The sequence below is a fragment of the Rhynchophorus ferrugineus genome, unplaced genomic scaffold (assembly GCF_030347505.1).
Source record: "Rhynchophorus ferrugineus isolate W39M unplaced genomic scaffold, kcgeb_rfMv2 rfM1, whole genome shotgun sequence".
NCBI classification, from domain to species: Eukaryota; Metazoa; Arthropoda; class Insecta; order Coleoptera; family Curculionidae; genus Rhynchophorus; species Rhynchophorus ferrugineus.
In genome coordinates, this window is record NW_027472580.1 from 60777750 (window position 1) to 60845802 (window position 68053).

Consider the following 68053-nt stretch of genomic DNA (forward strand, 5'->3'; position numbering starts at 1 on the left):
TATATTGTTCTTTAAGATTTGTATTAGATAAGAAGTAGATAAAGTGCCAGCAAGAGGTAAGAACAAATATATTATATTTTATACCGTTTTGGTCCTCTATATTTGTTATATGATTTTTATTTTTTCAAAATTGTGGTATTGACACGATGAAAGTACTCTACTTTATATATTGTTAATTTTGTATTGAATTAACTCATACTTTGTTCATAGCTTTTGAAAATTATATATTAGTAATTATACTTGCCAGTTCCGGAAAATTTCTGAGATCTCCAAAAATTTAGCAACGATAATTTCTAATTTATTTGCCAACTCAATCAGTAGTTTAGCTACATCTCTTATGGCATTCAAATAGTCCATGATTTGCTGAAGGATTCCCGAATTGTGATTTTTATTTTTACATGCTTCTGGATATTGTTGTAATGCTTGGGACGGTTGTCTTGTGTATCCGAAAAAATAAAAAAAACTAAAAAAAAAAAACTGCAAATAATTAGTATTTGCCTTTATTTAGATGCCCAATATATCTGTTTAAATTTACACAAAACACGAAAATTATCATGTATTTATAAATATTGTAAGATATACTTAAAAAAGTTGCTCTCAGTTGAACGCTTAATTTTTAAAATCCATTTTGTAATATTAAGATATACATTGCTAATAATATATAGACAAAAATGGAAATCATAAATCTTAACTAAATATAAGGAAAGTAGAATTATGGTTATGAAACCTCCATATAACAGATATAGAGATAGAGATATAAGAAAGAAAGAATTGAAATCTTGTTTCGTAAATAGTGCGAATAAAATAAAATAAAAAGAGTTTAATATAAATCTAACATATTTTAAAAATAATATCGGTTACCTTAATCTATTGAAAGACCTTTTCAAAATGCCAATATATATCGATATATCAATCGATTTAAATCGATATATTTTAAAACTCTATTTTAAAAACCCTAGGTTTTAATATAACCGATTTATATAACCGATATATAACCGTTCAACAAGTTAGGGGAACTTTTTGTAATATTAAATAGTTTTTAAAATAAAATAAAAATTGTTATTTTAAATCCCCCCATTTTATAACTTGGATAAATTAAAATATATTTGTATATATTTATATAGATATGTAACTTACCTGGAAACACAGAAAAAATTTTGAAATGTTGTAATTTTCAATGAACTTCATTTGTTTGAACCGTCATAGCTTGTTAGTAGAAAAGGAGCTGTATATATACCAAAATGTTTACCACTTCCTAATTATTTTATCAGTAATATGTGCCTGGGAAATATCAGTAACGAGGACCACTTAACGTTAGATACTTGTCAGAGCAATCTCGACAAATCAAAACAAGTTTTATTGGACCCGTTTACTGAGCAATGTTCCGGTCCTATGTAAGTCTGTTTCTGTATGAATTCTGCATAAGTTATATATTTATTTCCCTCAATCAGAGAAACAAATATAATACTGTTCTAATTCCATTCCAATGAAATCGAAACACTTTTATTGTAAATATGATGTATCAAACGTCAGATATCGATCAATTCATTTAAGTGGTTCTCCTAACTAGACAGATTTCAGTTGCCGTTTCATTATTTTAAAGTATTATTATAATTTAACAACCAATATGCCTTAGATAATTTTTTGTTTTACCCTAATTTTATCCACATTTCAGTGATACAGTCTGTATTGAATGATTCCAGAAGTTTTAATGTTTCCAGCATCCTATAATACAAGGCATCAGCGAGTGAATTGCATTCATATTTTCCACCAAGCACCCTGAAATTAAAGCTTCTATCTACATTATATACCTATTGTGAACTATATTTGTTCACAATAAATTCAGAGGCCCTTTGTGGGCCCTATATCCTGAAGAATGCTTGAGCCCTAATTTTGAGGAAAGTTATCTACAATAATCACACTCAGAAACAGAAATTAAAGTGTACATACAACTCCTTTACATTAAACACCTAATAATGCTTACCAAAAGTACATTGAAATACATTATATACATTATCTGGTAGAAAGCTGTGCAAGTTTACTACTCCTCGTCCATTCTACTCCTCGTTTGCCTTTGAGAACTCCTTTAACTAAGATTGTGCAAATTGGATTCTCCATGTAACCAGTTCACATAGAGTGACACAACTAATATAACTCGGCAGTGTCTTCGTCACGGGTGAGCCAAGGCTTCCCTTTTAGGCTCTCTGTTTGAGGTTTAATATTTAACATTTAACTCTTTGCTATACTTATCGTCATTACTCGCATTTTTACCTAATCATATGAAACTGGCTAATTTATATCAACTCTCACATCTCTCTCGATCATATATATTGGATCAGGAACAAATTATTCGCGAAGTTAAATCAGTTGAAATTAGGCTACTGTCATATTATGCATCCTAATATCTTAAGACACTTTCGTTTGTTATGTTATATATTGGCATGTTGACTTTGAACTAACCATGATTAATCAAGCTTGAATTTTCATGTCATTTATAAGCAACAACACATTTTGAACTTAACCGGTTACAATTCACTTTTTTGGGTGTCTGCCACCCAACCTCATTTGTTCAAATTAATTTTTCTAACGATTGATTCATATAGGTTGAATTTTCTAAATTAGTTCTTCGTAAATTTTTTATATACCTGCCACCCAACATAATTTGGCGATGTTAAAATATAAAATAAAATGACGTAAACGTTTTCTCTTGAAATTTGTTTTACGCTCCAGAAATTATTTCTAATGATTGATGCGTGTATGGTGAATTTTTGTGTATTCTATAATAACAAGAAATATCGAACTCTTTAAATGATAATGTTTAAACCGATTAAAATAATAATACTGAGCAAAACAATTATTTATGCATTAAATCTATTCAATAAATAAAAACCAAATGTATAAGTGTATATGAAATATAATAATGTAATATTCGTTAAATCGTATAAGGATTGTCTTTTAAAATAGTTTAATGTTCCTAAAAATTAAGTTAATTTGCTAAAAGCTGCTAAATAATTCAAAGGTGATACCATTTTTTTTTTTTAATTACCAAACAGAGCTGATGATTATACTTTTTCTAATGGCAAGATAATGATCAATACACGCTAGATACACGCTAGCAGCGAATGATATAAATACAAAAAATAAAAAAAACCTTAAATTACTTAAATATTGCGTCAACAAAATTAAGTACACACTCAATTATTTTTTTGTACGCACTTAATAATGCTATTTCTGTCATAACTCATTTTTACATAAAATAAATTTATCCGTTTATAACGTATTTAAACTCCTAGCATAACTACATCCTGACGACCTTGGAATAGTACTTAAAGTCTTTATATACTCGATGAAACTCCCCTATTGATCAGTCACAACTTTAAATATTTAGAGAAAAAACAAAAATGAAAAGAGAGAAAATAACTGTTAAATGACATCCAGCGTTAGCGTTATCACTTTTGCGATTACCAAAAAAAAAATTATCACAACTTTTAACGATTTTCATGCCTATGAATATTTCTAACGTAGTTTTTTTATTAAAACTCTAATTTTTCCCTACATTTTAAGTATTTCTGGTTTGATAGAAATGGCTTCTTTTAACTGTCCGTCTGCCTTCTACTTTTGTCTCTCTTATGTATCTCTACCTTCCTATATCTGTAAATATTCGTGGGATATCCTTTGCTTTTGTTTGTATCAAGCTGCCTGATATACTTTAGTTGGACACTCGCCAATTATTTCAGATATTTGGTTTTCTATTGCGTTAATATTTTCATCGATTACATATTCCAGTACTTGGGACTTATTTATTGTTTAGAGTTGACACTCCCTCGGATGTTCCCTCTTCTGATTCAGTAAGTATTAGTCGTTTTTTAACAGGTTAACTGAAAAGACCCTGGCCTGACACATAGATGGCTATTAGAATTAAATCCATATGTTTTTAGTTAACCCTAACCCTCAAAAGCGTGTATAAGTTTGACAGCTGGCAGTTCATGAATTTTTGAATTATAGCATTTTGAATGAAGAAACTTTTGTTATTGTGAGAAAAATTGTAAAAAAGGCATTTCGCGTATTAATAAAATATTGCTTTTTGAAAATACAGTTGAAGCAAAAACTTGGCTTGATGCCGACTTTCCGGACATTGTCTCAGGAAAATCAACCATCAGGGATTGGTATGCTAAGTTTAGACGTGGTGAAATGAGCACCGAAGACGATGAACACAATGGATGCTCAAAAGAGGTTGTTACGAAAAAAAACATTAAACAAATCCACAAAATTATTTTGAATGACCATAAATTGAAATTGAATGAAAAAGCAGAAACTCTAAAGATATCAACTGAACGTGTACATCATATCATTCACGAATATTTGGGTATGAGAAATCTCTGTGCAAACTAGGTTCGCACTTTTTACCAAAAACAACGATGAGTTGACGATTCGAATTAGTGTTTGAACATGATCAAGAGTATTAAACTGCGTTTTTGCGTCGATATGTGGCAATGACTGAAACATGGCTCCATCATTTCAGTCCGAAGTCCAATCGATAGTCGTTCAAGTGGACTGTACACGATGAACCCGCTCCAAAGCGTGGGAAAACGCAACAGTCGGCTGGCAAGGTTATGGCGTCTGTATGTTGGGATACGCATGGAATAATTTTCATTCATTCATTTCACCGTTTGAAGACGATATCGTCGACAAACGGCTGCATTTGAAGAAAAAGTGCTGCTTGGCCAAGAAAATGCACTGTTTCTCAAATCAGCGAAAACGATGGCGAAAATCCATATATTGGTCTTCGAATTGCTTCCTCACCGACCGTATTCTCCAGATCTAGCACACAGCGACTATTTCCTGTTCTCAGATTTCAAAAGAATGCTTGCTGCGGAGAAATTTTTTTCGATTGAAGAGGTGATCGCCGAAACTGAGACGTATTTTGAAGCAAAGGGCAAAAAAACTAATTTTGCCAAAAAATGTGTTTTACTATGGTAGGATGGGGTCTTTTCAATTGACCCGTTAGGCCTAATTTACCTAATTAACAATTGCTTATCTGAGTAATGTATTTCTGAGTAACGTACACATTTTTTTGCAAAAATATTTTTTTTATTCAACATAATTCCCTTCAAGGGTGACACACTGATTATAGTAACCCTCCAACTTTTCCATACCATTTTTGTAATACGATATGGCCTTTGCTTCAAAATAGGCCTCGGTTTCGGCGATCACCTCTTCATTCAACGAAATTTTCTTCCCAACGAGCATTCTTTTAGATAGATCTAAGAATAGGAAATAGTCACTGGGAGCCGGATCTTGAGAATACGGTGGGTGAGGAAGCAATTCGAAGCCCAATTCATGGATTTTTGCTATAGTTTTCACTGACTTGTGACACGGTGAATTGTCTTGGTAAAGTAGCATTTTCTGTTTCTTCAAGTGCGGCCGCTCTTCGGCGATTTCGTCCTTCAAACGGCCCAATAATTCTATGTAATAGTAGCTGTTGATGGTACTTCCTTTTTCAAGGTAGTCAATGAAAATTATTCCAAACGCATCCATAATACCGACGCCATAACCTTGCCAGTCGACTGTTGAGTTTTCCCACGCTTTGGAGCGGGTTTACCGTATGCAGTCCACTCGGATGACTGTCGATTGGACTTCGGTGTGAAATGATGGAACCATGTTTCATCCATTGTCACATGTCGACGCAAAAACTCGAGTTTATTACTCTTGATCATCTTCAAACACTGCTCCAATGATATTACTATATTTCTCCTTAGTTTGTTCTGTTACCGCCATTTCAACTGTATTTTTCCCTTCAAAAAGCAATATTTTATCAACACGCCATATTTCTTTTTATTATTTTTTTCACTATAACAAAATTTGCTTCACTCAAACTGCTATAATTCACAAACTAATAATCCGACAGCTGTCAAATTTATACACATATCTTTTGAGGATTAGGGCTAACTAAAAAGCACATGGATATAATTCTACTAACGCCATCTATGTGTCAATCCAGGGACTTTTCAATTGACCTGTTATGTATATTTCTCTTGTATGTAAATTAACTACAGACGCCAATTATAAGAATTTTTAAAATAAAAACCTAGCAAAGTTGTACCGTAAAATGCCGGTAGATAATTTTCGGAAGACAAATCTCTATATTCTACATTTGAAACGATAATAAAATGAAAAGCGTGTGTGTTAAAACATTACTCAACGAAGTTGTTTAATCTTATCAGTGTTATATCACATTTTATGTTATTTTCGGTTATTTCCGTATAGTTTGAATTATTAAAGAGTTATGGCAAGTTTGAATAAAAAATACAATTAAGAGATGTATAATTACATCAAACTATATATTACTTTTTGTAGAGGGAATGCATTAATACGTCCACTTCATTAGAAAGTATATACAGCTGTGAACGGTAAATCCGTTATATGCGAAAATTTCGTCCGAACATAGATTTATAAAATTCGAGAATAGAAAGTATCGTCTGTTTTCTTTGCTAACAAGATATTTAGATTTTCTAATTTAATTTCTTGACAAACCACTAACCGCATATTGCAGATATTAAATACGGTAACTTGTGCATCAAGATATAAAATGAAAATTGGATATAATATTAACAGCTATAATATAATCTCATAGAAATTAATTGGAACACATTGGACATAAGTTGAAGTAGAAAGCAATATAACAGAAAAAATGAAAAAAAGAAATAAAAAAATGAATATAGATTATAGCCATAAAGGACAAGCTAAAGATGACCTATCTGCATGGCGAAATCGATTTGTGAAATAAAGCAAAGAACAATACAATTTAATTTAAATATTAGGTAAATAAATTATTCTTTTTTTAATCAGCGTGGAGTATTAATTGATTTTGTAATAGATATTTTAGAAAAAGATAAGGAGTCTGTTAAAACATAAATGATATATCTAAAATATGCAGAAGTTAAAATTAAATTAAATACATAACTTCCGTAGTTGGAACACAGAAGGCAAATAGAAGAAATTATGAATTATTAACAGTATATTTTTAAACATTGTAAATAATATGTGTAACTATAATATATCAATTTAAAACTTAAATTAAAATTAAAATATTTATGCTCATGTAAACTTATGCATGTATACTTACTTATGATACTTTGTTCAGCCGCGTAATAATTTATACTTATTAATACTTTTTTGATTCGTGAAAGCTAACGGAAATTAGTTGTAATTAAATACCGTTTAAAAAGTTTGTTTTTGAGGTTTTATTAAATTAAGTAGTAATTAAAATGCACATTTTAATAATAGAAAGTGTTATAATTTTGTTTACCGGGTAAATAAAAATTGGGAAATATTTGACAACAAAAAGTCGAAATTATCATATTTATATAAAGATTATATTGAAGTATGTTTACACCAAGACCATGTACTATTATTACATAAAGACATTGTATTGAAACATTTTAAAAGAAAGTCCATTAACCATATTTACATAAACACTTGATATTATCTAATATTATTTGTAAAAAGTCTAGAAACCATATTTGTATATGTCATTCATTCATCTCAAAGCAAAATCTTCACCTTGCAGACCATCGCATATTTCACCTGAGAAGAGTCGCCAGTCAATATATCTTTATTTTTATAAAACTATAATTTATTTAGCTATGCCCTTTTATAAAATCATATTCTGTTTTCCTTGCTGGTTTCACTCCTCCTCCTTTATAGTAGTAGTCATGATACGATGATACTATAATTATTACCTATTATTATTTATGGACTGATTCCTCTCGGTTTTCATAACCGAAACTTGGGAAGTCTACTTCTCAATCAATACGCTGCTAGAGAATAGAATATTTTTCTGTACATGTTGTAGCTTTGAATAACATTGACTTCCACATTTGATCTCGTATTTTTTAGATCAGTTTCCATGTTAATTGGACCACATTTTTTCGAACCTCGTCACTGCGTGTTTTACCTAAAAACCGAGTTCGCCAGAAATTCTGAAACATAAATTCTTCAAAATATTCAAATTACAGTTAACAATAGCTCAATAGCATTTGTCAATTTTAAAAAGAGTTTTAAGCGTCGCTTCATCGCTATTTATCAAATTTGAATCAATCGTCATTCTGAAATAAGAAGTGGCGTGGATCCTATATCTTAATTCTCAATCCAACTGTGAACTGGGGTCATTAATATTATATCGTTTTTTGAAATATTCTTTTAGAAATCATTATTCATTTCCATATTTCTTATTCTAGTCTGCTTTCTTTTATCTAGTCCTTTGTAGATAAAGATATGGTGATTGCTCATTTTATAAATATCAGATCTTTTCTCTTTAATTTCGGTTACGTTAGTATATCTAACCACACCTGCCTTACCCGTATCTTTACTTATTGAATTAATTTTTATTATGTTCTTTGTGTTGAGCCTTTACTCTTCCTTATGTGCTTGTTCTTTTATCCTTATGACTTTTTGTCAATTTATTTTGAATACCTCCCCCATTCGGCTGTCTTCTCTTTCCAGTAATTCTGCTCATCTGTTATTAATTTCTGATATCTTATCTTTTCTGTTTTTCACTTCTTCTTTTCCGATCCCTTGATTTATTTCACTGTATTTGTTTCCCTTCTTTAGATATATAGATTAATTTTTCATTCCTTCCTTGATCATGTTTAGTTCTCTACAATAACAATTTTATATTAGATAGCCCTTTCCTCTTAATTTCCTAATATTTTTAATGAGACTTTTACAACCTATTTATGTTTTATTTGAATTCTTAATGTATTTTACGGCCAATAGTTTTACAACGACTTTGTATATTCCTTTTCTCTATACATAGGCCAATTATGTTTTTTACTCCCTTCATTTCTATGTTATATTATTATTCTCAATATTCACATTTCATTTTCCTCTCTAATTTTGTCCACCTCTTGCCTATTCTACTTGTTCTCCCATTTTTTCCTTAAACCCTTCTTGTATTTCCTCCTTAAAAGATTCAATCTTGGCAATGGACATAATATCTAATTGGTTTTTATGTCCCATAGTTTCTTCAATCCCATGTCACTATTATGTATATTTATAAATATTTTTCTTCTTAACATGGCATATCATTGTCATAAAAGGTTCCTTATCAAGTCATTTAACAAATTTGTTGCCGCAACTTATGGTTTAAATTAAATATCAATTTACAGTCATCGTTTATAAATCGTATTAGAGCCATTCTCGAAACTGTTGAAGGAACGTTAAAGTGAAAGAATATAGAGAACTCGAGGCAGTCGTATAGAGTGTTAATACAAAAAAATAAGAAATTGTATTAGCTCTAGTAGAGCAAACGCTAAGATCGTCATTTTGCCATTGGATTAGTTAATTTTAATTAATATTATAAGCATTTGTCAAGAAAACATTTTATCGTGAACGGATTTTCAGGGTTTCAGCTAGATTTGGATGTTAATTTAGATTTGATTGATTTTATACGATACCCCACCCCTCTAAAATATTTATATTTTTAAAGAATCTTGCTCCATCAATAGATCTACAAATGTTCCCAGTAAATACACATAAACCTAGGCAGTATTTTCCATGAAATTACTTCCGTGAAAATTCGGGGCACGACCATAGTGATAAAGACATCCTAAAAAAGAGTATATATATTTATATATTTATATATTTATACGATACCCCACCCCTCTAAAATATTTATATTTTTAAAGAATCTTGCTCCATCAATAAATCTACAAATGTTCCCAGTAAATACACATAAACCTAGGTAGTATTTTCCATGAAATTACTTCCGTGAAAATTCGGGGCACGACCATAGTGATAAAGACATCCTAAAAAAGAGTACACTATGTCAGGGACGGTAAAAACGGACAAAATAACGTAAAAACCTAATCAAAGGACGGTGTTCATTGGCTAGAACTGCACTTGTTCAAATCTAGCCTAACATTGCTCACAATTACACATCCTTTTCTATATACGCCTTATTGTTTACCACAGTTCTGCTAAGAAGTCATTTTTAGGTTAATTTTTTATTTACATTTTGTTGAGGTAATATAATTATTTAATAGGCAAAATTAGCGAATGATAATTCGAATATAAGTGTATAAGTTATAAATTATTACGATTGTTATGGAACAAAGATATATTTTTATGTTAAATAATATGAAAACAGAAGTTATTTGAAGCTTTTAGTAAATGTAAAAATGGAATATGGTGATGTTTGTATACGTTTTCTGTCTATTTTTTGTTATACATACATCTTTCTGATTTCAGTCCATTAAAAACACTCTAACACATAATTCTTTACTATTTAATTTAAATAAGATATATTAGTGCTACTATCTCTTTATTCCTTTATAATGAATGCAGATTTTAAGCGTGTGCCTGTTAACATATTATTTATTTGTTGAACACAAAAATGTATCGACGTATTATTATCTTTTTAGTTTGTCATTCTGAAAATCTGAATTAAAACTGTAACAAGTATATATGTTAAAATTACTGCTGTGTTCTTATTACGGTCAAATGCAGGAGTTATATTTCTATAACTTTGAAGAGACATCTTAAAGATCTATTAAGAATATAATAAACTAATGGGAGACAATAAATGACAAAATGACAATAATGAGATACTATCTTGTCTATAGAATCAGTATCAACTTATTGGTCTACGAAATGTATTATTTTATTTTATATTAATGTATAATTGAATGTAAACAAAAACTGTATTCAGTTTCTTTATTTTAAACATATTTATTGAAGAATTAAGAAATAAAAATAAAATCCACCTATTTTGGTTGCTTCAAGTAGCTTTAAACCAAACTATATTTCTTTAAATAAATTTACCCCTTTAAAATAATTAGGTTTTTAATTAATAGTATTTTACAAACATCTTGTTAAACGTCAATGAAGTATATCATTATATTTAATGGCTTTAATGTAATTTTGCATATTTACCTATAATGTAATTTTTCTATTGGCGCATTTGAATACATTATTGTTATAATGTCTTTCTGTAGAAATCAATTTATCTTAGTATCTAATTAGTATATGAACATATATGTTTTATTTAAATGGTTGAAAGGAAAAATATGTAAGTCACAAACGCGTGCTTAATCTACCTACTTTGGGCTGTCTGATGTCCAAACGAACCAATCAAACGTGCTCTCAGTATCTGCATTGGTGGGACTACGCAAAACAAGTATTCGGCTTCGTGGATTAAGTTAATCCTCTATATATTACTCTGTGGTCGATTCTCTGGCGTACCCAGGAATATAACTTCTCGCAGACTTGTTTTACAAATTTTGCGTTGTGACTCGGGTATCAATTTAAAATTCAACTGATACAAGAAACGGATACCAAAAAATATCGATATGTTTTGCTAATACTTTTTTGCCGTGTGTGTTGTGTTTTTATTTATATGGTTAATGTAATATTAAAATATCGATACTAAAAACTTAAAGATTTCGAAGGAGAGTATCGAACATTTTCTTTCAGATTTCAACCCTCCCCCCCTGTCAACAAATATAACCTACTTCTAGAAGAAGGTCGTCTGAAGTAAGTCTGTTGATATTCGTAGTACCTAGCAAACAACGCAAATGTTTCATTACACCCTCTCACATCAAAAATTAAAAAATCGCTCGTGTTTTTTATTATCAGACAATATGTTACCAACAAATTGCACCTGCCTTTTAAATTTATTGTAAGTTACCATAAATTATTAAAGGGTACTGTGAATCACTTAGTCACTGAACATCTATCAGTTTAGATGTGCCGCCATCGACTCCCAAGCCCCGTTTTCAGGTAAAACCAACGCCGCTCCTTTTTATCTATTATCTACTGTGTACTCGATATTTTTATTTTTCAATAAATATCGGTCACACATTATAAACAGCAGTTTTATTTCGTTCTACCTCCTTTCCCGTGCCATATAACCCCTAAAATTCAAATATTATCATATATATTATGAATTTTAAAATGAAGAAATAAAAAAAATTTACAGAAACGATGATTCCTTGAAACGGCTACGCTACTTCATTGCAAGCTAATGACCACGTTCATTAAATAGGGAATTTTGAGCTCAAAGATTTTGATTTCAAGCTGCTAATCGTAATACATTTCTTAAGTTAGTTCAAGTACATATATTATCGAAGGCCTTAAAACTACAATTAAGTACACAGGTACAATAGTTTGTAGGTTAGATTTGTTTTGTTTACATATAACTCTTTTTCACACCATCCATGAGGTAAAGATTCTAGGCCTGTTTTTGTATACTGGTATCCCCTAGAAATCTAATCCAACTAATTGACAATTCTATATCTGACAAACATATTTTACTTTCATTGGAGAGCATATTTACCTTTTTACGTTTAGTTCTTGTTTCCTTCGATGGTGTGTTTACTGGTCAAGTAATCTTGGTGCCACTGTATATTTTATTTTTTCTGCTACTATTTGTGTACACCATTCTTCATAAAATTGATCACTGAATTATGTCTAATGCATTTAGCATATCTACAAAACAGTATTCATTTTCTCCTCATACGTTCTAACCAAAGGCTCATGTTTAATTTTGAACAATTATAATTATATCTGTGCACATAGATCTTTCTATATATTCAATTAACTATGTGCATACCTTTAGTTGATTCCACTCTCATCAATATCACATATCCTGAAAGTATCCTTCAGTCACTTTCACTTTCCGAGTCACTGTTCAATTCATTCACTAAACTGTGAATTTCTATATCTGCCTAAAACATGTCACGATTCCACCATTTATTAGTTACTTCTTCTGTATGTCTTATCGAGTTCATCCAAATCGAAGGTGCTATGGTTGGCAATGCTTGCTTCCACATATCCAAACAGCTTTTGATGGAATATCCTTCTTAACCAGAAATATATCCGCAATTAATTATTGATAAATATAATGACCAACAAAACCTAATCGAATTCTATTGTAACTTTTACCTTTTTGCGTCAATTTTTGTTTTCTTTACACTTTTTTTGTTACTGTCTTGTCAAGAGTGAACAATGAACAATTTTGAGATATTCAAGTTTCATCAAGATACACAAATTCAAATGGTATTCCTTGGGAAATATTTTATGCCTTTAAAAATTTAATTATATTTAAGGTAATGTCTGGAACTTCCATTAAAATTCTCCGATTGTGATATTTACACCATTTAAACCCTATGCCCTGTAAGAGTGTATGAAAGGATGCCTTGTCGATTTTCAAGATAATTTTCTCTAAAATAATTTTATTAAATTATGTTTATATCGATAAAATAGTTTGTGTACTGTTCTTATACATTTCGTATATTTGGTCTCTAATAGAGCCAATAACAGGATGGCCGATACTGTCACCCACTTTGTATGTAGACGGGTTTTCTTGGGTAAATTTAACGTATTATTCTTAATTTTGTAAGCAATTTGTAAGCATTTTATTCACAGTACCCACATTAATATTTAGCGCGGCAGAAACCCGCTAAAACATTTTCTATAAAATTGTAGGAACTTACTGTTATTTAATATAATCAATAATTCGCTCTATAATGGCATTTACCGGCAAAAGGGGGCCTCCGTTATCTCGTTCCTTTTTGAAATAATCTATTAACACCACAATCAATTTGTGACCCTGAATATCTATTGTTTTCTGCATTTTCAAACAAAGTAATATGATATACTACGGAACGACTTAAAATTTATCAAAACAATTAAAACTAAAACAATGTTTGCCGGTTTATAACTTTAGCTACAAATTATTGTGGCTGTATAATTAACTGCAGTTTTTAGATATACCATAATATTAAAATAAATTATATTTGATAAATTTTTTGTCCAATTATGATATTTATACTAGAATTTTTTTCTATGTCAAAGCAAAACTGAATTAAAACTCAGAGTTGATGCAGCACCATTGCAATGTTTCGACGTCACAAATATCCATAACGCATTACTAAAAAACTTTGAATAGACTATAAATTAGAAACTTGTTATATTGAACGAAATGTTACAAGTTTTTTAAAATACCTAAAAGTAATCCTTGAAGGCCGATAAGTTACATCTTCTTCTGCAAAGCAAAGTAATATTTTGTGTGTTCGAATCCCTTTTTCTTTTTATAACTTCAACTTAACCATGCCTGTGCGAAATATTTCAATTCGTACTGGCATATTTCACATATGCAGACTGGTACTGGCTATATTTAGAAAATCCTAATCGGCAATCTGTAAACGTCGGTAGTTTCCGTCTGATTTTGTGAGTTTGTCATTTATAAGCAATTGAGAGGTGGAATCCAACGAACTACAAATTTTGAATTTGACCCTAGTGGTCTGGATCACCGAAACGAGCTCTGTTTTGTAAGTTAAGAGTTTTATTGTTTATAGTTTATTTTTTTCTTTTACTGTTCATATTTTAATTACAAATACTTGACACTAATGGATACATCGATAAATCTTTCGGTTTGTGAGTATTGTTAGAAAAGTTATTATAACCCTTTTAATATAAAAGGACATTTTGTCCAAGGAGAGATTCCAAGCAGATGTGTTTCCTTTTTATTTTAATTTTGCAAATTAGATTCAATTTTCTACCAAATTCATGATATTTTAGAATAGTAAATATTAATATAGTAAATTCACCGGATTAAATTTGAAAAAGGAACATTATCCTATAAAAACTTTTAAGTCCGCCATTTTTAACATTTCCCTTTATAAATTCTTACAAATAATAAATAAATTTCATCTATATTGACCGGAAATAGCAGCTATAGCTGCACCTGCAAGGTATTAATCGATTATGTGCTGGACAGTGTTCAGTTCTTAGTTATTAATGGCTACTGGTCTCGCAATGTTAGGACACCCATCTAGTCCTGTAGGTCCCATACACAATTATCAAATTATCATTCGTAATTTTTGCTTCTTGAATGCTGCTAATCTTGCAGTCACTGATCACTAGCTTCATATGTCATTTTCAAATTCATCTCTTTCTCACGAAGATCGTTCACAATTAACACACACTTCACAAAAATTGCATTTTGTCGTAAACTTGAAATAACATCGTAATCATAACCGTGTATATCATAAAATCTATATACATAAAAAATCAGATTTATGATGAATAGATCATGAAGAATGAAATATCTAGTACCAACAAGTCAAAATTCATCAAATTAACATAGTCTTTTACATTTCAAAAGATTCTTCTTTCTTTCCCAAAGCCACTTCACATCCTAGTTCATCAATGTGGTTAACGTTTACACTATATTCAAATAATTGTCCATACATTTTCATAAATATCCTGATATCGTCAGAATTTTACACATTTCTGTCACTATTAGGTTCATTCATATTTACGTCGATTTTACGTCATACTGTTGATCTTCATTGTTAATATCACATCATCAATATCGGCAACGTATATTAACACATACATCGCTGTTATTTTTACAAAACCTCGAATAATCTCTACTAAATCAATTAAAATCTAAAACTTTCAGTTGTGCCTTCTTTACAATATCTTTTCTTTGTTTATTTCATTCCGTTTATTGCAATAAAAGTTGTTGTATTATATATAAATTACTTTTCGATTTACTATTAATCTAAAGAAATAATAAATCACTAAGCTTAAATTCTTATATTATTAATTTATTTCAGACATTTTTCATTAAATACATCTTATATTTAGATTATGATAAAAATTCATGATCTGGGATCTGTCTTTTAATAATTATTGGACACCTAAAGAATTAAGTGACCGTATAGTGACCGCCTAGTAAATTGTTGTCTAGAAAAATAAAATTGTATAAACGCTACAGTGCATTCTCCAGGTCAGCCAGAGGGCCAAATGAGGATCCCACCAAATAGATACATTCTGCGTTATGGTTTTAACCGATTCGTTTTTAAAATATAAATACTGAGCAACTCTGTTGAATCCAGTTTTTAATTGCTCTTTCCAGAGTTTATAAAATATAAATATAGAGCAACCAGTTGAATCCAATGTTTTAGTTGACCAACTACCTTCACCTCATAGATTCTACAAAATTGATTCTATCTATATGTGAGGGTGGTTCAAATATGATTGAGACAAATATTCTGACATTTTTATTTACTATTGAAAAAAATTACAAAAATTTACAGTTTTTCTAGGTTTTCCCCTCGCTAACTACGCACTTTGTCCATCTTTCCGGAAGTTTTTTGATGCCGGTATCGAGGAATTCCTTGGGCAACTCTGACAGCCATGTGCGCACGAACTCCTCTACCTCGTCGTCGGTGTTGTATATTTCCGAAAAACGTCCGTCTTTTTAACGCCTTTCCACACTAAATGAAATCGAGTGACAATACAATGCGTTACGGCGGTCGGCGCTTGACGTTCACTCATGGTCGTAGCACACGCCTAAAACATGCAATCCCGACGAAAACTATGCCATACTGTTCTTAAGAGAACCAGCTATTACATACCCAAGCCAAGACCTTCAAAACATACATGCGCGCCATCTAGAGCCTTTGTCTCCATCATATTTGAACTACCCTCGTAGATTTCCTTTCCTGATGACGTGAACGGTCAGGTATGACGGACTGTAAAGGTGGCTACAGACCTGAGCATTTGGGGCGAATCTCCAGAAAAAATTGAAAATGTGCATGAGCAGAACTGAATTCGGCAAACATTCGTAGCGAGCAGGTTTCAAAATTAGTTAAAAATCGTAGTGCGCATGCACTTTGCTTAATTCCAGTATTCGCTGCATGATTTTCAGCGATTAACGACAAACAAAGTGACACAGGATTTGGTTTTGAGAAAATAACCCTGTTATTCATTGTAATTTAATTATTAGTTTTTGAATGATAATTATTTGTTTAACACCTATTAATTATTAATAACAATACATATGATTATATAAAAACTTCATAAAAAACATGAAAATTTAAAATATTTATAATATACTTACAAGAACCTTGTGATGAGATCTGAAATAATATTTAACTTTGATTTCCATTTGGCAAAGGTTAATTTAAAAAACGTATCATAAAAATATGAGTTGTTTTTCTTATTTATCATTGAAGGTAACTGGGTTTATTTATACTCCCTGTAGTACAAAACTTGTCAAATAATATTGAAAAAGTGTTTCACAACCGGGAGAGAAAAGATTTTTAATAATAATCTCGTATAAAATAATAACAATATAAGAAATTAAATTTACCAAGGGTTGTTGGAAAATTATTTTTATTTATATTATTATTCGGAGCATATATGAAGGTTTGAAGTAAAATTGTTGAAGAAAGACTATAATTTCATATTACTACTAATTATATATAATTCATAGAACAATACCAATACTTTTAAATGTAACGAACACATCAATATATAAAAATAACCACCCCTAAATCCCACTATACTCAACAATCAGTCTTTAGCTTCTTTCCTAAAAACACTGCCATATATTCGACCTAAAATAGTAAAACTCATTAAATATACCAATTTCAGAAAATAGTCACTTACCTATGTTATTCTTTAGATAGCAGATATATCTCTGAGGTTTCAAGGTGTTTCATATTTCCAAGATATTTTTCAAATGTGTGTTAGCAAGTTTATTATTCACTCTATAATTTGAAAAGATACTAGCATAATATGAGGCATAACTGTGGCTCCACCATACAATTCATCTTGTACTGTTCATATTATTTATATTTCATACCATTTAGCTGTTATGTTTGAAATAATTTAAACACAGTTAATAAATATTTCACCTTCAAAATAGTAATAAAATTTCTAGAACATAACCACACAAGGCAGTAAATACAAATTCATACCTGTTAATATTATACAGTTTCGCCACCAAATAAAGATAATATTCTTAATTTATGATTTTATTATATCTACCTCATTGATTTCTCTTGGGACTGAATATGATGATTCTCTCTGATTCCTTCTGATGATTTTGGATTATTTCGTAGTCGTTACAGAATTGCAAATGTTTCAAGTCTCTTCAGGAATATCTAAACAGAATACTAAAGTCGTATAAACATAAGAATTTTATAACATATTCTTACCATAATCTTATCATATCATAACTTTGTTTATAATTTTATCGGTCTTACAATAATTCGATACTCTTTTAAAAACGCTCAGACGGTACATTGTATCTTAGCAATAAACAATGCATTTTAGGAAAAGAACACAGCGCGTACCTTCAATAAATTATTTTCCCTACATTTTGAGTCATGCAAATATGAAAAGTATGGTTTTAAACAAAATAATACGGGCCTCTGAATCAATTGATGAAAACCGTCAAATGATTTTTGGACACCTAAATTTTCCAAGAGCAATCGAACGCCCCACGCGTTCATTTCGATCACCGCGAACGGAGAGATATTTACCGAATCCATGCCAAATCTTGCGTAGATCCCGAGCAGTCGCTTCGTTCATGTCTGTACTCACAATTAGGAATATTACTATTCGTTGAAATTTGAATGAAAGAAAATGTAAACTTCAAAAGGCTTTAACAAAAATGGAGAAACTTAGAAAAAGCAATGAAAAAAGACCCAATAGCTGCTAACATAAACAAATGCAGTCTACATTTTTTTTACTATTTATCAAAAAAAATGTTATTCTTTTTACCTTACTATGTTAATAAATAGTCTTGAAAAATAAATTTCTTGTGAACTGGTGCTGCCATATTAATGTATAGTATACTATTATTTACAATCATACTATGAACAAAACCATATATCTTACATATAAATCTAGGTGAGTATAAATTCGGAGTATTAGTTTCAAGTTGGCGGCTAGGACGACAAAGCCGGACGTTATAAATCAGTGGAATGAAACTAGTAATTTCCGAAAATAGTAACTGAAAGTACACGACTGAAAGCCGTCGACTGAAACAGTCACAAGTAAAAAATAGTAAAGTCATTCGGACCGAAAATAGTGATTGAAACAGTCGATAGTAAGAAGTAGTCAACTACTATACAATCTTGTAAATAGTTGACCAGCTCAATGTTTGGTTTTGGTTATTGACCTTTTGGTGATTTTGCAAGTTGCGAATTAAATATATATCGTTTACAATTATGTGATGTAGTTACTAGATTTAGAAATACTTGTTATCGGAAACGAGGGCCAATGAATTTCTGACCCAAAACCATCTTCCACTATTTTTGTGACTTTTTCTCCGTTCAGAGGAGGACAAAAACACAAAGTTTCCTCTTTTGTCAACAAAGCAATGGGTACCAAATCCACCACTTTGTTCCTATTTCTCACTTCACTCGAAACTCGACGATTGCGAACAATGGAGCAAAATCCGACAATTTCAAAATAAATTAGTAAAATCAATTAAAAAAATTTGAACATATTTGCCTGCGTACGAAATAAACAATAGTGGGATATAAGTAAGCGACAAACATTCAGTTCATGAGAGTCATAGTTTTCTTAGAGAATACATAAAAATAAATAAATTCAAAGCCGGCTTGGTTGGCGTAGTGGTAAAAGCGACAGGACGGTCCACCTACTTTTGCGATAGTCGCGGGTCGGAATCCTGCTGGGGCATGGTCGTAAATTTATGTTTGTGATTGTTTACTATTTGTGGTTGTCCTTAGGCAAGAGTGTAAAATCCTACAAGGAAAATGATCCCAGTCACGCCAGTAACCAGGCTGAGTAAGGCCGGATATCTTTGGGATGATTTCTAAAGTTGGTCACTCGCCAGTCGGTAGGCTTAATGCTGAGGATCGTGGTTCGGAGCCCAGGTAAAACTGTAGGTCCAGTCCAGATAAAAGCCTAGTTGGTAAAAGGCTTTAAAATATATTAAAAAAAAAATAAATAAATTCAAGATCAACGTCATAAAATCATAAAGTCTTAAGAGCCGAGAATCGCTAAGTTTACACATATCTATTTTACAATAACACGAAATGACAGCTGATGCTTATGTTTTTATAGTGTTCTTTTTCTGACATTTTAGAAGTATAATATATATGTGAGTTATAAAATAGGAAAGAGTTTAGAATACAAAAACTGTTATTTCCCTTTTTAGGAAAGAAGAGGATTTTTTTCTAAAACGTGTAACATACATAAATGTATTACTGTCGTTTCAACAAATCACCATTTCTTTTCGTTATTTTTTTATTTGATAATTCATATTTTTAAAATTTAATAACAAACCTTCCCATATAAATATAATATAACCAACATAATATAATGAATATAATAGAATATTTAATTAACCAAAACTGGAGGATTTAATATTCCATGGGTTCCACGGTATTAGAATATGGTAAATCCGATGTAATATGATAATGCGGAATGAAGAAACTTGGCGAATTATAGAACCAGAGTTCCACATGCCCAAACTTGTCCATGCGAAATTTTAAGTCTGTCGAAGCTGTTAAAAAAAGACCTCAATTAATGTTTTATTAAATATTATTATATCTATGGTAACTTACACATTAGATTTCCCATATTGCAGGGTCTGAAATAAAAAAGGTTTGTTTTTAGTAGTATTTTTTAAATCAGAGTTTGTATTAAAACATTTGCTTTTATTGTAAGGTCGTATGAATGCCATTATATGTGTAATATAATATCATTCAAATAATTGTCGCCACTTCCCGCATTGACACTTATTTAAAGCGTCATAAGAATCAAGTTCAGTCAGCGAACAAAGGGCATTATCTTTGCATTACTATGATCATCAAGTTTGTGCTGCTGTCTCAGTTGATCCTGTATCAATTGAATTTTGAATGGAGGGACGTGTTCGAACTCAAAATTTGCCAAAAATAGTATGTGAAAGGTCAAATTCCTGCGCAAGCCAAAGAGTCGATCATATAGTAATATAGATGTTTAACTTAAAAAAGCGAAGCCGGAGAGTTGTCTTGCGGAGAATGTAGGCACTAAGACCACTTGTATTGCAGATAAAAATTGTTTTTGTGTATCGATTGTAACTTCGTCCACCAGTTTGTCTTTGGAGATCTTCGAATTCTTGGTACTCTTTCTAACCAAATTTCTACGGCACCCCTTTACGGGATGTTCTTCCAAATTTTAAAAACACGAAACTCCAATAGTTGCAAGCTTATGTCCAAATTCGACTGGGCTATGTTAATTCACAACAACTTCAGTTCACTTTTGGTGACCTACACTTCGAACTGTGATGCATGTGCTGGGAATCCACAGACTAGGGGTGTTTTTCGAAGCTTAAATATGTCTTATTTGGAATATTTTATGGCTAGGAGTCGCTTAGTATTTTCAATCCACCCTGTTACCTTTCAGGTTCAACTGCTATGCTTTTACAAGAACTCAACCTAAATACACCAAGAAATGCTTCGAGTAACCACGGAAAGATTGCCAATCCAAACTCAACATATGTTCTTAACTTGATAATCAATTTGGTTTCCGTTAATTGAATTAATTCGGAGGAATTCAGTATTATTATCTTCCTTAAAAGCCGACTGTGCCAGTAATAATTTATGAAAGGGAATTAAACATAAAACTATTATTTTACTTAAAATACTGTTATATTTTACATGTATGTAGTTTAGTCTTAATTAATTTTAGTCTATAATAGTCCATTATAGTTGTTACATTTTAGTGTTAAGTTTCCCTTGTATTAATGTTAGAAATAAAGTTTGTTTTTTTATAAAGACAATTAGCGTTTCTAATTTAATTAGCGCAATACGTAAGATCCTTTCGGTGTATCATATAGTTCGCAGTGAGTTGTGATCGCCGTTTGTATTAACAATTAAGAAGAGGAACGCGGAGACACAGAAAATCAACAATCCTTGGATTGGGACTCCTGCACTGGAATTAGGCGAAGACCTGAACCATTGGCAGTTAGGATTAGGAAACCTGTCTTGGAATTAGGCAATTAAACCTCAACCACTGACAGTCACGGTCATATTAGCATAGCTGGTGTCCACGGACACTAGCGGACCAGGCGGTGTATCTACCGCAGAAGGCTTCTACTACATCGACAACAGGAGCAATAAAAGTAATTAATTAGTATAATCCTGTTTAATCAAGTTGAGAAATAAATAAAAATATTGAATTTTATATATAGAAATCATTTATAATTGAAAAGAGATATTGATAATTAATATTATACGACTATTAAATTTTTTAAATATTATTGTGAGAAACATATCCCTATATTATTTATATTGAAATTAATTATTTTCATAATATGAATGAAAAAATTTAATAAAAAATTAGAAGGGATTACATATCCTAATATTAAACATAGAAGAGCTGAATTAAGCTTCGACGAAGATCTTGAAAATACTTATTCGAATTTAATTCACTTTTTTGGCAAAAATACAGCTGAATCATTAAGATCAACCACACAATTACTGAAAACTTTCGATGAAACTTCATCTACGTTAGTTAGCTTTGTAAATCAAATAGACACATTTTATAATAGATATTTCACAACAGAACAATAACAGCAAGAATATGTGCCGCTAACAATAAAATCTAAAATAATAGGAGAATTTGAAGACTTCATCTTTACTCGTTCTAATTTAAATACTTGGGCTCAAATTAAGTTGGCGTTACAGCAAAAGTTTAGTGACCCAATCACTAGATTAAACTTACAACAGCAGCTCATCTTCTTGGTGAGAAACAAATCTGAAAGTCATCTTGATTATGTATAGCGATTCTGTGCAGAAATAGAAATCATTGAATCCCGAAATATAGTTATAGTCCAGCGTGAATTAACAGCTATATAAAATGTATTATCAAATATATCGAACGAATTAAGAACACTATTACTTGTTCAAACCTTTAAAATCTAGATTCGGCTATGGATATTATTACATATTATGAAATTCTGATGAGTTAAAATAGGTTTAAAAATACGCGTATTCAAAATTCCGATATTAAAATTCAAAATACTAATACGAGTAACTCATTCCTTAAACCGGCATTTCTAAATAGAACGGCATCTGAATGTAGATTAGATTTCCCTAGCCAACCGATACCAATAAAACCTCGACAAATTAACGTATACTTTCCACTATCTAATAGAATTTTCGGTAAAAACTTACCCAAAACACAAAGTCCTCAAATTAAATAGGAAAATAATAAAATAATCCTCAATATAGTCAAGTACATCGACAACCAAATCATCAATATTCAAATCAAGCACAACATTCAAATCTTAATCGTAATTTCCAATATCGATATCCTCCAGGTCAAACAAGATTCAAAGTGGAAGATTTCACATACTGTGAAAGGAATCTTCCCCCAAATACGGACTTTAATGATGAAAACTATTTATACGATTTCCCATACGACGACCAAATCCATGAACTTTTAAATGATCAGGATGATGATGTAGAAGTATTATTTGACAATTTTAACCCTAATCAATCAAAAAGCGATGATGAAAAATTTCCTTCACTCGCGTCGGAAAATCTTGTTTCCAGTTAAATACATTTCAAGTAAATCAAATCCTTTATATTTAAATTCCTAGTTTTCATTTAAAATTATTGATACTGATGATATAATTATTGACTATTGATACTGGCTGACATGCATCTCTTTTGAGACCTTCTATAGTTGAGTACTACGTCCCTGAAATTATTAAACCCCACTTTACATCCCTACACGCATGTACAAGCAACTAACATTCCCTTGTTTCTCAATTTCGGCATACCAGAACCTTTAGACTTCGCTCTTTATTTTTTCCACGAACATTTTGATGGTATCATTGGAATAAAACTTATTCGTAAATTAAACTTAAATATAGACTTAGAAAATAGTATACTCTATAATGATTATCTTAGAATTCCATTTCGATTCCGTGATGGAATGGTACTATCTTTAGAATTGAGATACCTCCGAATTCTATAAAAAAAGGTTAAAATGTATACAAACCTAACTGAAAATTCTACACGGCTTATTACATAACCAGTCTTATATCATTGATATTAAAAATTCTTCTAATAAACAGAGTTCATAGTATAACATAGTTCTTATATATGAAATAACAGAACACCCTCCACTCTTTCCATTTAATGACAATGGCCATAATTTATATAATTTTTACTTGTCAAAATTCTGAAAAAATAAACTTTAAAGATTTAATTAGACATGAACATTTAAATTCTGAAGAACGTATTTATCTATTTAAATTACGGCAAAAACATAAGGAAGTTCTCCATAAGCCAGGAGATTAGTTAACGTTTACAAACCAAGTCAAACATAAAATTAACACCACAGATGAAATACCAGTATACTCTAAGAGTTAAAGATATCCGTTTGTCCGTAAAAAGGAGATCAATAAACAAATACAACAAATGTTAAAGGAAATTTATTCAACCATCCAGTTTTCCTTGGAGCTCTCCGATATGGATTGTACCAAAAAAATTAGATGCATCCGAACAATAAAAATGGAGCATGGTAATTTATTATAGGAAGATCAATGAAAAAACTATTGATGACAGATATCCCCTTTCAAATATTTCCGATATTTTAGAAAAATTAGGAAAAGCTAAATATTTTACAACACTAGACCTCACTAGTGGATTCCACCAAATAGAAATGCATCCTGACTGTATACGGAAACAGCCACCCTTCAAAGAATTAAGAATTTTGTCAAAATAACGAAACCCCTTACTCAAAGTCTGAACAAAAATTCAAAGATAATTCACGACAAACAATTTGTTGAAGCTTTTGAAACTTGTAAAAATATTTTGGTGAACGATCCAATACTTCAATACAACAGACGCATCCAACTATGCTATTGGTGCTGTATTATCACAAGGTATTATTAGCAGCGACCTCCCCATAGCATACGCTAGACAAACTTTAAGCACAACAGAGTGTAACTATTCTAAAACAGAAAAGAAAAGAACTGGTCATTCTGAGCAGTTTTTGAAGATGATCAAGAGTAATAAACCCGAGTTTTGCGTCGATATGTGACAATGGATGAAAAATGGGTCCGTTATTTCACTCCGAAGTCCAATCGACAGTCATCCGAGTGGACTGCACACGACGAACCCGCTCCAAAGCGTGGAAAAACGCAACAGTCAGCTGGCAAGGTTATAGCGTCTGTATTTTGGGATGAGCATGGAATAATTTTCATTAACTACCTTGAAAAAGGAAGGAACATCAACAGCGACTATTATCTAGAAACCATTATTGGACCGTTTGAATGACAAAATCGCCGAAAAACGGCCGCATTTGGAGAAAAAGAATGTGTTGCTTCACCAAGACAATGTACCATGTCACAATTCAGTGAAATGGCAAAAAGCTATGAATTAGACTTCGAATTGCTTCCTCATCCACCGCATTCTCTAGATCTGGCCCCTAGCGACTATTTCCTGTGTTCAGATTTCAAAAGAAAGCTAGCTGGGAAAAATTTTTCGTCGAATGAAGAGGTGCTCGACGAATCTGAGGCCTATTTTGAAGCAAAGGACAAATCGTACTACAAAAATGGTATCGAAAAGTTGGAGGGTCGCTATAATCAGTGTATCGCCCTTGAAGGGAATTATGTTGAATAAAAAAAATAATTCTGCCAAAAATATGTGTTTTACTATGGTAGGCCGGGGCTTTTCAATTGACCTGTTACCTGTTCAAGCACAAATACAAAAATCAGAGAGAACTATTAAGCAAACACGCGACAACAGGCAAAATATTTTTATGGCCAGACGAAAAAGAACAACGTTATATATACTACCTAATGAGTAAAGATAAAATTGAAGATAAACCAACCTATCAATCATTATGCGAAACATTAACCAGAATGAGAAAACATATTAAATCTAACCATATAACAAAATTAGCATTCCCTAGAATAGGTTGTGGCCTTGATTAGAACTTAGATGGGACAAAGTTAAGTCAATTATTAAATATTTATTTGCTGAATTAATTGTTGAAGTATTTGCCTGTAGCCTAGAAGAACCCAACAGTACCCTCAGAAACAAAATAAAATATTAATATCATTTCTTATGTACATATAAGACAACCATATGCTAATACATCAAAAATAAACTGTCCTTTACTACAAGAGAAAGAACAAGAATCAAGTACACACATCTTTAAAAAATCCTATTCTCGGAGCACCGTACATAAAAAACAACATTAACACTTATAAAAATGAATTAATATTCAAGTTCACCAATAAATTAAAACTTTATATTGTAAATCAAAAATTATTTAAAAATAAGAAAATAATAATTATGTTTATTAATGAAAGACCTATAACTGAAGAAATTCAAAACTTATTAATAAATTATTTAGCCCCTGATGTTTACTGCAGGTGCTTTCCATAAAAAGAACTTGATCCACTTATACTAAAAATCTTCGCTGATTCTTTTAAAAATAACGGTTATAAACTCGTCATATCAAACACCCTTCTGGAAAATATTATTAACCCTGGAAAAAAAAGGAATCATCGAAAGATTTCATATTACGAAGCCATCTCATAGAGGTATATCCGAAAACACACAGAACATAAAACAGTTATATTATTGGCCTAGTCTAGAAAGAGATGTCATTCACTATATTAAAACTTGTGAAACATGTCAGAAGACAAAGTATGATGGATACCCGTACAAAGTCGTATATAAGACAACTCCCTTTGGATCAAAACCCTTTGAACATATTTATATGGACATAATTTATTTCAGAAAAATCGCTTACCATTATAGATAACTTTTCGAAATTTGCCTCAGCTTATCCCCTTAATTATAATTCAATAGAAATATGCCAATCCCTAAATAAATACTTCTCCCAACATGGTATTCCTAATATTATAACCATTGATAATGATACTTCTTTTAAAAATAATCTACTACAAGAATTATGCAAGTTTTATCAAATCGAGATACATTTCACAACCCTTTTTTATAAAAATTAAAATTCTGTTGTGGAGAGATTCCGCTCAACCCTAAAAGAAAACCTTGTTACTTTAAGAAATGAACACCGCAAAAAGACTCTAAAAGAGCTCGCCTGAACACTAGCCTGGCTAGATAGCTATCCTGAACTATAATAACAGCATACATTCCGCTCATGATTATACACCTTTCCAGATAATTGAAGGAAACCTGAACTATCAGTTAAAATTTGACAGAAATCTCACTCAAATTCATGACGAAAAAGGCAGTAACCCTAGCGCGACTAAACGAACAACGGAAAAAAAATCCTGAAGTCCCCGAGGGAACTGAACAATGGCTACAAACACCCCGGATTTTTTTAAAGCCGACATATTCCACCACAGTATAATCAAAATTACAAAGTTGAAAACAATAAACTCTTAGATAAATCTTAAAGCTATAATTTAATTTTGATAACGTTGTAAAATACTGCGAGACAGCACGGAACGTCCACATGTCCTAATAAAAATAACTTGATAATTTCTACATCGTCATACGGCTGATCCATAATAAACCTTATATCTTATATCACCTATTTCCCATTTTCTAAACAGTTTAAGGTTAATATTAATAACCAATACTTGAATCGCAGAAAATTAATGTTATGAATTTAATATTTCAATATATTTAATATATATATTATCAATAATAGTTTAATACAGAAATTTCAATCAGTTAAAATAAAATAATTAAACATAGAACCCGTTCACGATGAATTAAAAGCTGTTGATTCCTTGGTAATTCACCCTCTCCAATTACTTACCCGTGGAGAAGCATTGTCCTGCTTAAACATTGTATTTACCCTAATCGTTATAATTGTTATAGTTATTATAATAATATTACATACGTATCTTAATAGGAAAAGAAGCAATAATGGAAAAAAGGATATACAACTGAACACGCTCGAGAAATGCATCCCATTTTTTCGCACTTAAGGAGGGAGGAGTTATATGGTCATTTATGCTTCTCTTAGTGTAACTAACCATTAGTCATTAAGAATATGCTCACACAGCTTTAAAATACTATAAATATGAATTTCGCTTGTACGTAGTTTAGTCTATAATAATCCATTGTGGTTGTTACATCTTACTAAAACTTATTATGAATTATATTTGGGTTTTATATTAATTTGTGATGCAATAAAATGCAACGAAAGGCCGATCTCAGCGCCTTCTCTGCTAGGACCATACAAAAAACATTATATTTTGTTTAAGCTAACACTCACTTGGTAATAATAAAATTGGTAGTAGGATGTGAATAAAGAGAATAAAAACATAATTGACGATAAGGATAGTGAGGAACATAGCATACAGTATAGATATACAACTTCATAGGTGGTGTGGAAAATACTTTAATGTAAATATAATAAAACAACTCTAACAAACATTAGTATTACGGCTGTATAATTAACTGTAGTTTTAATCCTTCAGCAATATTAGATGCACTATATATACTATACCACTATGTATATATATATATATATATATATATATATATATATATATATATATATATATATATATATATATATATATATATATATATATATATATAAGCGTTACACATATAATTATGTGTTGCGTTAATTATTATAATTATATTTATTATACTATATTTATTATGTATTATATTATTTTTATATATTATATAAAAAATATTTAATTGTATTAAATATTATAAAGAAAATAGTAGGTTAATTGCAAGAAAAGTTTGGAATCATGGAAACAAACATTCAAAAAGAAACAAAAAAACAACATGGATTAAAACTTTTTGCTTTAACTACTGGACCAAACAAGACAATAAGAATAACATTTAGTAAATCATTACTGCCAGGTATATGCCATACATTATGCATTATCTCGTACTTCGTTTGTTTTTTGTGTTAAAGATCTACGCTTGATTATTTTTTAAATTTTTAGTTCCTTATTAATTTTTTGAACTCGGTTCAATAATTTTGTTAAAAGTATTTTATTGTACAGTATTCATACTGTTTAACTAAACAATTTCTAAGTTAATGTTAGCTTAGTCAGATCTCTTAAGACGTAGACATATTATGTCAAAATAGTTGAAGTTGATTGACATCAAGGCTGAGTAGGTTTTTAACTACTAGAGTTCAACTATCAAACTTTACCATAGATTAGCTAATTCAGTTAAACTTTCTACTACTGTATTAAAAATTTCATTAATGAAAGCTTTGAGCTTTTTTGATATATTTGATAGAATTATTATTGTATCATTATTTTATTTAAATTAGAATTTTGTTATATGTAAAAGTCAAAATAAATTAAAACTGAAAGTTGATGTGGCAACATTGCGACGACGAGGTTTTGACGTCATATATTTATTTAAACAGAATATTTATTGAATGACTCTACGAGTGCTATAAAAACCAAAAAACCCAAAACTGAATTGAAAGATTAAAACGAAGTTTCAGCTCATAGCTTAGAAAGGTTAAAAAATACAAAATTCCGTCGGGACCTACTCTCTTCATGTTTTATTCACAAACCGGGTGACTTTGGTAGTAATATGTATATAATAATGTAGTAAAACAGAAAATAATGGATTTATTATATGTTTTGTATGCTATTTTATGCAATATTTAATTCGTCCTTAATAAAGCCATCTTTTCTGTTAACATGTTTAATTATGATATGCTAGTAATGTTACTTACACGACAGTCGAATAATGGTGGAGGGATTGATGTTCTACTGGAAATTCATGATTTGTAAATGCAACACTAGCTAGTAATTCAGCTAGGTATTGACAAAGCCCAATAAGGACGGACCAAATTCCTGGATCAAAAAGATGATCTTCTGGTAGTAACTCCTCCTTTTGGATTAAAACTAACAAATAGGTATATAAAATAATTTAATATCTCACAACACAATGTATACACAAACATATTACCAGCGAATAAAATTACAATTATGCTCCTAATAAAAATATATTAAAATAAAATATATATATATATTATACTCACGGGTTATGCAGCATATCAAACAGATTATTAAAACGCAAATACAAAGCAAGCGTTCACCAAGTGACATCATATACTTGTATATTTAGGTATATTTGTCTCCTATATATATAGCCGCGATTAAATTATGCACTTCGACACCACTAGGAAGTTGGAACATTTATAACGGGGGGAAAAGTGTTTACCCAGCTTAATCGGCGCAGTGATCAATGGGATCGATAGCACAATTATCCTATTGTTGTAATACTCTCAGGTTCGAATCATGCCGGGGCATTGTCGCAATTATATTTTTATCGCAATTACATTTCATCACGTATATAATATTTTAAGAATATCTTCTGCGTCAACTCCTAATAATTTCCTTCTAGGTAGTTCTAATAAGGTAATTTAACGTATCATCTCCATATGATATATGCTTATTATGAAATAATACCACTATTTTACTCGTGTGAAGCAAATAATAGCAATTTTGATATCTGCTGGAGAATCAAAGCTACTCTTAACAATCCTGGGCTCTTTTTTCAATTACCATTTTAAGGACGTGGACAAACGTAAATGATTATATGTATATATAACAAATTAAAGTAAAATGTATAAAATAGTGTATATAGATAAAATTTTGCTATAGATACAATGAAAGTGAACAGCGAAATATCATCGTTCAGGATGACAGATGAAACGATAATTATTGAAAGTCAAAGGAACGATTTATGTTAGTTAAATTTTATGATAACCAATTTTTCGTAAAAATTCCATCAACTGATTACTATTGTAATGGTGTTTCTACAATTATTTAGTCCGAATCCTATTCTAAGAGAAGAAAGGCAAAGACAGTCGCTCAAAAGGTGAAACACAGAGACTGGGGATTGGCTAGAGAATTCACAACTCCCTGCAGCGCTTGAAAGTATCAAGTAACTGCGCGACAAATTACTCTGTCTCAGTCTCAGCCGACTGAGATTCACTGCATGGAAATAGGTAGAAAGGAGAGGAAGGAGACTGAAAGAGTTTTGACTTCAAAGAGGTTGTTTGATTCATACTCCAAGAGCTAGAGTATTTTCGCTGCGTCTCTGGTAAAGATTATTTTGATGGAGTAGAGGTCAGTGTGGATAAATAGGTTCTCGATAGGGAGTTGGAACTAGACAGTAGACTTCACTATGGCATCTGCCTGTTCATTTCCAAGTATCCCAATGTTAGAGAGAATCCTCAGTAGCGTAAGTAAATGACTAGACAGCAGGAAAGATCTGAGGATACTTATGTTTAATCGGGGTCGAAGGAAGTTCAAGTAAGCAATCCAGCAAATTGTATGTAATTGTAATTGATTATATATGATGTATGAAGGCATATAATATAGCGTTGAATGTCCTATTCAGCAAGCCTGAAAAGACAGGTTTGCTCGTTACAGACAAAGCCACAACCAAGTACTGTGCCGATTTGGATTTGGTGAAGATTTGGAGCCATCAATATAAACGTGTCTATGCTCCGGGTAGAGGGAGTGTAGCTACTGTCAAGGGCAGGAGGATGAATCCATGGAGAGACCAGAGAGATGGAGGAAGGCAGTGACATCGAACTTACCGCAAATTTAAGGAAGATGTGGTTTCGGCGGTAAGTGGGAGAAATGGTAGATGTAAGGCTACACAAACATATTGCTGGTGATGATCGGAAAGCACCCAACGATACTCTGAGCGCCGGAACAAAACCAGGCGTACGAACTCGGTTGGTACAAAAAGCCGTACACCAAGGTCAAGAGCATTGAGCGCGTATCAAAACCGAAAGAGCGAGAACAAATTTGGTTAATGCCAAGAGAGTGTGGTATATAGCAACTTTAAAGAAATATCTAACAGGTATATGCCAATATATAATAACTCATTAATAGTCACCATTTAATACAAATCATGAACTCAAACATGTGTTATTTTTCTTGATAAATTTCTCTGTTCTCTAAAGGTAACATAAATAATACAAATTAAATTGAAGGACGCCAAAAAATTACACGGATTCAAAATTTTGTAAAGTGGAAGTGAAGATTAAATTACTTTTTTATTACAATTATGTGTCAGCTCCTCGATTATTTCCTTATAAGGTGGTTCTAATGACGAAACTTATTTTAACAAATTATCTTTATAGATTAGTGATTAATACATATAGATGACACCATATTTTTCGTATGAAAAATAAATCTACCTTATAAGCATTAATAATCTATATATAATTGACAAAAATAACTTTTTCCACTTTAGAAATGTAGAAAGAAAATTGCTTTCTCTAGCGCTTTAAAAACTCATCACCCTTCTCACGATTAGCAAATATTAGTTAGCTATAAATCAATCCAAAGTTGCAATAAACTCACGTCATCAAGATGTATAATATATTACTTATTGCAGTTTGTGAATTCGTTTAAATACCAGGTAATATTTTCCTTCTCAGTTTATTCCAGTTAAAAACAAATAAAACGTTGTCTGATACGTTTGAACATGTAACCGAATCAGCCTCTCAAAGTCATCTGGTTGTTAAATATCTCCAAAATTCGTCAATACATTAGTGATAATAAGATGTTATAAACTGGCCAATGTTTTTTTTTTGCTCTTCTCTTGTTTTAATAAATTTAAAATCGCTGTTTAATAACTTCCAGTCAATATCTCATAATTCGTATCTAATACAACCTTGGTGCGCAACATGTAGAAATTTAGTTAACTATCGTATGCGTACATAGTGCAGGCTGTAATAGACTCCAAGTCTCGGAGCCATATAGAGAGATTTTTTAATTACATTTTACATTATCTGCTATAATATTTGTCGAGCATGATATATAACTAACTGATTCTCCTTTAGGAGTCGGGTATCCGTCAAGTGATATAATTTGATTTTTCTCAATTCACTGCAACGCAAAATTAACCTGCATAGAGTTGCAGCTATTAAGCTATATTTTCCTATATAATCTATATTTAGATCTTGTTGACAGCCACTTGTACTTGTATGCTTGTTCCGCTGGTTTGTTAGGTTTTTTTATTATAAGTATTCACCCAACCTTAAATACGTATGTCAACATGATGATTACTTTTCGTGGCTAAGATGATTGCTTTGATGATTAAGGTTATTGTCAATTTGAATTTTAACTTTTATTGGAGAAATCAGATTTACAGCTATATCTGGTTGATAAACAGCATTGGTATTTATTGATGTTTTCATATCATTCGGTTGGGATACGTTAGCTAAATCTTGTGAGAGTAATTTATTTTTTCATCGTTGTGACGAACCCATTAATTTTGCTAATTTTTAATAGGCAGTACTCTAATAATTGGTCTTTGAAATCTCCCAATTGCTTTCCATAGCGAGTAATCTTTGGCTGCTTCCGGGTTTAAATGACTGTGAACAAAGCCTGATCAGATGAACAAACAGTCAACTTTTATATGATTTGATGAGATGCCTATAAAAGAGATGCAATACTAAACCCAGTAGATCTGGACCCTGAATGATTATTATAATGTGGAATATTAATTGCTGTGATTAATTAATTTCCTTTCCAAGCGTTATTAATCGTACCCCAAGCTAATTGTTTATATATTTCTCTTTCAGTCCTAGCTCAATAGCTTTCAATATAGCTCCTATGTTTATTTCAGCGTCGTTCTTTTTAGTGCTTACTATAGTAGCCTGTATTTATTTATATTTAATCTCGTCTTGTCGGAAGTCTGTGCAATAGACATAGTAACCTGTACTTTAATGTTGTTTCTTTAGTAAAAGGAGCCTTTAATGTGAAAGCCCTTTTGCGTTCCACGTTCTAATTGTTAAGAACAAAATGCTCATATTCATTTTTATTTTTCTTTCGGATTTTTCAGGTTTGTCTACCCTGTTTTCTAACTGACAGATATTATGTCGCATTTTAGTCTGAAATTCACTGAGCATTTTCATCATATCGACGATGGTTAACTTGTTGTTTACAATTTCCTTTATTTCAATTTGTTTATCGGTAGATTTTTTGTCACCCTTTGTACTTTTAGCCGATGTCATTGCTGTTTCTTCAGGTATTCTATTTTCAGTGCCAGATTCATAGAGGTTTTAGCTTTGTCACGTTGTCCTTGATCGTTGTACTATTTGTCGATTTTATTATGGTATACTACACTACTTTATAATTTGCAGGGTGTCGTTTTTCATTACATAATGGACATGTTACTATATCGTTGCTTTCTGCATTGATTTCTGTGATACTTAGCAGCATATGTCCGTGAACCTCCAATTTGCTCTTGTTATCATCCTGATTTGATGTTGTCGTTAATCCTCTAATAACGACTCTATTCCACTAATCACTTTTTAGTTGATATGTGTTGAATTCAAGTTTATCAAATTGATTATTTGCATTCCCTATATTTTGTGTCATCTGAATCAGATGATTCTTTATATTTATATAAACTATTTCATTTGTAGCAGTAACGGAAATATCGTTATTTGACAGTGCTTTGAACTATACTTGGTTGGTGATTGCTTTTTAATCTATAGAATAGATTAAAGTAGTCAACATTATTTACGTTGATCGGGGTAGACCGTATTATATATAAAATTGTATCTTGTTGCTTCTTTTTTATGTTCTTTAGTATGTTTCCTTGATATTTTCTTACAAGCAGGGAAGGTATCGTGTAGTCTTCTTATATATTTTATTTTATATATATATGTCTGATTGGGCTGCTTACCTATCTCTCGTTCCATTTCATCCACATCGATGAAATACTCTTTTATATCATTTTCTGGTTGTCTTAGTGCTTCCTTGATGTTTTTTAAAAGACTTCGCAAAAGGAATCACAGCTGCAAGCTCGTATAATATTTCTATACTATTTTTACAATAATTTTTGTTTTTACAATCCAGTTGTTATAAGGGCAAGCTTTGGAACATTCTTTGTATCACATCTCTAATCGTTCCATGTTCCATGTCTGCTCATTTCATTTTATATATACTAGCTACATCTAAAATTGTTTTTAAAATAATTGCAAATAACTATATATCTCTAATAATATATAATATCAAGCACCATTCAAAATACGAACTAATTCATACCATGGCAATACTGCGTCTAATTGCTAAGTGGCTTCAATGAATAACATACACACATAAGAAGTCAATTCAAAAGTCCCCGGCCTACCATAATACACTACAACAAATTTTTTGGTAACATTAGTTTTTTTATTCAACATAATTCAGTTAAAACGTGATACACTGATTATAGCGACCCTCCAACTTTTCGATACCATTTTTGTAGTACGACTTGTACTTTGCTTCAGAATAGGCCTCAGTTTCGGCGATGACCTCTTCATTCGACGAAAATATCTTACCAGCGAGCATTCTTTTGAGATCTAAGTAACAGGAAATAGTCGCTGGTGACCAGATCTGAAGAATACGGTGGATGAGGAAGCAATTCGAAGTCCAATTCATGGATTTTTGCCATCATTTTTACTGACTTGGGACACGGTGTATTGTCTTGATGAAACGGCACTTTTTCTTCATATACGGCCATTTTTCGGCGACGACTTCCTTCAAACGTTACCTAATAGTCGCAATGAAAATTACTCCATGCGTATCCCAAAATTCAAATGCCATAACCTTGTCAGCCGACTGTTGCGTTATCCCACGCTTTGGAGCGGGTTCATCTTGTGCAGTCCACTCAGAAGAATGTCGATTGGACTTCGGAGTGAAATTATGGAGCCATGTTTCACCCATTATCACATATTGATACGAAATCTGGGGCTTATTACGCTTGATCATCTTCAAACACTTCTCCGAATCATCAATTCGTCGTTGCTTTTGGTCAAAAGTGAGCTCGCGTAGCACCCAGAGCTTTCTCATTCCCAAATATTCGTGAATGATATGATGTACACGTTCAGTTGATATCTTTAGAGTGTCTGCTATTTCATTCAATTTCAATTTACGGCCATTCAAAATCATTTTGTTGATTTTTTTAATGTTTCCTTTGGTAACAACTTATTTTGAGCATCCACTGCGTCTACCGTCTTCACGGTGCTCACTTCACCACGTCTAAACTTAGCATACCAATCCTTGATACTTGATTTCGCTGGGGCAGCGTCCCGAAACTTGACATCAAACCAAGTTTTTGCTCCAACTGTATTCTTTCTCTTCAAAAGGCAATATTTTATCAACACGCGAAATTCCTTTTTATCCATTTTTTCACATTAACAAAAGTTGCTTCACTCAAAATGCTATAATTCACAAACTAATGATCCCACAGCTGCCAAATTTATACACGCATCTTTTAAAAGTTATAGCTAACTAAAAAACATATGGATTTAATTCTAACGCCATATATGTACAGACTTTTCAATCTGTTATTTTCAACCTGAATTTTTGATCTGTTATTTTGGTGTTATGACGATAGTTACTATCTTTAGCGGCTTGTTTCTAAAAGGATTTTATATTTGTTCTTTATGTATAATCTATTATCTTTAATCTGATACATGTGGTCTAAGGATACGGTAGCGCTATGGAAGTAGTACTATTACAAGGAGATAGAGAAAAAAAGTGAGCGAGATGTCGTCGTGGTGGTCTCTTATAGCCGAAACCGCATAGTACCGCAATCCACCGGCGTTGCCAATCTTTGAACTTGGTGTTGTGTGAATGTGTGAATGCGTGGTGGCCTAAAGGGTCGTAGCGGTCGCTACAATCTTATAATTGCAATAGTTAAAAATTTTAGAAAATATAGAAACATTATATCAACAAATATTTCTAATAAGCACATTATATTGGCATCATCATTTCTATTACTTATAACAATAAACTAACCCACAGAAAATTACCTCAAATAAATAAAATTGACAAATACAAAAATCATATCTCAAAAATTGTAATGAATATTATAGATTACAAATTATATGACTAAAAATGGCCGATAACTTCGCTAAAGGTTTCTGTTGCATTTTTTAGATATCTTAGGCCGCGTAATGCTAATTCCAAAAAGTTGAAACTTTGTGCGCAATCCGTCCATCTAACTTTGACTTGTATAATTCCGTATTTCATGAACTATGTTTATATTGCTACTCTTTTAGCGCCTTTTATACAGCCACTAAACTAATAAGCTACAACGCCCTCTGCTTGCTGTTATTCCTCTTTTCTATATAGTAGAAATTGGCTCTTGTATCGACCTGAGTCATATATTTAACCCTTCATCTTAATTTAAATGTACATAACACCTAACCTAATAAGCATTATAAATAAACACTAGTACAAAAATACTATTAAATTGTGACACAAAACTATTACATTCTACATATTGATTTATTTGAGCTTAGAACTATTCTATTTATATGTGATGAGAATTTAATTCTACTTAGGATAAGGATTTGATCAATTATGTCTGCCCAATTATCTGATAAACAAACATAATGAACAGTTAACTTTTTCTTTAAACATAATTCTTTAACGAACTGCTATTTTATTTCATTATGTTTGCTTCCCTTAGGGTTCAAAGTTTTTAATTATAGAAATTGCATTTAAATTGACACTTAACCTGGCACAACTCTTGAAAAGTTTTAACTTTATTTATTGAGTTTGTTCCTGGGCTGTCAAACTTGGAAGTATATATTCAGCTTCCAACCAATTTAATTTCACTCGGTTTTCAATGGTCTTGCTTTGCTACATGTTTAGGGGGGTGCCACTACGCCACTGGGTTGCCAGTGTGGAACTCATTCGCCACAAATTATTTTCCTACTTCAACAATTATCACTCCAATCGGAATTCAGTCATTTAATTCCACCTTTAATTCCTTAAATGTCTTTGAGTTTTCTCTGTTGATGTTAGTGTGACATATAGTTCTTAGCCACATGGTCTTTTAAGCTAGGTGATTTTTTCCCCGATTGTTTTAACATAACTGTTATCATCGCTGTCAATTTTCTTCTCTTCAGAGTTACTGGCATCGCATCTAACTTATGTGTTATAATTTCCTCTTTCAGCTATTATTATACATTTTGGTTTTTCTGTACACTGGTTTTCCAGCGGTTTCTTCCCCAGGATCTTCTGTAATCATCTTATACACCATGTTACTTTGGTCAAGTGGTATGTACCTCGATTTTACTACCTTCTATTCTTCAGTATTCATAATCGATAATCTCCTTCAGTGTAGCCAACTATGACGGGTTTCTTTGCCTATAGATTTCTTTGTCATTTTTTACCTTTTGGTAATATAGTATAACGTGCCCTAAATCTGAAGATTCTAAGTTTATTTAAGTAATTTCCTCCTTAATGTAGATTAGTGTTTATCCTTTTAACAATGCTAAGGTTGCGGTCCCATTCAGTTCATACATTGAAGACTTTAACTTTAATTTTCACTGCTTCTTCCCATAGAAATTTTGAAATCTTAAAATCTAATATTTCATTCTTACCGTATTTAGATTTAGTTCATCATGTCAGCTTCCTGTACTCTAGCAGAATCTGAAAATGTCTACTAAAAAGGTAAATTAGCCACCATTGTGTAGTGTGACGTTTTCACTTCAATATCTTTCCTTTTCTAGTTTTGTAATGTACAACTCTGATCGGAATCCTGATCAGCACATCTTAGTAGCCTAAGCTACAAGTCATTTACTACATGACGTTCTTCTTTCCTTTCTTCCATGATCAACTTTCATAATATGTTTTTAGTTTAATATCTTACTTTTTCACATCTCACATTTTATTTTCACAGTAAAAAATATATTCCAGAAACATATGATTGTTTCCCCTTATCTGTTACTATTGCTGCTACTACTTATTATTGTAATTACCTCTAGATATCACTTTTGATGCAAACAGCCAATTGTAATTGATATCACGTACTATTAAAGCCTTCAGTGATACGGTTTCAACTTGACATTTCATTTTTAGTATTCCGAATTTATATGGTTTCAAAATTTGTTTGTTGACTGACATTATTACTAAAATATATATTATAAAAATAAATATATAAAATATTTCATTTATGATTTCGAGATGTTTATCTGATAATCCCTGTACAATTATTAATAAGGGTTATTGAATCCTCTCTATTCTACATCTCTAATTCCTGAGCAGTTATGCTTGGTTTTTCCTTTAATAAAACATTGTTACATTTTTTTCTTTTTCAGTATTATCACTATTCGGAAACATCAATTAATGCCAGAAATTGTTTCAAGAATTGGGATTGCATATATGCAGTCATATTGTTACATGGTTGTAATATTTATACATACTTTATACAATACGAACTTTGATGAGTCTTTTATCTCGTTTTTACTGTTATATACTTTAAAATAAGAAAACTAAAATCATAACCTGTACGGATTACTTATAATTCGGGACGGTATGAACAACAGATGAAGTTCATTTACGTCAGCACTCTGTTATGCATGTTTAAAGATATATGTATATATATATATATATATATATATATATATATATATATATATATATATATATATATATATATATATATATTAAGGCCCATTAAAAATATAAAACACTTTTTTCTCGTAATTACTAGGTTCAAAATCTTTATTGAAGGTAAATTTATACAAATGCTACTTCACCAACTGTGTTAGCGCTGATCCAGTTAAGGTAAGCAGATACATGTACAAATACGGATGGGTAGTTTGGATTACCACATGGAGTGAATCCCCATGAGACGATGCCAACTAAACGATTATTGAGTACCAGCGGGCCACCGCTATCACCACTGCATGCGGATTCTCTTGATGTTGTGGTACGAGTTGTAGTACATATATTTAGAGCTGATCTAAATGGATTGTTGCTTCCAGATAATGACGCAATTATATTGGCACATTCTAGACATACATATATTAATAACAATTCTAATTGTATAATTTTGGTAACTTACGAGCTTGAGCCAAAATAGGAATGTTGACATATTGCAAGATTGTTGCAGCAGCATTTGTTGGAGGTCCAATGGATCCCCATCCTGAAAGGGTAGCAGTTCCACTTGGATTGGTGTTGGCGAGAGCAAGAGCAATAGGTTGGACGTTGGATCCATAATTAAGAAGGGAGGCAAGACGAATTAAGCAGATATCGTTAGCAGCTACAACGCTTCCACTAAAATATAATGTGTCAAATATTTAGCCCAGGTAATATGTTTAAATAGAGCGGCTTTTATATTTTTAATATTTATTCTAGTCTTAATTGGCTTAAATGATGTATCAACTCCTCAGAAGTGATATTTGACAATTTTGGGGAAAAACTATTAGCCTAATTTTCTTTAAATTTCCATACATTCTGAAACTGTGGGTATATACGTTGCTGCTATTGATATACTCACAAATATCTATACTTAACTATTAAATTGGATGGTCTTGATATTTATCTTATTTAAGCTTTTATAATATTATTTAACAGTTAAGCTTTGAAATGCCCCTAATTCATGTATTTCGGGTACAATCATTTCAGTCCACGATGCAAAGGACACCAAAAGTGGACTAAAATTGTTGTGAATTAACATAGTTTACTAGAATTTGGACACAAGCTTGTACTTTAAGGTGTACAGCCACTAAAGGCGGGTTGCAATAGTTCAGTTTCTCATCAGTAGACTATTGATATCTGTAGTCACCAAAACTGATCAAACCATTCCACAGAGGAGTATCATGCAAATTTGGATAGAAACAGTGTCATTTAGATTATCAACAACTTTATTTTAATACTGAAATAGGGCTTTTTAAGTAGTAACTTGGCAAACGAAGTGATTATGTCGGTATTATTTGGTTTTTTTTTTGAGTTCAAATAAAATATTAATTCCAAATTTGTTTATATAGTTTAAACAAAAAAATAATAACCAAATTATATATTATTAAATAATTATTATTAAAAACATTTTGACTAACAGATTTTGCATGTGATTAATACACACTATATTTATATTTATGACAAATAAATATATATCGAAAGCAATTAATAATGCAAGTCCATTTTTCAATTCAAGAAAATAATTGATTTATATGATATATATAATTCTTTATTACGAATTTATTTTTTATATTTAGTTTTCAGTGGAATAGATTTTATTTGCTGACGATAATCTGACTCATTTGCTTAAGTAATTTTATGACTGCAATAAACACCGTATTGTTGAAATACAAAAAATACCGTTTAGTTGAGGTATAATTGTGTGTTACTGCTATAGTTTTATAAGAATAAATGTCTAAACAAATGTTATATTTTATAGTGTACAAGATATTTTCCAAAATGAATTAAAGTTTATTTCTTAATAATTTTGTATTCAAACGTAACATAACAATAATATTAAATATCTTTGATTTGAAAAAAAAATTATTAATTTTTAGTTATTATTAATGATCAATTAATGAAAATTACTCACCCAGGATAAGATGCATGATTTATAATTTGAGACACAGCCACCGTTTGTTGGTTTGCAATTGCATTGTCAGTTTGACTTAAGATACCAGCAGTTACTCTGAAAACTGAAGCTGCACGTCCAGATGTGCAATGAGCAGCGGAAAGCACCCACCTTAAAATAATCAGTATAAAAAACTAATACAACTCAAAAAATTTTAACTTACCTTTGACTAATGATAGAACCACCGCATATGTGATACAAATAACCCCCTTGAACTAGACGAAGAGAAATTTGGTAGGGAAACTGGTTACGAGTAGCATCATGTCCTGCTACAACTTTGAGCGTCGAATTATCAAAAGTCGTTGGTACAGCGGGATAATACTGTGGTATCAATTGTTGGGCTGATGGCACTGAAAATATGTGAAAAAAAGTAAGCTAGGGAAATTTAACATAAACATTAAATTTATCGGATGAATGCATTTCAAGTTATGGTTCTCTTATCACACATGATTCCCTTTTTAAAAAAAATTGTAATAATATCTTTTAATGGAACGTTAGACAAATAAGAATATACAAGAGTGAAGTTTTCCTTTTCTTACAACAATATAGCTTTTTTGAAGTATTAAATTTTTAGCAAGAAAGTGATGTGGTACAGAATTATTAAATTATTTTGCAAGTTTATGAAAACTTTCAAGTTCTTACAAAATTCAATAACTAAGATGTTCTTGATTGAGAATACAAATGAAATACAAAAATATTGTTTATAGCCATAAAATGTTGATCAATTAATACATTAAAATTCATCAATAAAAATAAGAAAATTGCGGCATTAGTTATAGATTTTTTGCATTGCATTTTTACCGATGATATACTTAAAGCATTTAAATATGATTAAAATGACCTAAAAACAAGGAAAACTACCATCTACTCTGTTTGTTTTGCATCAATATGGAATTTTATTGAATTAAAGTTTTCCTCCATTTGAAACAAAAGCTTAAAAAATTATTTGAATGAAAAATGATCTCTCTAAAAGTATTTTTAGTAGCATTCATAAAAGTGTTAAATAAGGAATAAGTAACTTTCAATACATAATGTATTTATTCGTGTTAATACGAAAGCCAATAACAAATAATACATATATTCAATACATTTTTGAAATATAGCAATAAGATTTTTATTATACTAGTAATTCGTATTTCCATAATTTCTTATGGAATTATTCACAGATGGGAATATTTCATATAGATGACAAGCACAGGCAATGGAACAGGAAAACAAAAACAGTAAAAGTCACCAATAATCAAACACAAGTTGAACATTTTATAGAATCCAAAACATCATAAAAAAATTTAAATTGACAAGTTAATTTCAACCGTCCGGGCACCTGAACTATACTGATATCGAAGCAACGGAATATTAACGATCTGAAACACATTGAAGGTGCCAATAAAGTATATCTACCAATTAGATGTAAAACATTACCTGGCCCCCTAAAATAAATCCGGTATAGTTAAGCAAAACCTAAATTAAATATTAAGTAAAAGGTAAAGGTAGGAAGAATAATGTTTAAAGCCGACTTGGTTGGCGAGCTAGTAAAGAAGACAGGACTGTCCACCTATTGTTGCGATAGTCGCCAAATGATCCCAGTCACGCCAGTAACCAATCCAGAAGACCGGATGTCTGCTGAAATTATTTCTAAGGGTTCGAATCCTACTGGACATGGTCCAGTCCAGATAAACTCTCGTATAGATGATACAGTGTGATATATATAAGGTAAATTTATGTTAACGATAACAGTAAATCTCTGACAAAACAAACGACAATAATACAGCGATTCCTAACTCAGCCAAACAAAAATTCCTTTGCATAAATTCATTAAGTTATAGTAAGACTTCTAGAATCGGCCACGTAACAAGAGAAATTGTTAAGGCCGGTGTAGAAATACTATTTCAATAGCTTCATATTTTGTTTTGGCAAATTTGGCGGTCGTATTAATATACCCTATTGAGTATGGAAAAAAAACGGTAATTGTTTCAACATTCTTCCGCTAAAAAAATCAAAAAAAAATTGTTCAATTCAGTTGAGATCCATGCTAGTATTTGCTAATAATATGGCGCCAGTAGTTTTCATCATAGTAATGAATGCAATTCTGCGATCTTTTAGTCATCTTTATGCTCTATGTATGATTGCAGTATGTATGTATCTATGCTGTGGTTCAAATGCCTGGGATCAGCAACACAGGAAAATAAATTTACTGCTGAAGTAATAAGCCGAATCAATTCAGTTTTAGAAGGGTCGGCTTCAATATGGTAAGTTTGGGCGGAAGGAAATATTACAATCACCACTAAAATCCAATTCTCTCGAACATTTATCTTGTCAATACAAGTAAGGCTCAGAAACTTGAACACCGTTACAATCTGACATCTATAAGTTTCAAGTATTTCAAGTCTAATATACAAATACAAGGTGACGAATTTCTCATATATTTCTGTGGCGAAGTTGACCTCTTGGAAGGAAAATGCAATGAGAAGATTCAAAAAGAACATTAATAAAGATCATAGAAAATGATCTGAAAAATGGTAGACTAACATTGTTCAAAGCCGGAACAAGTAATGTTAACTATCAACAGGGAATAATATAAAAGTCGAGCGACACCAACAAAAGCGCAGCTCAGCAGTCAACAGCAGTTGACACTGTTTATAGTATTATTTATGTATGTTTGTAGTGCACTATTACATTTGTTTTAGCTTATATTAACTATCAATTTAATAATGAAATATAGTTAATGTTATAGAAAATAGATGTTTAACTTACCAACAAAAGAACACAGAACAAGACCCAATAACTTTACCGCAAACATACTGTGATTTTATGTATGGATATTGTTATTTTGCGCTATATTTATACTAAAATCCCTACTATTTTATAGTTATTTTAATTCACAAGCATGTAGTGTGAGATTTTAATTTTTGATAGTGTGATTTATCAATCAAAAATATGTCTACACCTAATTATATTTACGTTTAAACTATTCATTTGTTATCTTCAGAATAGTAATATTTTCTATTTACCCTTCACATGATACTTATATTTCAATATCAATTATATTTTCACCTTGAGCATTTTCACTTGTTATCGATAAAAAATATTTTTTACAAAATTGTCAGTAAATGTATTTCATATAAAAATATAAAATATAATAACAATTCAGTGTTAGAAAATTTGTTTCCGTCCCCATGTGGAAAATCTTGCAAGATATCTTTAATATTCGTAAAGTAACAATAATAATATAATATAATATAAATTAATATAATAAAAGTAACTAATTTATTTCTATTTCAGTCGAACATGTATCTACCAACTTTTTTTAACCGTGCCATACAACACTCTTTAAAAAAGGAAAGAGATATTTGATGTAATTTATTAGCTTCAAAATAATTATTTTATCATGAATGATGTAAAACTATTTTTGTTTTATATATTTGAATTGATTGTAAAGAGTAATGGAGTAATGACCTCTAAATATTTGTATCGTACCGCCTCGTCAATCTTTATCAACTATTTAACCATCGCACCTTTTTTAAATATATTAATAATTTTATTTATCTTTAATAAGGAATATTTTCATAATATTATTCCAATATATTCTATTATAATTTTAGTATATTATATAATATTAGAATAATAGAATATTATTATTAGTTGAAACTTGAATGAAGTAAGTTTTAACATTTAAAAAACTTGAAGAAACATCGAGAGACTTAGAAAATCGATAAAGTCAATCAAAAAGAGACTCGATAATTGCCAAGATAACATAAATACAGTTACAATTGTTAATCTATTCATCAATCAAAATGTTGTTCCTTATCTTATGACGTTAATAAATAATCTTTAAAAATAGAATTTCACAGTGCTTCTATGTTAATGTACGACATATTGTTATTTACAATTGCACTACAAACAAGACATAAAACTAAATATATTACATATAGGAATCTATGTAAGCATAAATTCGGTACATTATTTTCAAGGTCGTGGCTGGTACGGCAAAGCCAGAACGTTAAAAACCATTAAATGAAACTAAGAGTTTCCGAAAATAGTTACCAAAATACATGACTGGAACAGTCGATAAAAAAAGTGGTCAAATTTATCTCATAATCTGATTTTTCTTTTAATATCGTGGTATTTTTTTTACAGCAATCCGAATTTGTTCAATTATATTTCAGGCTTGCAGTTCAAGATCGTCTATACCTTTGAGTGTTACGTTAAAACTGATTTGTTCCTGCATTATAAGTCTAAACATGACCCGGTTAGTAAATTTGCTAGTAAAATTGTCGCGCTTAGTGTTAACACTACTGCAATGTGATCAGATGAGATCCCGAAAGCTGTCGAGGTTCAGTAGATCTGACACTTTATTGCAGTCGGTGGCCTACTGGCCCCTAATGATAGTTACAATTGGTAATATTTATTGCTGCGAGTAAATTGTTTCCTTTTCCAGATGTTATTAGTCGTGAACACCAAGTTGGGGGTTTAACATTAAAGCTAACTATAGTAGCTTGTATTTCGACTTATTTTATCTCGATTTGTTCGAAATGCTTTATAGTTTGTTGATTTATTAGAACTGTTCCGCCTCGAGCACATTCACTGGGATGTACTGTCCAGTATTCATCATAACCCCCTATTTTAACGTAATTTTGTTAGAATAATGAGTTTCCGATATGAGAGAAATATCTATATTATTTATTCTTAGAAATAGTTCTTGTTCCCGGACTCATTCCCCGCTGATTTAGCCCATTTGCGTTCCATGTTACAATTATTAAGAACGAATTACTCATTTTTGGTTTTCTTTATGACTGACTGAAATTGTGTCTCATTTCAGTCTGAAATTCACTAATCAATTATATCATGTCGGCTATGGTTGGCTCATTGGTTATAGTTTCGTGCTTGTTTACTTTAATTTGTTTATCGTTGAATTTCTTGTCGCATATATATTTTGCCGTTGGAATTGCTGTTTCTTCTGTTTTTTTTTGTTTTCAATGTTAGATACGTTTGCAGAGATTTTTCAGCTTTGTTGAGTTGTCTTAATCCTTATACAGCTGTAATTTTGTACAGTGTAAAAGTGCTGAAGTTTTCTTCTGGTACACTACGTACCCTTTATAACTGGCAGGGTGTCCTTTTAAGTTGCATAACGCACATATTGCTACGCTATTACATTGACATTTATTTGTATCATATTCACCAGCATACTTCATACATCTAGATTCCCTACTGCAGACATTTTTAGTATGTCCAAGCTGTTGACAGTTTGTGCATTGGGGAATACATTATTTTTCTTCGAGGGTTTTCTTCTACCTTTATTTTCCAATCTATTATATATATTACGTCACAAATTGTTCTGTTGTTCTCATTTTGTACTAAATCGACGCAAAAACATTTGAATTTATTCCACTATAGGCGTAACGGCCGCGACTTTACATCCGTGAGCCTCTAGTTGGCAATAAATTCATCCTGGCTTGTTGTTGACGGTAGTCCCCTAATAACTATTATTTGTGGAATTCGAGTTTACTGAATGGATTATCCGCCGTCTCTTTATTTTGTTTCATTTAAATCAGATTTTTCTGTATACTTCTATAAAACATTTATTTTAATCAAATAACTCTAACGTTATTATTTGGTAGAACTTTGAACTGTACGCGATTGGTGACTACTCATTTTATCTCTATTCTGAATTTTTTAAAATTTACAATATTACTTGCCTTAATCGGGGAAGGCTGAGGAATTTTATCCTCTCCCTTCTTTTTTTTTGATTTTTTTACGATATTTCTTTGCTACTTTTTTGCCAGCGGGGAAGGGTCACCTCGGACTTCTTCCTCTTTTTTATTTTTCACTTCTGGTTAGTCGAATTATTCACCTACTTTTCGCTCCAAATCATCCCCGTCGGTGAAATACTCTCCTCTTAGTTTTCTTGATGTTTTATCAAGGTTTTGTGATGAACCTTATGCAACCGCATAGTTGCAAGCTCATTAGTTAGTTCCAACAGTTTTTGGTTTAACTGCTGATTAGTTGCTTCTAACACGTTTTTTCCATTCACAAGTACAATTGGATCCATTTTGTTTAATATTTGTATGTATTTTTACAAGAGATCTACGTTCTTTGTTTAGTGGCACGTATTCGGTTCACCTTAGACCGTGTCGTCGTAATGCGTACCCGGGAACTTTTTGAGAGTGTTAACTAAAAGTTAGCTGCAATAAAATACTGATGTGTTTTTTATAATATTTCTAGAGAGTTGTTTTGGAGAAGAGAAAAACATGTCTTGACTCGATAAAGGTTGAGACCAAACTTTTGATTCAATAATAGTAAGATTTGAAATCTATTGAAACGGAATATTGCGATTTTTCAAAAAAAATTCCAAAGTTGTCATAATTTCTCTCTCCTTTATCTGCTCTATGTGGTCGTATAGACCCTCCTCGTCACCCATGAAAGAGATTTGCAAACATTTTAGATCGGCACGAAATATCGCAAAGAAAGAACCAATTTGATGATACACTTGGAACTGAAACTTGATGTTGATTTAAAATGACGACCATCCATATTCTGAACGATTTTTGTTGCTACAAACGATGTAGTTTTTAGTAGTAAAAATTTAATTTACAAATTCTACAGAAAAAGAACTTCCATTCAAATGAGGCTCCAGCTAATAGTGTTTTCGGTAGTTTTGATCGTATACCTAATAATGGAATTCAAACTTTTCCTGATCCGCAGCGAAGACTGGCTGATTCGCGAATATATTTAAATACACCACGTATTTCATATCGACTTAAAAACGTGGCATTTTCTTTTAATAAATATACAACAAAGAGGATATAAAGACGAAATTTTACTAATATTAGAAAACACATTTGAAATAAAGCAAAACAAAAAACTTACAATGACAATGTTTCAAAATATTACCATATATTAATGGTAAATTAATCCACACTGTGTTATATACCAGGTCAATTGAAAAGTCCCCGACCTACCATAGTAAAACGCATTTTTGGCAAAATTAGTTTTTTTTATTCAACAAAATTCCCTTCAAGTGTGATATAATGATAGTGATGCTGCCACTTTTTGATATGATTTTTGTAGTACAATTCCCCTTTGCTTCAAAATAGGCCTCAGTTACGTCGACCACCTCTTCATTCGACGAAAATTCTTTCCCAGCGAGCATTCTTCCAATATAAATAGTCGGTGGGGCCAAATTTGGAAAATACGGATAGGATGGATGAGGAAGCAATTCGAAGCCCAATTGATGGATTTTTCACACTTTGCATTGTCTTGGTGAAGCAGACCTTTATTTTTCTTCAAATGCGGCTGTTTTTGGCGATTTCGTCCTTCAAATGGTCCAATAACACTATGTAATAGTCGCTGTTGATGATCCCTTCTTTTCCAAGATAGTCAATGAAAATTATTCTATGCGCGTCCCGAAATACAGACGGCATAACCTTGACAGCCGACTGTTACGTATTCCCACGTTTTGGAGCGGGTTCGTCGTGTGCAGTCCACTCGCATGACTATCGATTAGACTTTGGAGTGAAATGATGGAGCCATGTTTCATACATTGTTACATATCGACGCAAAAACTCTAGCTTATTACGCTTTATCATCTTTAAACTCTGCTCCGAATCATCAACTCGTTGTTGTTTTGGTCAAAAATGAGCTCTTGCGACACCCACTTTACGCAGAGCTTTCTCATACCGAAATATTCGTGAATTATATGATATTCACTTAATATCTTTAGAGTGTCTGCTATTTGATTCAGTTTCAATTTACGGTCATTCAAAATCATTTTGTAAATTGTTTAAATGTTCTCGTCGGTAACAACCTCTTTTGGACGTCCACTGCGCTCACCGGCGTCTTCGGTGCTCATTTGTGCTACCATTCCTTTATGGTTGATTTTCCTGGGGCAGTATCCGGAAACTCGGCATCAAGCCAAGTTTTTATCCACTTTTTTTTTCACAATAACAAATGTTGCCTTACTCAAAATACTATAATTCACACACTAATGATCAGACAGCTGTCAAATCTTCTTTCTTCTTTCTTAATATGTACCCCAGTTGGGTTTGCTCGAACGCTTATAACTCGAGAACGTCTTTGCATCTCAGATTTTCATAGTTTTTGATTTGTTGGATTTGTCCCCGCCCTGAAGAGCAAAATTGCTCTTCAAAACATTGAAAAATTAACGAAAATATAAAAAAAAGACATTTCCCATACAAAATGTTCGTGGGTTTCATAACTGTCAAACAATTAATGTTCATCTCGTTGATAGGAGATACATTTTGCATTAAATTAAAAAACGCATTTAAATACAGGTATAGGATAGTGTCAGTTGAAAAAGGGTTGATGTATATATTGGTTGTCAATTATATATATATATATATATATATATATATATATATATATATATATATATATATATTCTATATATATTTCTGTATATATTATCTATATTCTGTATATATATTTCTATATACATATATATATATATATATATATATATATATATATATATATATATATATATATATATATATATGTATATATATATAGGCTACGGGAGATTGCGAATCATTGAATGATGAACGACAAATTACACCAGAACAGCGCCTTGTTGGTATGGCACGAACTAAGGCCCTAGGAATCGAGCAGCGTTTCTATATGATTACACAATTGACTACAGCTCGCATCTGTTCGTTAGCACTGGTCCAACAGATGCAGTTTGCGAGCATTGTGGACCATTGAGGTTTGCTCGAGAAACACCTTAATTAAAAGTGAATGAAGTGAAAAAGTTAGTAAAGTGATATTGCGAGTATTGGGACCGCCACCAGAGCCATTGCAATCCTTGCTTTGTGGCGAAATAGCCAGATAGAATCATGACATTTTCTAGCGAACACTCAAAAATACAATTGGCTTAATTTGGAGCGGAAATTCTACAAGAATACAGATTTAATTCAACATTCAAGGTAGTTTAGGTTGTAGAGTAAATGTTTATTTTAAATTATGATAAAAAATTCGCTAAAATACAGCTCCTTAGGTATTTGTATTTGTTTATAAGTTGTTAAAATCAAGGTGGGCTCGGTAGTCATCATGCTTAGAAATCTAAACCAACCAATACTATGCAATGGAATGCGTTTGGCGATAAAAAAAATGGCGAGTGATGTAATTCCGGCGATGATACTAAAAGAAAAATTTAAGGATGGCCCAGTTCTCATTCCGAGGATTCCGATTATCCCAAATGATATACCCTTTGAGATTAAATGAATTCAGTTCTCGATTCGTCTTGAATTCACCATGACGATTAACAAGTCGCAAAGCAAATCCTCGATTACTTGTGGTCTCAACATGGAAAATTTATGTTTTGCTCATGGTCAGTTGTACGTGGTATGTTCATGTGTCGGTAAACCATCCCCTCTATTTGTTCTTGCACCTGATAAAAAGAAACAAAAAATATCGTATATCATAAGGTGCCTCTATGAAGAGAATTAAACCGATTAATATAGTTGACTTTTGTACTTTTATATTTGTTGTGTAATTATCTTAATTGAGTACTGAACAGTAAAAGCGAGTTTCATTTGTTTATATCTTCGCGATATTTTTTCCCAAAAACGCAGAGACATGTGCCATTCAACGAAATATCAAATCGTTCCGAATATCCATGGTACTTAAAATTCCATCTCGTAGATCGATATTTTACACCTTTTAATTTTGGATCTTTTAAGAGCTTTTAAATAAGGTTTGAATGATATTGTAATGGAACTAGGTGGGATTACCGCTTCTTTTTAATTGTATGATTTATCGCCGTTGCGAATACTTAGCAACAGAAATTATTATAACAATTTTATAATCCAGAAACTAACACCAACGCAGCTAAAATTACTCATGTGTGCATATCTAGGGTGTGCTTTTAACTTTCTCCCATGTACGAATTGCATGTTTATTACAGCTGGAACTGGAGAAGTGAGCAACAGTATTGTTCATTTATTTATTTGAGGAATTAGCTTAATCCCAGCGAATCTTTCTAACTTTATTAAATATCAGAATTGCTTATATATTGATTTACTTATTTATATATTAGATAATTTTAGCTTTATCCTAATATAATAATTTAGCTATAATTTTAGCTAGCCATAATGGCAGGATTTCGTTCATCTGCTTCCCTTGATTTTCCCTTGAACGTCTATTATTGTTAGTGTTAGGGTATAAGCTGGTACGTCGTGCGTCATTTTCCCTTTGTACCGTGTGCACATATCATACTTCATCCTAACATAATTTGTCATTGCTATTCAGTTACCGATATTGTCTCTTTTATATCGATTGTCCGTCAATATTATTGACTGCAATGGACTAAGATAATTAACCATGATGGTTATTCCATACTTGTTATTGCCTACCATTGTCATAGTCTTTCATTGAGATATTCAATACCATCCATTATCAGTATTTGTCGATACATTTATTTATCAACACTATTGTTTAGCAATATTATGTTAGGCCAGCATAATTAATTACATGTTCTTTTAGCTGTCACTATACTAACTGTCGGCCCATTTATATTTCAATATTACCTGACATTAAAAGTATATATCGCAGTAATCATTATTTCATTATATTTTACGTGAATTTTTAATTTCACCCTTGTCATTGAAAATTAGTTGTTCAGGTATGTATTCATTATATTGAAAATTAGTTGTTCAGGTATGTATTCATTATATTTTCAGAACTATCACCCGACCACCTCGACATCAAGATCTGCCACGCTTATTTGCTTTATTTATTTTGCCATCTATTGAGTAAGTTATTGTTATATCATTTGTTCTTATCTCTGATTTTATTTATTTAAGAGGTTTGATTATTTTATATTGTATTATTAAATATAATTTTACTTTACGTCCTGGGTTTAAAAATAAACCTGCAATAATATAATATTAAGTTTATTCCACTTATAACAACCTCCATTATTACGACGGTTATCAAGAAAATGTTACTCTGGCAGATTCATGGCAGACATTCCTGGGACGTTATCGCAGTCACCTGCTTAGTCAAATCATAACTATAAACCATTTTCGAATCGATATAAACATATACAAAAAATTCATCAACTGATATAATAAAAGACTTATAAATGTCAACGTGGGTTTATTCAAGATATATCTAAATTAATAATTGTTTAAAGCTCTCCAAAAGTGCTAGAACTGATCCAATTGCGATAAGCAGCCACGTGAACATATACGGATGGATAATTTGGATTACCACATGGATAGTATCCCCATGAAACAATTCCAACTAAGAGATTATTGAGTACCAGTGGACCACCGCTGTCACCGCTGCATACTGACTCCCTTGATGTTGAACTACGAGTTGTAGTGCAAACATTAAGGTCTGGTCTAAATGGAGTGTTCGATCCAGATAAAGATGTAATTACTTTGGCACATTCTAAACACAGTATATTAATATTACCCCTTATAATTAGTTAATATTAGAACTTACGAACTTGATCCAAAATAGGAACATGGGCAAATTGTAAAATAGTTGCGGCAGCGTTTGTTGGGTATCCAATAGAACGCCATCCAGAAACAGTGGCAGTTCCGCTTGGATTAGAGCTTGTAGGGGGAAGAGCGATAGGTGCAACAATGGAGCCGTAAGTAAGAAGCGATGCAAGACGAATTAGACAGATATCATTAGCCGACACAACAGTATCATTAAAATTAAGGCAAATTATTATATCATATTATTTTGATTTGTCGTCAATTAGTTAGTCGAAAATAAATTAATTTCATAAAATTAATTGAGATTATCTGAATTGATAAACAATACTCTATTTCAAGAGTAATATATTTATTTCAATGGTCTTCTAACTTATATGATGAAATATTCATTGGTACAGATATTTAGGGTATTAGAACTCTTCGGTATATAGCTCGCATTGCAGAGCCATATGATTTGAAAATTAATAAATAACAGTTCAAAGTATCATCAAAGCACAAATGGCCTGTTACTGTAAATCTTAGCGGGATCCAGTTAGAGCAACTGCAGAAGTTTGACTGCTGGAGATCAGTAACAAAAGAGAAAAAAGTAGCATCGACTGCTGAGTTGCAGTAAGTTACAGCTCAAATTTTATTTATTTGCAAGAGTATTTGTGAAAATGAGATTCAACAATCAATATATAGGTGAGGAACAAATTCAGAAGCACAAATTAAAATATTTGGGACAAAAGTGCTGAATGAAAAGTAAGCCAATTCATCACAGACTTCTCTGGCGAATCAACATTTCAACAGGAAAATGCAAGTAATTACAACGCACACCGATTACAATTGTCCGAGATCATCTAGTAGTCCCTATAGATTGATCAAAGTTGTTATATTTACAATATATGACATTATAATACATTAATAATGGTGCTTTAATGTATATACTCACCTGTTATAAGCATGATGGTTAATAATATTTGATACAGCTACAGTTTGTTGATTAGCAACACCGTTATCATACTGGCTCAATATACCAGCAGTCACTCTAAAAACTGAAGCTGCATATCCATACGTACAATGAGCAGCAGATAAAACCCACCTTAAAGTAATTTAACTGTTAACCATCATATCACAATCCTTAATGGCTGATTTCAATAAAAGTCTTTACATACCTTTGATTGATGATAGACCCTCCGCAAATATGTTGTGAAGAATGTCCTGAAATTACACGAAGGGAAATTTGGTAAGGAAATTGATTACGGGAAGCGTCTTGTCCTGATACTACGTGGGCACTCAAATTATCAAATACCGTTGGTTCAGCTGGATAATACTGGGGTATCAATTGTTGGGTCGAGGCCACTAAAAAATTAATATTAAATGAGCAATTAATACATTAGCTGAAAGGTCCCGGTCTTAACATATAGACCTAGACTTCCATGATTGTGAACGCAATGGACGTCCTAATGAAGTTGTAACACCAGAAAATATGAAAAAAATATCCGCAAAATCGCTTTGAATGAACGAAAAGTTAAGTTGCGTAATCTAGCTAATATCGTACATTAAAAAAATAATAATATATATAATATATAATGTAATACTAAAAAAACATTTTGGTTTTATATTGCATGAGCATTTAACTAAGAGAGAGCTCTGTTCAAAGTGGGTTCCGCGTTTGCTCACCGTACCAAAGACCAAAAGGCGTTGATAATTCTGAGCAGTATTTGGACATGTTTAAACGTAACTAACCGAAATTTTTGCGTTGATCATATATCAATATTGTTTATATTATTGTATATATATATATATATATATATATATATATATATATATATATATATATATATATATATATATATATATTGTCATACAATAGATGAAACATTGATCACTTCGCTCAGGAATCAAAATAATCGTCATCTGAGTGGATAGCAATCGGTGAAACTCGTCCAAAGCACAACAATCGGCTGGAAAGGTTATGGCCTCGGTATTTTGAGATATACATGGTGTGACTATCTTGGAAAGGTAAATACCAACAACAGTGAATATTACATAGCATTTGAAGGCCGAAATTATAATAAAAAAATTTAAAAAATTTAAAAAATTTAAAAATTATAAAAAAAAGTGACAGCATATGGCAAAGAAAAAAATATTTTTTCATCACGACAACGCACCGTGTCACAAAGCAATCAAAACAGTGGCAAAACTATATCAATTAAACTTCGAATTGCTCCTTCATCCACCGTATTCGCCACATGTGGTTCCCAGCGATTACGGGCTGTTCGCAAACATAAAAAAATGCTCACCAGAAAGAAATATCGTTCGAATGAAGAGGTTATCGCTGAAACTGAGGCCTATTTTAAAGCAAAAGGTAAATCGTTCTACAAAAGTAGCATTGGAAGGTTAGAACGGCGCTGGAATGATTGTATGATTCTTAATGGAGATTACATTGATGAATAAAGAAATTTTTGAAGGAATACGCGTTTTTTAGCTACGCTCGACACTTTTCAATCCATGTGTTATCTAGCAAAAGGAAAATTCCTGGCTAGTTAGAACTCTTTTGACAGTTTATTTAACTTCAATATATTTATAAAAATGAATTTCTGTTGGTTAGTATCGCAAAAAATCGAAAACGGCTGGACCGATTGGTCTATTTTTTGTTTTGCAATATTTGCGAAAGTTCAGGAAAGGTTTATATTATGAGAAAATAGGGTATAATTGGGAGGAAAATAGAAAAACTACAACTTTGTTTTTCCATATAAAGTGTCGCAAATATGTTCGTCATAGATTTGAGATTGTTTTGGTGTTTACAAATATTAGGATTCTCTTATTTTCTCTCAAAACAGTCCTGTCGAGTGTATGGAGAACTAAAACCTTCACTTTATTAACTTGGAAAATAAAAATTAACAAAAGCAAATATGTAGGAAGGAACATCAAAGGAAAGAAAAGAAAATAACTAAATTATAAGTTATTATGAGTTAAAATATAGGAAAATATACTGATTTCCAGAATGAAGTCATAAGAAGTATTGTAGGTGCACCGAGATACTATAGGACTGACTACTTACACCAAGACCTTCAGATACCAACTGTCACTCAAAAAAATCAAAATAACTGCAAGGAAACAAGGTACAGATTCCATTATCATGTCAACATCGAAATAAAATAACTCCTGGATAATATCAGAATAGGACACAGACTCAATAGAATCAAACTATTTGGTCCTGTAAAGCGTAATGTAATAGGTGCATTCAATTCAAAAACAACAGCGTTAATACATAAATATTATTACACCAGAGACTCAGATAGAGCCAATGGGTAATCCAGATATATACTTACATTTAAGATGTTGTAAAGACAAAGTATAAATTAGTCGGCAGCGACAACTATAACATTTTCATAAAATAATTATTAATATTAAAAATCGTGACCAGCAAAGTAAAATGTATCCATAATGTCACACAATTTATTGATCAACTAGACAGAGATCAACTAGAAAATAAACCTATTAATCTGAGTCATAATGGTCAAAGAAACTGTAGAAAGTAACTTCATACTGTTTCCAGAATGATATTACATATTATTACATATTATATGAATTTCCAAAAACAAGTATTGAATCACATAAAAATATAAAATATAAAAGTCTACGTGATTTAAAACATAATACAGACTTTGTTGGTTACTCATCTTGGTTACAAAACATAATCAACATCCTATACACAACAAGTGTGTGAACAAGTTGCTCAAATATTATTTAAATAGGAACCATACAATAACTACACAAGTTATTAAGAATAAAAGAGGTTAAAATGCAAAACCAATTACTTTACTTTAAATATTTTTTTATTTTATAGGTTATTCTATTTTAAAGGAAAAAGTGGTGACTTGTTGAACAACGATACACAACCTCATCGAGGGTTTTTATTTATTACAAAACAGGTAAAAACACCTCGACGACGTCTATTTCTCTACATCGCACGTATTTCACCACTCAAACTTAACTTGCACTTCTTGCATTTAGCCGCGTTTCCTCGGGTACAGTGCATTACATAGCCAGTGCCGTTAAAATCACGCAGTATAACACATATACGTAAAAAGAAGTTACATATTGAGAACGAACATATAGAAGTAATAAAGCATCAAAATAACTAAATTAAATTTAATTTACATCTGATAGTGGTAACAGCGCTCCTAGAAAGTGATAAATTTGTTGGAGACATGGGTTGAAAAGTCCCAGGCGTAACAAAGGAAACGCATTTTTTCTTGTTCAAAATTGGCTTTATTGGCAAACACTGCGTATCATCAAGAAGTTCTTGTTTATGATCAACAGTAAGCAAGCGCGGCACCCATTTTGAACAGAGTTTTCTCATAGTCAAATGCTCATGCAATATATAACCGATACTGTACTGAAAACAGTGACACTTTGTATGTGCAGAAAAAATTGTTGTTTTACTATTTCCCGTGCAATTATTTCATATTTGGCACCATATAAACCTTCCATTGACATCCACAATTATTTCAAAACTAAAATGATCTAAACCCATTTTCGAATATATATTCTAATTAATCCGCAATAACTATTCCAATATATTGTGTAATACGGCCCAGACTATACGGTCATCTTTTTTTTACTACCGGAGTTAGACGGGTTGGTCTGTTTTTACCGTCGATGTCAGTTTGTGTCACTGTTCAGTCGCCTCTTCTTTCCGTCACATAAAATTATATTCTCAAGTAAATTAATGATTTTTGTTTTCTAAACACTTTCATATATTATAACTGACGCAGTCGGTAGAATTCCGAGGAGACTGTTCTCTTTTGAATTCATTCAATTAACCGAAATTAAATTAACTATCAAGAAAAGAAGACAGATTAAAGTTCGGTTGGCAATAGTTCCACAGTTACTAGAAGCGTTTATTGGTGTAGTTAAGTAGCTCATTTTTCCAACCGTAGACTACTGGAATTTGGAGTTAACCAAAAAACAAATCAATTAAATCTGAAAAACAATTCCATAATCCTGGTTATAGTATTAAACCAACAATCCCGTTGCAGTTCTCGGTTCAATAAATGTTTTCATAAAATAAAATAGTTTTAGATTATTTTTTTTCTTCTCTACAATTTTCGTTAAATAAATTATCATATTATCTGTAAAATTTAAAATAACTGTAATTTTAAAATTATTTTTTAACTTAGCATATCATTATTAATTTTAAAATAAAACTAGAATTAGTATCTAGAGAGTCAATAGGATAGAAAGAGAACAAAACTCATATTTGTTTTTTACGTGTAAAAATACACTTATCTAAATCGAAACAAATTCTGTACATATTTTATAAAAATATATATCAAGCACTGTTATACAAATATCATTTCTAAAATAGGATCTTAGTCACTGATCGAATGTCAAATGTATTAAAATTTATTACTCTTACGTATTTTCTAATCGTTCAAAAGCCTTTTACTATCTTTTAACATATTGGGACCTTGAATGATACTATTTTCCAATAAATAGCGTTTCCAACAATGTGGGTATAGTTTAAGCTGATAACGCATCTACAAGCTACTAGAATAAATAAATTTAAAACTCATATGTTTTATCTATAAAAACTTGCCGAAATGTACACATTATTTTAAAAGTAATACTAATTCCTATATTAACGTTCTTATCATATCATTCTAAACACATATTAATGGTCAAGCCAAAGCACACAAAATTCTTATTCATAATATTAATCAAAAACTATATACAGTAATTATTCTCACATCCGCAGAAGACATAGCAGCGAAGGCACAAATTCGAAAAATAAATATAAATATCGTATTGCAGTCCTTCATCAGCTTCATATGAGTCATTTTCAGCTTGCTGCTATTCTTTTCCAGCTCATTTAGTATTCAAAGAGCTGCGTCGATTTTGTCGAATTATGCATCGATTGAAGCTTCTGTTACCAAAGGTAATATTAAGCTCATTCAGAATGGTTAAAATACTGGAAGTTCTTTCCTTAAATAAACACGCAGCCGAATATGCCGAGATCTCGATTTTTAAACTAGAATGCAAATGTTTTTTTGTTTGATACTAACTACTACAGACTAAAATTGTTTAAAGATCATGATTAATCTGTTCTGGCCATTGACTACCATTGTAATTGTCTGTTATAGATATTATTAATATACATATCAGACGGGCACTAGCTGCACTTTAAAAATCATTACATAAATTAAAACTTTAAAAAACAACAAACAAGAATTAAATATAAAATGATTTCTCTAATTTATGGATATCCGAGTCGATGTTCGCTGTTTTTCAGCGTAGCAATGAATAGATTTAAGCCAAAGGTTAACAAAAGATATAACGTTGTACATGATGCTACAGATTTCTTACTTGACCTGATGTTGTCTCATTATTCTGATATAATAATCTGCAGTATGACAAGCCAAGTTGTAGTAGAAGTTTCAGCTTCTCTAAGATGGTGCACGTAGAAGAGAGTAAATATTACCTTCAAGACCAATGTCACCTTTCGAATTCTCGTCTTGTCAATCGTTCTGTATCACACTATCTAACGTCTTTTAAATGTAATGATTATGGAAAATGTTGCATGTTTCTCTGCAAGGTCGAGTAGCAGCATATTATGGCTATACATATATAGGCTATACACTGATAGCGATGATGATGATATACTAACTACATAAGAGTACAACAAAGCGGGACCAATTTTATATTGTAATTATCAATTTCTTACACAACTTACTCACAAGGGATAGACAAAATAATACGAACACCATGCAATATAGTACATCTTATTGCATATTGGTAAAACTGCTTCCATCAGTTGCCAATCTTGCTATGTCTTGTAAGTCATACAAATTATATTATACGCTTTGTTCTACGACAACTCTATGACAGTCAAGCGATCGGTAAAGTGGAAGTGGAAGGAGTTGAAGTGTTATATATATTGAAGGTGGTAATATAATGAATCAGGTGATTACAAGAATGTAGTATGGACCGAGAAACTATCGTTTACAATGCTTCTTACAAACAGCCAGATTTATATGTAAAGAACTCCAAAAGAAGCTTACTCTACACTACTTGCTTCCTACAAATAATTATGGGGAAATTCAGTTATAATTTGAGTTGCAATATCGTAGTATTTAGCTGGCTCTCTCATTCACATGGCTTGTCTCAGCTTCATATTACTGCTAATAAATATCTCAATATATTCAATGATGAATTGAACGACTAGCATATTGCTGCCAAACACTATCATATTCTAAGATGGTACACACAGCCAAAAAGTTTCAGGCTTGGTTTGAGTAGCATTAGAATATTATCAAAGATCTTCTGTAGGCAGGACAATGACCAGACTTATAATAGACAATATAATTCACCCCCTGTATATGGTGCGTCTCCTACTAATTGTCAATTCTTGGGTAAAATTTAATCGATACAGTCCAGCTGTAATATATTTTTATTGATATTATTATCATTTATTTTTACAATAACAATTCTGTGAAATAATACTATGTAGTTACAAATAATAACAACATTATAAATATATAAAGATTTTATATTACTTATATAGCCAATATATAAGTAAAATAATATCAATAGATAATAATAAATTTGGATTAGAAAGATTTAGTTGTCTCTTGGAATAGATTTATAATATTTTTATTCATTATAATAAATATTATATGTAGTTTGCTATTAATACATCAAGCAACCCACAATTCTATATAAAAGAGGTATAGAAAGGTAATACCAAACACTTTACTGCAAATAAGAGTTTAAATAAGATAGGGTTAAAACTTTCTTAAATCAGAGAATATCAAAACCCATAACTACTTTGCCGAGAACCAAACCGGCGACCTCCACGTGTTAGCTGAATGCTCTAACCACCACACCATAGAGACAGTTCCCTACAACATTTCTACGGCTTCTCATATACGGGTGGTTAGTGTTTAAGAAACAAATTGAAGGGTTTTTTTCACTGAACGACTTTGGTGAGCAAACCCTTAATAAAAACTCCTCAAAAACTCCCGAAAGTCTTAGCGGTCCGGTCCCTGCTTTCATCATTTCATTTTTCATTTCCATTCTTACCTAAATAACTGTTGTCTGTAGGTCCCCATAATATTTAGAGAAATGTCCTCTAACTTCTAATTGTTGAGAAGTTGTGTCTTAACTCAGTAATAGAACATTGTATGTGCATTTGAGATCTGAGGGTTTCCCTCGATTTCTCCAGATTCCACAGTTAGATCCCGACTTTGTAATATGACTACTTCCGAAGTGCACTCTTTGGAATAAAAAAAGAATTTTAAAAACATAAAACAAACATAAAAAATATATAATCGAATAAAGAACTTCCACTCCTCTTTTTTTGAAGCCCGTTAAAAATCAAGTAACTTTACTAATCGAGTGATATACTCAACTTGACCTAAAGTCGAAAGGATTGGTTTATCAGTTAATCATAAAACCAATTGCACTTATGAGGTTGCACTAAGACATCTAAACAACTAATAATCTAATATTGCCAAAACAAAATTTTACCTTTAATTATCAATGTTTATAGCTACCTAACCAATGAAGAGCTGCATGATGACCTCGAAGTGTTACCCTTAACTTTAGCTTAAGTAGTTTAATTTTATTTTCATTTGAGAAATCCATATAGTATACATATCCACATAGTCTATTCAAAGTTTATTTATATGTGCGCAACAAAATTCTAATTTAAATAAAATAATTAAACAAAAATACTTTTAACAAATATTTTTTTAACATTATAATACATCTAATGCATATTAACCGTAGAAATGTTGTAGGCAACTGTGTTATTATTAAAAAACTTAAAACTACAATTAAGAACACAGGTATAATAATTTGTAGGTTAGAGTTGTTTTATTATATTTACATTTAACTCTTTTTCCACACCACCCATGAGGTAGGGTTCTATGCGCGTTTTTTTTTATGTAGTGGTATCCCCCTAGAGGCCTAATCCACCTAATTAACAATTATATATCAAAGTTATGTATTTAATTTTCACTCGAGAGCATAATTACCTTTTTACGTTTAGTTCTTGTGTCCTTCGATGGTGTGTTTAGTTGTCAAGTCATCTTGATATCACTATATTTTTATTCCTTCTGCTAATACTTCTATACACCATTCTTTATCAAAATAATCACTGAATTCTGCCTAATGCATTTACCCTATCTATAAAACAGTTAGTATGCATTCTCTCATCATACATTCTAACCTGATGCTCATGTTTAATTTTGAACAAGTACAATCATATCTGTGCACACCAATCTTTCAGACCCTACAATACCATTTTCTACAGTTATATTCTATTAATTATGTGCACAGCTTTAATTGCTTCCACTCTCATCATTCTGTTTCAGGAATTTCCGACATTGCACAGCATTATCACATATCCTGTTAAATTTCCTTTAGTCACTTTCACTTTCCGAGTCACTGTCCAAGTCAATCACTAAACTGTTAATTTTAAATCTGTCTAAAACGATCGACCATTTATCAATTACTTCCTCTGTATGTCTTATCAAGTTCGTCCAAACCGAAAGTGTTATGATTGATAATGCTTCCTTCCACATATCCAAATGGTTCTTTATAGAATATCCTTCTCGACCAGCATATTTATATCTTTGCTACCCCCCATATCAACTCGATTGGATTGAATATACAGAGACAGGGAGGAAGTCATAATATTATGTGAGCATATTGATCAGCCATCTGATCTACTGTACATATTTTTTCGGACTTTTTGATTTGAGAATTGCAATAAACGCAATAAAACATTTCATTTATGTTTATCTAGTAACAATTTGAAATAGTTCAGTTTTTAGCATATTCTCTTCAAAGCCCAATTCATGTTTTGAAAGCCATTCCTTCATTACAGCCTTTGTTAATGCTTTTGTTGAGATTTTTTCCACCAGTGTGATATGGTGCATTGTCCATAATAATAAGTGATGGTTCCTCCAGGTTTTTTAATAAATAATTTTCAAAACATAACAAAAAGATGTTGTGGTTCATTTTTCCATGTTAGTCGCCCTTGGATTACTATTGCAAATTTTACCTTTTTCCATAAATTTTTGTTGTTTTTACACTTTTTTTTTACTGTCTTACCAAGAGTGCCCCAATGAACTATTTTGAAATATTCAAGTTTCATCAAGACACACAAATTCAAATAATTTATCTTCCTTGATTTTATTGTACGCCTTCGAGGATTATATTTACACCACGTAAATCCTACGCCCTGAGAAAGTGTAAGAAAGGATGTCTTATATCCCTCAAAAAGCAGCATATCCCTAACTCTTTTAAGCTTATATCGATAAAATAGTTTATGTACTCACTGTTCTAATTCAATATTTAGCGCAGCAGCAACATGCTAAAAAGGCATTCTCAATAAAATTGCAGCAATTTATATTATTTAATATCATCAATAATTACTTCTCTAAAGGAAATTATAGACAACAGGGGTCCTCGATTATCTCGTTCCTTTTCGTAATAATTTAACCGCAACCAATTAAAACCGCAATCAATTTGTGAGCCTGACTATCTATTGTTTTCGAATTATATTATTACGAAGCCATTTGAAATTTGTCAAAATAATCAAAGCGCTAATATGACGTTTGTCGATTTATAACCTGCAGTAATTATTACTAATATTTTGAATAATTTTGCGTACGTCTGACAACCGGACGACTTTGACAGGCTCATTCGTTTACGTGTTCGAACTAATCAAACAGTATTGTGTCTCTTTTTAACTGGACTAAAACGAGAAGGAAAATTGTCATTTCTGATTGTCATTCAAATTTATTGTCTGATTCAAAATGGCGCATATACAAATAAACTTTGAATAGACTAGGTATATATTCTATCATATTTATCCCATACCCGCTTTGCTTATATATTGATGCAAGTGCAATAAAGCAGTAAAATAGGACTAATTAATTAAAATACTATTTTGTACAGGACATTACTAAATGAAGTACCATGTATATGTGAGAATTGAGAATAGGCACCTGGTAAAGTGATAAAAACTAACGGGATTATTTATGGTTTATTGAAGTAAATGACAATTTAGATTCCACGACTCTAACGTGGGATATAATTAATAAAAAATCCAGTTACACATGATGGACGGGACGATCGACAGGATAATTAGGTTAAAGTCAAGGTGATTCCGTAAACAGTAAAGGAAACATCCGAAGACTTTTTTGTTTGATCCAAGTCGTGGTGAAAACGAATTGCGAATTATTTGTTGGTGGTGATTTAATCAATGGGTTAAAAATGTTGTGGGATTTCAGGGAGACCCTTGCACTGAGCATTTTTGTGAAAAGGAATGAAACTACATGAAAATCTCAATCCTGATTTAGTTTTCTTCTCGAGAGTGGCGGAAATCTGCGGTCGAATTGACTTTTTTCAATTTAAAAGTGGGGTGCTCGAAACTTCTCGCTCCGACGATCATGGAATTAAAAGACAAAATATGTCAAAAATCTTTCTAGAATGTCCATTTTTAAAACTTATGACTGGACTTTAAATTGAAACTATAAAAACTGAACTAATAACGATACCTGGATTACGCCATGGATTTGAATATATGTTACTGGTTATATGTATTATTAAACCCAATTTAAAAGTGGGATGCTCGAAACTTCTCGCTCCGACGATGAAACTGATGGTGAACTCCGGTGATCAATCTTGCTCGGGTGTATCTTTAATCGTCATAACTTGTGCCAATAGACCGCGTAATTAAGTTGGACCCAGAGATGATTTTGGATAGCAAAAGTGCATGGGATAGAACAAATCCTGTTGAAAAAGGCTGTGTAGTCTGCATAAAATTCTGAGTTCGTGTGCTTCAATATTGGGAAATGGTTCATGTACAATCTAAAGACTGAGGTGAGCAGAGACCTTGGGGAACAACAGCGGAGATTTGTATCTTAGAGCAAATAGCGTCATCTAATTTTGCATGGAAAGCCCTATTTTCCAGGAAAAAATTAATGGGAGGACGTAGAGGAAGTAGCGAGTAGAAATAGGTTATATACGGACTCTGATCTACCCACTAAACCACACCCTATCATATGATCCCGAATTATCGTCCGAAAGAAAGGGTGCAAACAATTGAAAACAAGAGCATAACATATACGGAATGTGCGAAACTTAATCGTCATGGTCTTTTATACACCCCCTCCCCCCGATTGTAACAGTCTTAGCGAAATGCCATCCGCGATCTTTACTGGTGAATATATGGCTGCCTAACGATTTACAGCTGTAGCAGCAAATTATTTTGCGAGATGAAATTTCTATGCCAGGCCGAGAACTCGTGACGTTGTCAGTACCATGCTGCTGCCAAGCCAGCCGCGACTGACTTAAAATAGCAACAGCAATTTAAAAATATTTACAGTTGTAATTTCACTACCATCATAATATATAAATTATATAATCAACCTTCACCATTCTGTTAAAATTATAATTTTGTTGCTAATATTTTAGAACTAATGGCAATAAATGTTAATTACTACTATATTCACAACAAGAGCAGGTTAATGTCCAAAATGGAATTAAACAAGCTCTTTGTTAGGTATTAATGAAATTATTTAACTTAAAAATCCTTTATATGAAATTGAAACGAAGGTAGTTGTTTAGCTACAAGAATACTAACAATAAAACACACATGTTGAGAATGTTTTATTACATTTTGGGATTAGTCAAATCCAAACAGTTGGTTAATTCTTTTCCAAATCCACTATACAGTAATATATTCTTTGTCAAGGCGGAATTTTCAAAGCATTCTTTAGCTTTTTTGATTCAGTCACGAGCTTTTTCACTTCTAATTATCATACGTGTTTTATCACCAATAATCATTTGTTTTCACTATTTTATTTCACAATTAATTTACAAATTAAAATACAATATGTATATATGTTTATCAAATTTATATCGATTTTTAATAAACATATCGGCGTTTTTTAACAACAGGTAATTGTTTAATCATTTCTGGAATTAAAAGACAAAATATGTTAAAAATCTTTCTGGAATGTCCATTTTAATAACGTATGACTGGACTTTAAATTGAAACTATAAAAACTGAACTAATAACGATACCTGGATTACGCCATGGATTTGAATATATATTACTGGTTACATGTATTATTAAAACCTTCTACTAAGTTTTTCCACGCATTCCAATAAATTTTTCACTTTAAAATGGCTTTTACTGAGAAATGGATAGAATATATTATTAAGCAACATACTCTATATCATTTTTCACAACTTGTTCCCAACTTTTTAGTCAAATGGCAACATCGTGTCGAAAGAATGATATTGGATTGGCACCGATCGAATCATTGATTCATATTCGTATGTTTTCTTCAATTAGAAACTTGTATACGAACCAAGTGATGCTGCATTGATCTTAACAAGTAGTAATCAAAAGACGCTATATACCTGCTGAGTAATTTTGGTATGGAAGCTGCAACCCTATACCAACCATTTCTGTCTGAAAATTCTTTTTTCAATAAGTTTTGCGTGCATTCACTTATCTTCGAACTTTTTGGTTAATACAAATAGTTCCTTGTTATTGATATTAAAATAACAACTTTTAAATCAAAACTAAAACCGACACTTGGGATATGGCGGAGCTATTTCATATAGAAATATTTGATGGGCTTAGGTAACTTCTTCAAATCACAAGTAGTGGATGTTGAAAATGTTATTTTGAACTTCCATGATAAGCGCCTGTATGCACTGAATAACTCAACAGTACTAAATGGGCAACTATTATTTTATGCAGAATGTCAAAACCATCATTTAGCTTAGGCTTTTTGAGAGCTGATTCATTGTATTGTCACTAAAAGGTAACAATGATGCAACATGCAAGCAAGCACCTAATATTAGGAAAAACATACACCAAACTTATTTAACATAAACTCTTGGTCACTTATATATTAAACTATGCGTATTATTATAGTCATTAGTAATTACTATAAATGATTAGATAATAGGGTAATGTTGGAATTTAAAGAAATAAATTTTAATTGGTACTCTAAGTCAATAATCGACAATTCTTCAAATCGATTTTTTTAATTATAGATAAGAAATATGTAAAGTCATTAGACAGTTCACTAATATTATTACAAATTGAAATTGAAATTTTATAATTGATTTAATATGAAACTGATAGCAGCATTTTGTGTTCTTACTATTTCCACTACTTTTGGTAAGATATGATTTATATTACAATATGCATCAACACGCTTGTATTATGTGTTATGGAATGTTTCATTAATAGGACTAAAAATTAATTTTAACTTTTTTTGTAACTTTATTATAAAAGAGGATGTGCTTCGTTCTGCCTCAAAGTATCGTCTATCGAAAGCCAATATATTTTTTTCATTTTCTTGAGAGCAATTGAATTCGGTGTTCCATTAGTTTAGTTCTTAGTTAAGAAGCTCCCTAATTCATCAGTTATCAATTTCACACGTCGAAGTCAACTGCTCTCATATCTCAACAGCAACTCTCTCAATTCACTCTCTTACCTTAGTAAGCTTTCTATACCTGCTTCATGTTTTAATAGTGATAACTGTTGACTGTCTTAGAAACATGACAGCAACGACTTCAAGAATCGCTGCTCTCGAGAGATTATATATGTTGTGTGCATATATAAATCAAGAAATAATACAATTCTCATCTGTCATTCTTCACAAGCTGGGTTACAGCTCTCTCCATTTCACTACCGCCTCAAATGCCTTGAATTATTATCTTTCAAAATATCTCTCGGTGTCATTCAATCCTTCCCTATCACCAAACTATGTACACTTACCTCCACTCTTCCCTTCGCGTACTCAACCAGCTACTCCTCCATCTTCTTCCTCCATCGTAGCAAAACCTCACTTTGCTGCTGAACTTCATTCCTGACCTTCAGTACCTTCTGTCAATTCTTTCAGGAGCTAATCTTTCATACGAATCAAATTTTCGGAATTTTAATCCTTTTATCCTTTCAAAGCCCTGCTCCATATCTTAACTGAATCATTCGTATCAATGAATTAATTGACTTTTGTAGATGTTTTGAATGCTTCCTGGACCGAGAAAATAATCACCTTTTAATTTCCGAAACTGTATCGCTTATTCGCTCTGCTCCTCTGCATAATTTTCAGGTAAAGTTAGCACGTATTCCCTAATATATTTGTATTCCTGGCAATGAACATGCAATCTTTGCATAAAATCAACTTCACCGCTTCCTATCAGTCTGCATCCATACTGACCTCCTGCCATTATCAGACATTCTCTGGAATAATGTTAAATTATGGAAGCCAGTTCGACTAAACTATGCAGATCATGTTTTTCTTTCATCCCCCCAAACCTTTCCTTCCTTGAGACTAGGCCACTGTTGCTTACACATTATCTCAGTCGATGTCGCTTACACATTCA

The 68053-nt window shown here is 31.5% G+C and overlaps 3 protein-coding genes and 1 long non-coding RNA gene across 7 annotated transcripts in view; 1 reads left to right on the forward strand and 3 right to left on the reverse strand.

The window, feature by feature from the left end:
* The window catches only part of LOC143196381 (uncharacterized), a 2289-nt gene extending 1041 nt beyond the window's left edge, over positions 1-1248 (reverse strand). The window contains exons 1-2 of one of the 2 annotated variants that reach the window (XR_013005742.1): positions 1138-1248; positions 245-477 (exon numbers count right to left, since the gene is read on the reverse strand). This is a non-coding gene — a long non-coding RNA (uncharacterized LOC143196381). Of the gene's footprint in view, positions 1-240; positions 478-1137 lie in introns of those variants that run through there. The other variant, XR_013005750.1, reaches the window with a different exon arrangement.
* A 16937-nt stretch (positions 1249-18185) lies between these two features.
* Positions 18186-29965, reverse strand: LOC143199117 (uncharacterized). 3 transcript variants are annotated; one of them, XM_076408877.1, is made up of 5 exons: positions 29806-29957; positions 29733-29758; positions 29497-29668; positions 20400-20425; positions 18186-20338 (listed from the first exon to the last, which is right to left on the reverse strand). In XM_076408877.1, exons 1-5 carry the CDS (start codon positions 29817-29819, stop codon positions 20196-20198), a joined length of 381 nt encoding a protein of 126 aa, XP_076264992.1. In that variant the 5' UTR covers positions 29820-29957; the 3' UTR covers positions 18186-20195. The 3 variants fall into 3 exon arrangements, with proteins under 3 accessions (XP_076264992.1, XP_076264983.1, XP_076265002.1); XM_076408868.1 differs by lacking the exon at positions 29733-29758 and having other exon boundaries at positions 29806-29965; XM_076408887.1 differs by lacking the exon at positions 29733-29758 and having other exon boundaries at positions 29497-29617; positions 29806-29959.
* A 9305-nt stretch (positions 29966-39270) lies between these two features.
* On the reverse strand, positions 39271-60740 carry LOC143205022 (transmembrane protease serine 9; the record flags this gene model as incomplete). The annotated part of the gene is made up of 11 exons (XM_076418046.1): positions 39271-39591; positions 39645-39856; positions 41133-41282; positions 41335-41521; positions 43926-43972; positions 46263-46405; positions 52321-52583; positions 52638-52750; positions 53568-53717; positions 53791-53977; positions 60710-60740. Coding segments are annotated over 11 exons (1758 nt in total), but the record flags the coding sequence as incomplete, so codon positions are not given.
* Positions 60741-66742: 6002 nt separating this feature from the next.
* LOC143195154 (trypsin-1-like) overlaps positions 66743-68053 on the forward strand; it is a 3384-nt gene continuing 2073 nt past the window's right edge. The window contains exon 1 of the mRNA XM_076402119.1: positions 66743-66842. Coding sequence (XP_076258234.1) covers positions 66794-66842 — 49 coding nt within the window. The 5' untranslated portion in view covers positions 66743-66793. The remainder of the gene's footprint in view (positions 66843-68053) is intronic.

What these genes read in the sequence shown, in the direction of transcription:
- LOC143199117 (XM_076408868.1), bottom strand. Translation starts at nt 29,875, where the DNA reads ATGATGTCACTTGGTGAACGCTTGCTTTGTATTTGCGTTTTAATAATC. An exon ending in TTTGATATGCTGCATAACCC is followed by an intron (nt 29,669 to 29,805) that starts GTGAGTATAATA and finishes CCTATTTGTTAG; the next exon opens with TTTTAATCCAAAAGGAGGAG. An exon ending in CACCATTATTCGACTGTCGT is followed by an intron (nt 20,426 to 29,496) that starts GTAAGTAACATT and finishes TTTTTATTTCAG; the next exon opens with ACCCTGCAATATGGGAAATC.